The sequence below is a fragment of the Diplotaxodon limnothrissa genome, linkage group LG20 (assembly GCF_057381915.1).
Source record: "Diplotaxodon limnothrissa isolate DT_005_m linkage group LG20, D_limnothrissa_male_GT1.1, whole genome shotgun sequence".
Taxonomy (NCBI): domain Eukaryota; kingdom Metazoa; phylum Chordata; class Actinopteri; order Cichliformes; family Cichlidae; genus Diplotaxodon; species Diplotaxodon limnothrissa.
Window position 1 is genome coordinate 18,594,691 of NC_140615.1, and position 60,948 is coordinate 18,655,638.

General features: G+C 39.7%; 2 protein-coding genes across 2 annotated transcripts; both read left to right on the forward strand.

The window, feature by feature from the left end:
* The first annotated feature begins 9,346 nt into the window (after nucleotides 1-9,346).
* hck (HCK proto-oncogene, Src family tyrosine kinase) lies at nucleotides 9,347-28,526 on the forward strand. The gene is made up of 13 exons (XM_085344705.1): nucleotides 9,347-9,487; nucleotides 19,471-19,610; nucleotides 21,678-21,711; nucleotides 22,240-22,333; nucleotides 22,492-22,587; nucleotides 22,859-22,962; nucleotides 23,448-23,597; nucleotides 23,972-24,124; nucleotides 24,239-24,421; nucleotides 24,727-24,803; nucleotides 26,660-26,813; nucleotides 27,107-27,238; nucleotides 28,112-28,526. The coding sequence occupies exons 2-13, from the start codon at nucleotides 19,479-19,481 to the stop codon at nucleotides 28,312-28,314; spliced, it is 1,512 nt and encodes a 503-aa protein (XP_085200831.1). The 5' UTR covers nucleotides 9,347-9,487; nucleotides 19,471-19,478; the 3' UTR covers nucleotides 28,315-28,526.
* Nucleotides 28,527-40,105: 11,579 nt separating this feature from the next.
* Nucleotides 40,106-60,420, forward strand: tm9sf4 (transmembrane 9 superfamily protein member 4). Its single transcript, XM_085344489.1, has 18 exons — nucleotides 40,106-40,127; nucleotides 45,443-45,553; nucleotides 46,828-46,927; nucleotides 47,071-47,227; nucleotides 47,371-47,512; nucleotides 48,498-48,621; nucleotides 48,781-48,902; nucleotides 49,383-49,494; nucleotides 50,125-50,195; nucleotides 50,273-50,405; nucleotides 51,658-51,739; nucleotides 51,839-51,914; nucleotides 52,084-52,167; nucleotides 53,868-54,043; nucleotides 54,142-54,205; nucleotides 55,167-55,286; nucleotides 55,451-55,540; nucleotides 56,655-60,420. The coding sequence occupies exons 1-18, from the start codon at nucleotides 40,110-40,112 to the stop codon at nucleotides 56,802-56,804; spliced, it is 1,932 nt and encodes a 643-aa protein (XP_085200615.1). The 5' UTR covers nucleotides 40,106-40,109; the 3' UTR covers nucleotides 56,805-60,420.
* Nucleotides 60,421-60,948: the final 528 nt, after the last annotated feature.

A 60,948-nucleotide genomic window follows, 5' to 3' on the forward strand; every position in this document is an offset into this window, starting at 1 on the left:
AAAAGATTTGTGCACAAAGAATAAATACAAATAGTACAAACATGTGACATTCTTTATCAGAATAAGTCTTTTCCACATGTCACCATGGAGCTAAAATCTTCATATTTGCTGTGGTCTGAGTGGAAATTTTAATGTAAGCACAGGGTATATCGCAGCTATTAGCAACTGGGTGGAAAACTGTCCAGCCTGACAGTCAGGCTTAGAAAGTCAACCATTTTCTAACATTTTCTAACACCTACCAACCCATTTTCACAGTGCCAAACACCCTCGTGTATGACCAGCTGAAGAGACTAAAATCTGCAGAATTCTCTTTTGTTCCTCATCTTCGAGCAAAACAAAACACGGTCTGCGCTGCTAATGCTTAAAGAACTTCAGTCTAAATGTCCTGGCATGCCCGTCACTGCTTGGCTAAAAAAACAAAAAAAAACACGTAAATCCTCTTATGTGGCTAACTTAGAAGAATATAAGAAAGAAAGTCCGAAGAGTAAAAGAAGTTCCTCTTCCTCTTTTCTCATTTTCAGACAGCACATATTTTGCAAGTATGAACTTTCCACTAACAGCTGTGACAACAACCTTTGCTTAGCTGGGTGATAGATGGGAAGTGTTAAAAGCAGAGAGACAGCTAAAAAAACTCTTGTGATAAAGCACTGTGAAGCTACTGAGTCCATTTTGTATTGATATAAAAATGGATGGACTGGCAGAGTCAACTAATCTCAAATCTACTTATTTTTCCTTCATTTCATTTTTTAGATGTCCCTGTGTATGAACCCAGATTTGCAGTCCTAATGCTGTCATATTGATTTCTCCTGTTTCTGTTATGTGTGTCTGATGCCATTATAGTCCATTAAGTATGGTATTTTATCAATGGTCAGTGGTCTTTCCCTGCCATTTGCATCTCTTGGTTAAAAAAAATGTGATTGACTATCCTACTGTAAGTGTACTGCTATGTTCTGACTTTTAAACTGTCAAGCTAGACGATGTGCTGTTGAGAGTATTTTTTTTACAATACTACACTGTTAGAAACCTTTTAATGAATGTACTGTTACTGATGTTGAAATAAATTTCCATTCTTAAATGTTGGTCCGGTTTGATTAATTATATTTTAGCACCATAATAAATTTAGTAATCACCTGCCACACACACAGGACAAATAACAGGAAATAGAATATGTAATAGAAGTCAAATAGAGCATTACATCTAATGTTTGGTTTTCTTAGGGACGTTATGCAAAAGGGCTGTGCTCCATTGATCGACCTCATTGATGAACCTTAACTTACTGTCAGATAGTAGTTATGGTATCATGTAAACCCATCTAAACAAGAAAGAAGTGCAATACAGCTGATCATTTCAAGACTGCTCAAGAAATTTTAGATTTGTTCTAGCTGCTCAGGCGAAACTGGTTTAATGGTCACATTTCCCCAACAGGAAGTGATGGATGGAAATTTACACTATTTCAGTGTGAGATTATGCTTCCCTTTTCTTTTTGGCAGTAACCCTCATTTTAATGTGAACTGAGACGTTGTATTTTAAGACCAGAAACAAACATTAAATGCTGAAGTTTTAGTTTCGCTGCTCAGGCTAATTCTGGTTTCAACACAGAGACATCATTTGGACAAGAGAGCCCAGGAGCTAACTACTAATTTAAAAAAAACAAGTTCCAAATAAAAATAAAGCTCCAATTAAAGAATAACTATTTAGCATAGGAAAGTCCTACATTAAAAATAGATACTTAGTGTAAAGAACCTGAGACCCACATCAAGGGGCTGTACTCCCGATTAAACGAATTCAAGATGCCCAGAATATGTTTTGATTTTCTGGCTTCACTAATCTTAACCTTGACTAATGAATAATGTATAACACATTACACATTAACACACACTTTTGGAAGCACAACCCCAACACTATCTGACAGAGTCACAACAGATTAGTCGTTCCTTAGCCTGTGAGCTTCCTAGTTCAGAGCCCTGACTGCACTCCGTGAGCTGAGCTTGGGTCCTCTACCAGAGGCCTGGGAGCTTGAGGGTCCTGCGCAGCATCTTTGCTGTTCCTAGGACTGCGCTCTTCTGGACAGAGATCTCCAATGTTGTTCCTGAGATCTGCTGGAGCCACTCGCCTAGCTTGGGAGTCACTGCACCATTATCACTGGGGCCACTGTTACCTTCACCCTCGACATCTTCTCTTCTCTGAGCCCTTGGAACTTCTGCAGCTTCTTCTGTTTCTTCTTCCTGATGTTGCTGTCATTCTGCAACACTACATCTATCACAACGGCTGTCTTCTTCTGCTTGCCTACAACTACCATGTCCGTTTGGTTAGCCACCACTATTCTGTATTTCTATATCTCTAAGTCCCACAGAATTTTAGCTCGGTCATTCTCAACCTCCCATTGTCTCCCATTTTGACTTCAGGACTTCCAGGCCATATTCAGGACAGATGTTCCTGTTCCTACTATGCCGGCCACTTGGTTATGGCGTTCCATGTATGCCCTGCCCGCCAGCATCTTGCGCCCTGCTGTTATGTGCTAGAATGTCTCAGGGGCATCTTTATGCAGCCCGCACCTGGGGTCTTGTCTGGTGTGATAGAGCTCAACCTCTATGGATCTTGTGCTCAAAGCTTGTTCTTGTGCTGCCATGATTAGTGCCTCTGAGCTGTCTTTCAGTCCAGCTTTGTCCAGCCACTGGTAGGATTTCTGGATGTCAGCCACTTCCATCTGCTGGTGGTGCATACTGTCCAGGGGGGCCTCTTTCTTGGGTTTCTGCTGCCTGAGGTATTCACTGAGCATGCGGTCGCCCATGTCCAACACCCTGAGGGGGTACGCTAAGCAGAAAGAAGGAGGCCGGGGACTAGTGAGTGTCAGTACCATGGTCCAGGATGAGACAACGAACATCCACAAGTACATCAAGAAGATGGCCACAACCGATGGCATGCCCAGGAACTTCCTGGTCTTGATGTCTGTGGCTTCTATCTCCTCCTTTGGCCAGCTTATTATCCCAGCAGAGTACCTGATCACGGGCTGGGCGTAGGTGTTGATAGCCAAAATGTTGTTCTTACCATTCAGCTGACTCCTCGGGACTTGCCTGACCCTTTGCAGGTACTTGGTGGTTGCAGCTTTCCTAGCGGCCTCTTCATGGTTCCCATTTGCCTGTGGGATCCCCAGGTACTTGTAGCTGTCCTCTGCGTCTGCAATGTTGCCTTCTGGTAGTTCGATCCCCTCAATTCTGACTAACTACCTTCCCTCTCTTTGTTATGATCCGACTACACTTCTCCTGTCAGAATAACAGCCGTTGCTGTATATCCAGGTTGTGTGGATCAGTGAAATGATATGTCATTCACTCATGGCATCTCTCTCTCCATAGATACATAGATACATGCAAACCTGATTCTCCTGAAATTCTTTGTTCACAACCATCAGGTGTCAAGTTATGACATATAAAGCCTGCTTCCAGGTCCAAACTACACTGTGTTAAGGTCATTAAGGTTGTCTTTTTAATGTGTGTTAATGCTTTTCATCTTGTTCTATTTAATCTGAACAAGGTACTAAAATACTCAATGATCACAATTGGCCTGTCTGGGTTTTTGATCTGAATAATTACAATAATTACACCTGTATGTGTCATGAACCGCTGTGTGCCAGGCAGGAGATGTGGACCCAAAATGCAGGCGCTCAGACTCAAGGTGTTAACTCAAAGTCACAGTGTGGCGGGGCGTGGCCTGCGGTGCCGTGCAGAGGAGGCGGACGCACCTGCACGGCATCCGCAATCACGCCCCGCCGAATTAAATATTGTACTGGGTCCTGTGGTTGGGTTGTTGTGATAGTGTTGAGCGGGCAGCGGGAGAGCTGCAGCTCTGTGAGTATTGTGGACAGCAACCGTCAAAGCTTTAATAAAAAGCATCAAAATGCCACTGGGTCTGCCGTGTATGTTTACAGTGGTGCCGAAACCCAGGACGGGAGGCACGGCAGATCCAGGAGTGGGCCAGCAGAGGGAGGAGCTGGCGAGAATGGTGGCCGAGCTGGCGGCCACGCAGCAGGAGCAGGCGGCGGTGTGGCGCCGCAGGCGGGAAGAGCTGCAGGACCAGACTGAACGCCATCTGCAGAGAATGGAGAATCTGGCGGCGCTGATCCGGTCCTGCCCGACACCACCACCACCCCCACCGGCGCTCCCCAATGGCGCTGGAGTGGAGGAGATCCAGTCCGTGCAGGCGCCAGTGCCGGCCCCCAGGTTGCGACCAGCTAGCACGCAGCCTGCCACAGCGCCTGTCCCCACACCTCGCGTAGAAGCCGCTGGGGCTCTGCAGGGCCCGGTGCCCGTTCCTGCGCCCCGGAAGAAGGCGGCGGAGCCGGCAGCGGTGGAGGCGGCGCCCGAGGAGCCGCTCCAGCCGGGAGAGACAGCGGCGATGGCGGCGCCCGAGGAGCCGCTCCAGCCGGGAGAGACAGCGGCGATGGCGGCGCCCGAGGAGCCGCTCCAGCCGGTAGGGGCAGCGGCGATGGCGGCGCCCGAGGAGCCGCTCCAGCCGGTAGGGGCAGCGGCGATGGCGGCGCCCGAGGAGCCGCTCCAGCCGGTAGGGGCAGCGGCGATGGCGGCGCCCGAGGAGCCGCTCCAGCCGGTAGGGGCAGCGGCGGAGGCGCAGCGAGGGGAACGTGAGCTGCTCCCACCGGGAGGGGCGGAGAAGCCGCGGGATAAGTCGGTGGTGCCCGTGCTAAGGGAGTCCGCGCCACCGAAGCCCGAGGTTAGCAGGGTGAGCAGAGCGGCCTCACCTCCACCAGAGGCCGGTGCCTGCCGGACATCTGCCCAGCTGCCTGCGAGCCGGGGCGCACGACCGTACCGACCGCGCCGCGTCCACCTGCCACGCGGCCGACCTCCGGACCAGCTTCGCCGACGCTGCTGGGTTCGCAGGCGGCCACCTGAACTCACAACTCCCCGTCGCTTGGCCAGGGCCCGGGGGCGCCGACGGTCCGGGCTGATCCCCTCTCCCGCTCGCGGTGGGGGGAGTACGTTCGGCCGGATGGTTCCCCGGCCTCAGTCGGGCGATGGGGGTATGTGGCGGGGCGTGGCCTGCGGTGCCGTGCAGAGGAGGCGGACGCACCTGCACGGCATCCGCAATCACGCCCCGCCGAATTAAATATTGTACTGGGTCCTGTGGTTGGGTTGTTGTGATAGTGTTGAGCGGGCAGCGGGAGAGCTGCAGCTCTGTGAGTATTGTGGACAGCAACCGTCAAAGCTTTAATAAAAAGCATCAAAATGCCACTGGGTCTGCCGTGTATGTTTACACACAGCTTTATTGGCTGGCAGGAAAAACATACAAACTAAACTAAACTGGGAAACAACAAACTAAAACTCACAGTGAGACACAGCATGAGGGACAACGCGACACTGACTCAGAGAAACACAGGGTTTAAATACAATGGGAAGTAACAAGGGGAATGAGACACAGAAGGAGAGCACAGCTGGGAGAAATCAGAACTGACGAGGCAAGGGAGTAGTAAACTGAGCACACTCACATAAGACACAGACCATCACAATAAAACAGGAAACTCAGACACAGGGAACCAGACAAGACGCTGAACTGAACAGACAGATTCACAAACAGACGGGGTGACACCATAGACAGACAGAGATACAGACGCAGACTCAGAGGCAGACCGAAGAGAACTGAAACAATAATAATCATCATAATAATAAACTAGAAAATGATAATAATAAACTTAAAGCGCTGGGTCACCGAACCAGGACCATGACAGTATGTAATTATACCTGACGTAATTACATTTGATAGGTCAGAAAAGAATCACTCTGAGGCTAAGAAAGATTTGAATGGGTGAATTAAGCTGAGGATCAGGAATTTTCAACAGCGACTAAACAGCAGAATATCAATAATGACTAACCTCATGCTGGGGATGGATCATCTCAAGTGATCTCTTGACTGAAGTTTGGATGGTTTTCAGATTTTTTTTTCCTGCCATCCAGTTGCATTTGTCTCTGCCCATTGGGAACTCTTATGCTGACTTTTATTGTGGGGATAAAAGTTCAGCTTCACTGTGCTAATGTGTTTATATTATCCTAACCATAGCTCTGTATCTAGCCACCACATAGCACACCATTAAATACCAGCTAGCCCAACTTCAGTTATCATACAAACATCTGCTTTTTAGTTTTCACTTCACTTATGTCCGAAGTGATAGCAGAGTTGTACGTTTTAGTTTTTCAGAATTCCCTCACTCAGACATTGCATATCATCTTTAGATGGAAACTAGCAAGCTAACTCCTTGCTAACTTCTAACTCCATTAAACTTCAGAAATTATGTTTTTCTTGGATGCTTGGAAGTTAAACTTAATTCTTACACCTGGTAGAGCTAGCCCTACTGATCATTTTATTAAAGATGAAAGAATTTAGACAGTTTTGAGAGTTTTTTAACTCTCAATATTGCTGCTGAAACTGCTAACACTGCTAGACTTAAGAGAACTAGGGTTAGTCACTGTGGCATCATTCATTGTTTGTGAAGTCCCTTGCTGAAGCCTTGACCTGAATGTTTTCACCACTTTGCTTTTTTGAAACCAGATGTGACAAGTGAGGGGTGGATCTGACTGTCACACTGCACTCTTAGTAAATAAAGCAGTAAGGACCTATTGGATGACTTTTTATTTATTTTTATTATTTTTTTTATACTTAGAATAAACAAATTTTTCAAATTAATGGCAATTTCTGTTCAGGATTGGTTAAAACATATGTTATCGGTATCATCATTCCCATTCCCCATCTTCGGCATGGTCAGACATGACTAAAATTATATTTTTGTGTTCTATTTAACTGATACAGTATTATTCACAGTAAGTAAATAAGTGTATATTGCAAGAGTATGTTACATCATCAAGTAACCATCGAGTAGCTTCTGTACTCTATTTGCAAGTGGTAGGGGTCTAGTAAGAGCAATATTTTTGCAATATTTCTTCCTCCCCCTACCCCAAACCTCTCATCACCACAGAGTGACAACCTGTAACCTGCAGCCATTCTGAGTGCACATGTGTGGGTACAAGATGGGTTTGAATAAATTGAAACTATTGTTTAATGTTATTTCAAAACACATGTAAAAATAACCAGCATAAGGAGGAAATCTATAAAGATCAAAGAACAGGGAAATTACAATTATGCAAAATGGAATGGGAATGAAGAACTGTGTTATAACAAGAAGAGAACATCTGCAGGGACTCCGAAACTGGTCACAGAAAATATACATAGTTAAAATAAATCGATCCATTCAATTTGTGAAATATACAATGCTGTGCAAAAGACTAGAGGCACACTTTATTTCTTTATGTTTTGCTATGATAGGAGGAAATAGGTGTAGCCATTTATTGAAATATGTGTAAGGACATGTGAAAATACAGTAAATGAGGCAATTTACAATTATAATTATCTTGAAAGTTAACATTTGCTCTGATCACCTCTTTTAGGCAAGCTGTCTTGTAATTTCTTTAAGTAGTCTGCGTGAATAGTTCTCCAATCTTTGTGAAGAACATTTCAAAGCTCTTCAGTGGACACTGTATTTTGTTCTGTTCTCTCTCAAGACGATACCTCACAGTTTCAATAATATTGAAATCGTGCTCTATCGGGAGCCCCATCCATTTCTCATAATGTTCTATTGTGTGTTTTTCTATTATCCCAATGGAGCATTTTTCTCTTAGGGTTCAGGCTTACTTGTGGTTCCCAGTTTCCAACTATAGAATGGGAGACAGAGCCTTCAACTATCAGAAGACTCTCCTGTAGAACCAATTCCCACTTTGGGTTTAGGACTCTACTTTTAATTTTAGGCTTCAAACTTTCCTTTTTGGTAAGCTTTATACTTGGGGCTCAAGTACTGTTGCCCAGCACCTGCATGTAGGGAATCCACTGATTCGTTTTCTTAATTCTTTATCCAACTTAGTGTCCCAAGAGTAGGCAAAGCACAGCCTGGACGGGCCTCAAAATATGTCTTGATATTTATATTTTATAATTACCGGTATATATTTATTTTTTATATTTATTGAGTATTTATATAAAAATATAAAATAATATAATATAATATAATATAATATAATATAATATAATATAAATACTTTGACGTGACTTTTGTTTCAATAAATAAATACACAGAATTGAATGAAATGAATTCATGCTAGGCCATCAAAATTTCGATGCAATCAGAAAAAGGAGCAATGACAAGTAAAAGGTTTCGCAAAGATAAGAAGTTGTCGATTGAAATTTGGTTGTGGTAGTAGTCATTTCTGCCTAAAGGGTTCATTTGGATCTATCAGGGTGTGCAAGCTTGGTGTTATTAGATAAAGCTCACTCTGGCTTATTTTGTTGTTGTTGTTGTTGTTGTTTTTTTTTTCCTTATGGAAAGGCCCAATAAAGATATTAAAACTCCACAACACTTTAACAAATTACCCATCAGTTTACTCTGACTGTGTCTGGGTTAATAATTTAACATTGGCTTTTCACAGGCTAAATGAGGAACTTTTCTCACTGAAGTTAATGAGAGTCACAAAGTGAAGCCTGTACCTTAGAATAGAAAAGGCTCACTACATCTGCAGTCACAAAGTCAGGTCATCCGCAGCTGCCTCTTTAATCCTTCATCCCTGTTTTTATCTAGGATCATCTTCATTCGATCCTAAGCCCCGATTGTACCTTTCTCTGTTTATTTTACTAATGTTATCCCTTTTATTCTTATCCTGATTCCCCTCCTCCACCTCCCGTCTCTGCTCGGGAGGTGGAGAGACAGAGGGAACTTCGTTTCTAATCTAATCCTGACTCTTGATTAAGGATTATAGCTGGGAGCGTTCTCTCATGTGTTAATGCTGAGCCGCTGCTGTTACCCCGGGGCTGAACCGCCTACCCCTCCTCTCTCTGCTGCCTGGCCTGCCTCCAGCCCCAGAACGACCTGCTGAGCACGATAGCTGTCAAACTACTATTTGAATACCTGTTCGAGCCATCCCGCACATCATGCAAATGTTCCTCTCGCATCTGTGAACCAATCCATCCACTCTTCCCTGTGCACAGCCACCCTTTTCCATCTGACCTGGATTAGGTTTTTAATCCAAATATGGCAAAAATGCAGGAGATGTTATCAAGTATGTAAACTGAACTGGAAATACAAACTCTCAGTAGTTAAGAAACTTGATGCAACTTCCTGCGTTTGGTAGCTCTCTGCTCTGGAGTCCATCAAAGTATCAAAGGCACCAGCGGCTGTTTCAGCCAGTGAAACCAAGAGCACGATTGGTGTGCGCTTGTTCCTCTTTCCCCCACCTCAGATGCGTACAGCTTAAACTTCCTCCTGCAAGTCCAGTGCGCTGCGCTCCGCCGCCCTGTCAACGTGTCCGGAATGACCCACACGAGTTAGGAAGGGATGGAACTCACTTAAAAGAAATGAGGAATATTCGACACCCGCTCATCCAAATTTAGAAGATCATTTATAACCAAAGAGATACTAGTCGAAGCGACTGACTAAAGCGCGGTAAGTGTCCTGTTATGTGTTCGCTTGTGTTGTGAGTGAGAGGGTATAATGTACAAATTTTAACAAAAACACACAAAAAAGATAACGGTAGGAAGTAAAAAGGTTACAATAAAATATTTTTTAAGACTTGGAAAGTGGGTGTTTGATCATCGACAAGTTTTTAGTTTTATAAAGGCGATGCTCACTTCCAAAAAGAGGAAGTTCACGGTGCTTGACAGCCACCGCCTGCAGAAGTCACGGTGCATAAACTGCGATGATGAGCCGGTGGGCCGTGTTACCGGGATGTACAGCAGTAAAGCACCTTTATCAGAGTGTCCCGCGTCACTTTCTAAATGTGAAAATCTTTTAAAACGAGGGTCTGAAGTCCTTTACCGTGTTTGTGACAGTGCGTGTGAGTGGGTGCATGGGAGTTATTTTTAGAATGTCCATCTAGACTAAACCAGAAACAAGACTAGTTTCACTTCTGTTCTCTATTTATACACCAGCTTTCAATTTAAACGTTGAATGGGTTTAGAATCAAAGCCCCTAAAGGAAGACGACGGATATGATTGCAGTGTGGGGAAGACAATTGTTTGTATTTTCCTGCTCTTACCCCACAGACTTGCACTAAAAGAAAGTCCGGAGGTGTTAGACACACCGCAGAAATGCCGATATTACATCACAGTACTTAGTAGAGCTGAATACCTCGTCTTGTCTTGCATTAATAGGCCTGAAGTCACTTCAGCGTCATTTTTCGAAAATGTCCTAAACGGAAAATTAAAGGGTTATTGCAACCCAGTTGTTTTAATTACATTACAAAACATGAAACAATAATTTTGTAGTTAATTTGTATTCAAATTTATGTATTACACAGTCGAAGTGGAATCGATCTGTTACGTATGTTATGTATATAGCATACTGAGTTTTACATCTTTTCCAAACACGTCATTTCACATAATCACGATTTATCCTGACATGACATTTATATGAGTTAGTTTGTTAGTTTAGTTTGGAAGGAAACACAATTCTGAGACTGACTAATGACTAAACCCTCATGATGGAAAGCTGGTGTATATGCTTTAAATGTGTTAACATTAATGTATGTTAAGTCTTCGTTGTTTGTTGTTTGATAAAGATGAAAACTGAGAATCAGTCAGTACCCTATAAAGTCGCTGGGTGCAGAATTATCGGGTACAAAATGTCCCCAGAAGCCACTGCTGTAAATGAAGAAGTGACTCCGTGAAGTGGAAAAAAATGCAAATTTTTTATTGTTTTTTTCAACTGAACTTAATGTGTAACATTTATTGAATATGGTTTACAATATTCTGCTAACTGATTTTAGTTTCTCAAATAAGATGACTAACCGGTTTATATAATTATCATCATTTAAGTGAGAGTACCTCCCCTTGCTCATCTTTGTGATTCACGGTTCAGCTTTTTTAAGTATTTGAAGCAGTCTGAAGCCTGAGCGGTGGGGTCTTTTTATGAAACTTTGGACTTCTGTAAAATAAACATCGACCAGTAGAATTGTACAGCATGACAGTCAATAAGAAAAGGTCCTCTTAAAATGCTGTACACTTGACTACAGTCATTTGATCTATGAAAGATCAGTTATTAGAAGACAATCCTCTCTTACTTCAAGATTTACTGGACGACAGGTCATAAAAGCAATAAAACACAAATATTTTAGAAATCTGTTGAACTTGTTTAATACTGTACAAACAAACAGAAAACATCTCACTAGTTATCTATTTGGCAAATGAAAAATTAATTTTTTTTTAATGTTCAAATTTGAGCAGACACATTGGACTTCTCTGAGAACTCAGAAATTAATGACAGATAACATTAAACCACCTAAACTAGATATTATTTTCAAGCGTGCAAGTTAATAAGTGCAACCTTACACTGATTATAACTTTGTTACCCAAACCTGTCATACTTGTGTGACATAATAATAAAATAAGAATCAAACCATAAATAAAATTGTTTGTTCATATAGAAAGTATATGTTTTTATTTTGTTTTATCACATTTCGATTGCCATGTGTCTATCAGCCAAATTTATTAGGTGTTATTGAGTGCCAGCAGTATACACAGATGCACAGGAGTAACCCACCAGGCTGACACGATGTCAACTTTCTTTCTTTCTTTCTTTCTTTCTTTCTTTCTTTCTTTCTTTCTTTCTGTTGGTCCCTTGCCAGGCTGGCAGGTGATGTTGTTATGGCCTGAGGCAGTCCTAAACAGCTACAAACACAGCTTGGCAGCTTTTTCATAAAAAAGAAAGGCCGCCCAACAAGGCACACATGAATAATTCCACTCCTCTGTCCCTTGAGAGAGTTTTTGCTCATGTTTGTTGCTGTAGCAGACTAGTTTAAATGTAGGATAATAAATGAGATACTTCCTTAAAGCCATGAGCATTAAAGCAGCCTGATACCTGCTCACCTGTTTACCTGTCACCTCTCAGACAGGTAAAGGAAGCAGATAGCCTCCAAATACAAGTCTGCAATAGGGTCTATAAAATGGATACATATATTTATGAATACACAGCCTAGTGTTAGGAGTGGTACTCATTTGCATAGTATATCAGTTGCTAATTCTGAGCTGGGCCTTTACACTGCCAGCCATAGAGATTGAGTCGGTTAGAAGACACAGTGGTGTTATACTGTCAACATCCATATATGATATTACTGAATAAGTATCTTAGTTTAATTGTTCATTACAAATTCTTTAAAGTTGCAATCAGAGCTCGTAATCATAAGGTTAACCCTCACTTATATGCTTTCAGAAGTTGGTATTATCAAAGTAAATCACTTGCTAGGGAGCCTATATGTTTTCTTATCTCAGATCAAAAATGCATAATTTGAAAGGCAGCATTTCTCTTCTGAAAGACACGGTGCATGTTTTCCAAAAGTGATGTCATATTATAGACGTTGCTATTGAAAAACAAAGTGCTTATTATAGAGTTTTACCGCATCATTTATGAAAGAAGAAATTATAAGTTCCTCCTTCTAATAAAAAAAGTGAATTCATAAGCAAAAAGACAAAAAGAAATCCTACCACTGGTTAAGTCAGTACAGGGTTTTTGCCATGGCAGCCTTACTTGGTCTGGTCAAAAATGCTGACAGTCAGTGGTGTCTTTAAAGTAGATGAGCCAAGCTGATCTCAGATGATAAAGTCAGATTCATCATGCTATCATGCGTCGTCTTCAAGTCTCCTTTAGCACATGTGCAGTCTGCCTTTAAAGTTTTTTAATGACTGTTTATTAGGGCCGCCGTGGTGTTTAAATTAAATACATGATGAAGAAAAGTCTCTTCTGTCAAACCATCAGTGCCCATATAATTTTTTTTATGCAGCAAAAAACAAACAGAAAGAACATTTTTTAAAAATACAGTTAATTTATTTAAAAGAAAAGATAATGAAAAAAATACTGGCTGTGATTACAGTGGGGCATTTACATGAGTTCATAAAGTCACGATAGTTTTACCACAGCGCACCAATTTGTGATGTTTTGAACTGAAATGTAACGTACAACATACGGTGATTCAGTCATCACTGGCTGTTTATCTTTATCTTAATGTAACCTATATTTATGTATATTTATGTATATATACATGACGACTCAGAGTTATGCTATTTGTTTAAGCCAATTTCCAGTCGTGATGCTAAGGTTACAGGTTCCTCGCCATAGCCTCTTTTTAACTTGAGCACATAGGAGTGGTAAAACTCCCTGCTAACTCTTTACAAGAAAGTAAGTTTACTTCCCAAAAAGTATTTTGGGACATAACCTTGTGTCAAACTCCACACTTTATCTTTTGTTGCTGTGATTAAAATCATGTTTTTCATGGGTGGAGATTGATAACTAGATATAGATTTGGGATTTCTATCATTAGACGCCATGTGTTTTTTAAGATTTTACTGTTAAAGAAACAAGGTGACTTTACAGGTTTAACAAAGCCATTGTTCCAGATAGTGCTTTTTTGAAGGTTGATGTGGTCTCGGCCACAAGCTGAGGAGAAAAAACAATAAGAGAACAGCATAGGTACAGAACTGAAACTGATGGCGTAGTCAAAGCATAAGAATTTTCCCATGAATTTGTCTTTTGTATCCCCAATAAAAGGTGAAAACAAAATTGCCATAAAAGCATTTTTTTAACCAAGTTTTTTTATTTTTTACACAACAGAAACTGATACACGTTCACATTTACACAGGATCCATGTTCATTTACCACTTATTTTTGTATACTTTGATGAGATGAATCACTAATTAGGGGCTTCATTCCTTGTCTGCTGCAGAAGTAGATGAATTATAGGTGGTGACTGGTGAGCCATTCACAACTACTACAGATGTAGTTATGTTTCCATTCTGGTCTGTGCTTCACATTTAGTGTAAACATTTGTAGGTGTGAGAATCATAACAGACGAGACGGTTGTGGTTTTGTTTTGCTAGCCTACTTTATATACACAATTTTTTATTTATTTTCTGTTTTACTTAGACTGTATTGCTACCTTGTTGTTATGAAGACCATTCTTAGAATCTAAAATCAATAGTTTAACATTTAGTGGATTAATAGCGCAATATTGATTAAAGACTTATGCAGACATGACTTGTGTAATGACTATCAGTTGCCTCAGCATGAAGTGTTAAATCTGGGGAAGCCCATAAATATATAAATATATATATATATATATATATATATATATATATATATATATATATATATATATATATATTGTTGTTATGAAGACCATTCTTAGAATCTAAAATCAATAGTTTAACATTTAGTGGATTAATAGCGCAATATTGATTAAAGACTTATGCAGACATGACTTGTGTAATGACTATCAGTTGCCTCAGCATGAAGTGTTAAATCTGGGGAAGCCCATAAATATATATATATATATATATATATATACATATATATATATATATATATAGAGAGAGAGAGAGAGAGAGAGAGAGAGAGAGAGAGATATCTTTGGCCTCTACTATTTATAAGAACAGTATCTCAGTATACTTGCCATATTGTTTAGGGGAGTGGCACCACGTGTCTGTGGTTAGAGGTCTTTCAAGATTGTCAGGACACAATGAAATTACATTGTTGTAAAGTGGTTTGATCATTTCTTTATGTATAGTTTATTTTGGACTAGTCAACATCTTTCTCTTAATTTAGTTAGAAAATATATTATTATTTCACTTAGCATAGCACTAAAGATGGTAACATAACATTAAGTTTTTATTAGGTAGAGATGGGTTAGCAGCCCAAGTCAACAGCCCCTTAGCAAAATGGATCCAGATCCAGAAATGGCAACTATTTATAAATGTATGTGGGAGGCCTAACAGCATATCTGAAGTTCATCAGTTCAGACTTTTGTGTTTTGTTTTTTTCAATGACTTCACGCACTTTGGTTGTGCTATCATTTACCGTTATATTTGTATTTCCTAAGTACTGTCAAAGCAATATATGTTAATTAGTAGTCTTTAGAAATACTTTCTTTTTGCTGGTTAAACTCAGTTGGCTTCATGTTAAGAAAAAATGACAATGACTGCATTGTCATTTTTTCTCTTATACTCTTCAAAGAAACAAGTGTAATTTTCAGAATTCTCAGAAAACACATGAAAAAAGGAGAAATTCTCTGATGTGAGGAGTCGTCATCCCCTCTAATCCATAATGATGGAGTGGATGAGCACGCAATTTTTACCGCAGTTACATTCAACAACCTCGTTATTTGAGAAGGGTTAGCTTTTTTGGGAAATTTATTTTTCTTTCTAACAAAATACAACATCCAGGCCCTTAAGAATCCAAGGTCTTTCTATTGCAGAACTGATAATCCTCACACTCCCAGCTTTCATAACCTGGAGGCACAGTCCATTAGGATTAACACAGTTTTGCTGTTGTTCATTGACAGAAAGCTCCAAATAGAAGCTACAGTAAAGTCATTAGTGGATTTGTTTTCCAAGGTGTTCCAGTGAAGAGTAGCATCCATGTATCTGTAATGTACGGGCAGAATATAAGCACTGGGATTAACAGCAAGTTGAATCATCTGCTACCACAAAGAGTATTTATGAGATAAATCGGGTTTATAAAGCTGCCTTTAAGTTTGTTTAGATCTAAAAATGTTGCGCACAGCTGTAAAGTGGCCCCATTGTGAGGCCCTAGCAGGGCATTTTAACTGTCACCATCTTGCCGTTTTGAAACCAGACATGACAAGCGAAGGGCTAGATCTGAATGAGAAACCCTGGAACACTGCGGTAGCTACGTGTCACAAAATAAGGCCCGCTCTAAACAATGCACAGCTTTATCTGTCTTTCTGACTCTAATGGGACCTTACTTCATGAAAAAAAAATTAAAAGCATCAAAGGTTTGTTTTTTTAGGCAGACTTTAAATTATCCAAATGAGTCACCCCTCGTGAAAGTGTTTACAGAGATCTGCTTTCCCATACATTTCTGCACAATCTGACTTTTTGTATTCTAAAGGCCATTAGACCAAATTCATGCATTTATGCTTCACATTTAATCTTTTATTTTTTTTAGTGAAAAAAAATCCTGTAAACCATTCACTATATCTGCAATAAGCTACTCTTAGCAAATTGATCAGTTTGAATTATCTGCAAAACAGATCTTGTCTTTAACTTTAGAGCTTAATTGCAGTAGATAACTCTTGGAGAAAAATGTTTTGCTGTTCTTTTTATTGCATATTGAGTGTTACAGAGATGTAATTGAAAAAGTCGTTTCTGTGTTCATAATACTTTGAATAGGATAAGCAGCTTTTAAAGTTAAAGTCACTGTGATGCTTGTCAGCTCTCACCTACTGGTAGCAAGGGCACAGCAACAACTGGGCACCCACACAATCAGACTGATATTATACTCTTGTAAAGATTCTGCACGTACTGGCGATGAGACATATTTAGGATATTATCACTGGATACAGTGATATTAAAATTATGCTGCAATGTGAAGCGCTGTCAGGACTTCATGCACCAACATCCCAGCCTGAGAACTGAGGTTTTTTTCCACTTTTGCTGGCACTTTTGATTCAGGCTGTGTGGACGAGTTGGTTTGTCTTTGAAGTGTCTTGTAGGTGCGTCACATGTGGGCAAGACACTGACAGTTGCATTTTCACAGAGTAAAAAGCTCTCTTTTACTGTTTCGCTAATTTTAATTTTGCATTAGTAAAACTGCGGCACCATGACTGTTCATTATCTAGAGGTATTGTACTGAGAGTTTTATTAAAGAAGTCAAAGAGGCCTCAAGTAGACATCTGAAGAGGAACAAGGTTTGGAGCAGAGAAAAGGGGAAGTAAATATGTTAACGCCACCAATTTTGACCTCAGTAACACCACTTCCTGTGTCTAAACATTTTCCATTGCTCGCCACTGTGCATAATTGACAGTATGGTAATTATTGCTGGCCATAATAATCTGCAGCTTCCAGAACAGATCAACAGCCAGTTGGAGAAAACATGAAAAATTCTGTAACCGCTGATGTTTTTTGCTGCTTTGTGGCTTTTCTGTTTAGGCTTCCTTTGCTCAGGGCGATAATCTGCCTCTCTGAGGTGGCGGGAGATCAGACATGAACAGCTGTCTCTCTTGTGTCCTCTCTATCTGTGCATGTGCTATCAAACACAGTGTCCATCTCCTATCACAGACTCTCTCTTTGTTCTTGTTCCTGTAAAACTTTGTTCCATTTATCTGCATGCACATTTACATATACAGACATAAATGCGCTGAAACAGTGTGATACAAGGATGCATTCCCTAGATGTTACAGATGAATAACAGAGACTTGTGTGGAAATTATTTTGTTGGCACATGACACAGAAAGACTTACTTGCCAAAACTGCAAACATCATCAAGTGAGTCACGAACATGTGTGAGAACATATGAATTATTCAGAATAAACAGCAGTAGTGTGGAGTTCGCAGAAGCCTGCAGTGTGTCAAAAACATTTACTCATGGTCATCTGAGTTTTAAGGCATCTTTCTCTTCTCAGTCTACCGTCTGTGGCGACACATATATCTTCACATGCTGTTTTCCCACGTTACACACCCAAAATGAGAGAATTTTCTCAGTACATTTACAGTAAGAGCAGTTGGGTTGAGATAATGTCTAATGCTGAGTTTTGGTTTGGAGTCCAGCCTCCCGTGTTCAAAGTAACATTGGCCCATCCATTCACCTCAGCCACCCCCCTGAGTTACTTCTCTTTTCTTTTATCCACATAGCAAAAACATGATACATGAAGTTTAATTGTGAGCTGTGATGAGGTATTGGTTGATTTTAGTTGTTTCCTGTGTGGACAACCCTATTCGGCAGTAAAAACCAAAAATTAACGATTGTAATCAAATTAATATTCGGCTTATATTTACAAGGAAGGATCTGGATTTACTTTAACTAAGCGAAGAATCCTCTGCAGTTCTTTCAAAGGTCATTTGAGAAATAATTTATTAAGCTTATATGTGTAAGAGAAGCTAGCTAACTCTTTACACCAGACCTTCCCAAAGTGTGGGGCCCGCCCCCTAGGGGGGGCGCAGAGCCATTGCAGGGGGGGCGCTGCATGAAAAGGGAATTTTTTTTTTTTTAAAAAACAATGCTTGGACACTGCTAGCACGGGGAGCCAACACAAACGCAAAGCAGGAGATGAAGCATAGCTGAATATGTTTCCAAACCAACTTTATTTTAAGCCAAAGACTAGAAAATATGGAGAAGCATATCTTCCCTTTGGTCTCCCCTGCAGAATTGGTCTTTCCTTCGTCGGGAGCACACCTGGGCTCTTCAAATCATGGACAAACAGTATTCCACATTCTTGATTTTTAGTTCACAAACACTTGTTGTAATGACTAACTACTCCTGACATTTTGGAGATGTTTGCTCTTTATACAGTAAAGTTACAGTGGGATATAAATAACATCAGGCTGATCCTGCCAGTTTGTTCCCCCTGTCTAAATCAGGACAAACAGTATCCCACAGCTGTTTATGTTTTTAAACTCATTTTGCACAGAGAGGCATTTTTTTGAAAAATTTATTGATAGCAATGTTGAACATTATTACACAGGAAAAAAACAACTACATGTAAAATAATCAAACCGTGACGCCTCTGCCTTTCTAAATAGAGGGACAGAAACTGTGTGTTTATATGTAAGCGTGTAAAACCTGAAGATAGAGACAAAATACTGTTAATCTGACTATCTGCCATTCTGCAATTCCTCTCATGTAAACAATAACGTGGCGCACAGCGTGAGGTGAAAAAAGGCACATACCTTTAACGTTGCATGACGAACTCTGTATTCCTCGTCCACACGTAAACGCAAAAAATGAGTTTTCATTTTTCAGTGATTCGAAACGCCGTTTACGTGTGGACGAAACAGCTGCGTTTTCAAAAATACCCGTGTAGGTGTGGACGTAGCGTAAAAGAGTTAGTAGTTTATTTTATTACTACCTGCAGTTTACTTGTATTTGCTTAATTGTTTACTAAATGTTTGAGGTGTGTAATTAACCTCAATTGAGCAAAATATGGATGTGTGTGTGGGGCGAACATTTTTCTGTAAAACAAAGGGGGGGCCAGCGAAAAAAGTTTGGGAACCACTGCTTTACACATTTATTATGAATCTTGTGCTTTTTAAACATCCTAACTCCTTCTGTGTACGAAAAGCTAGAATCATATTGTTTGTTGCCGTTTTTGATACTAAAATTCCACAATTCTTAAACTATATTAATTTATTTTGCACACTCCACTCTCCTCTGAATAAAACCAATACAATGCTGTGTAAAAGTAACTGTCCCTAAACTGGCCATTCATGCTCAAAAACCCTCCAGTGTGGTTAAATTAAAACAATTCTGCAAAGAAGAACTGGCCAAAAGTCCTCCACAGTTATCACAAATGCTTGATTGCTGTTTTTCTGCCAAAGGTTGCACAACTAGTTATTAAGTTTAGGGGGCAAATACCCTGAAAAATGCTGCTGATGTCCACACTTTCACATCTTGCTGTTTCTCCTCTTGTTGTTATCTTGCAGAAGGCACCATGGGTTGTGTGGGCTCAAAAAAGGAGCAGGAGCCTCACAGCAAAGGAACGGGTAATGATGATCTGCAGAACCGAGCACAGACTGCCCACTATGTCAAAGACCCAACCACAGGAAACTCTGGGAATAAAGCTGTAAGTAGTCAATTTATGTCACAGCATAAAGTGTTTCATATTGTTAGCCTGCAATTAGCCTCTATTGCCTCCACTGGCTATATGTTAGGTTCTACTAGATGACACACTTAAATAATGTTAAATGTACTGTAAAAGTATTTACTGGTCTAACTCGCAACAGTATTAGCAATATAATTTTACCATAATTGTTGACTGAACTTGGGCTGGAGTCTATCCCAGCTCTCATAGGACAAGGTACAGGGTACACCTCTGACAGGTGGCCAGTCCATCACAGAGACAGAGACAGACAGCCATTTATGTTCACATTCACTCATACCACCAATTTTTGATCATTATTTACCTTAGTCTTAGGTTAGACCCCAGTCACACAGGCCTTTTTCAAAGGGCCTTTTCCAACCAATATGCAAGTGGTTGAAGGCAGTCATTATGAAAGCATCAATACAGCTCAGTAACCCTATTGTAACCACCATAAAAAAAAGCTGACAAGTGATTGATTGGTGTGCTGCACCAAAAAAAAATCCTGCTTTGGTCACCAGGCGATCGCCTTAGTCACCCAAAGGTAACAATAGCAGGTTGTCTGCATGCACGCTGTAGCACCCTCTTTGTGACCAGTGAGAGGCAGCAGCCACTCACCAACCAGTCAAGGAATACGCAACTTCCCCTAGCGAGTGACTGTTGTAGCTACTTAATGCTACTGGACACTTTAACCCAGTGGCTTTTAACTTAATGGTTGGCCACAAATGGAAAATGATAACATACCATTATTTTTCATATGTACATTCCGTTTTCCACGTAATGTAATTTTTTTTAGAGAAGCGCTTGATAAATGTACCTCTTTTTCTTTAATGTTTGACGTCTTAAAATAAACAACAGCTGGCAAATAAGTGCAGTAGCTCGGAAGTAGAATCAAACTGAAATATATTTGTAGTAAATAAACAGAAAGTACTTTCCATTTTTTGTTTTGGTCCAAATAAAAGGGGCAGACAGATTTTTGGCTTTAAAAGACAAATAATTATTATTCATAACATATTACAAGTACTACTTTACTTTAATGATACAGAAGAGTAAGAACACATTTCACTGATTCAGAAGTGATAGGAGTCACTTCTCTTGTGCTACTCAAAAAGGATATATGCGTGACAACACACACTCTTAACTAGCCTGTGACTTGTTGTGAGTTTGCATACCGGCCAGACTTTGATCTGTGGCACGGGTAAGCAGCAGTGCTGCGGTCGGTAAGTGCGGTTCTTCCGGCTACTGTTTCCTGTGTACTGACTATAACATCTCTTTCACCCTTAGTCAAGAAAGAGGAAGTAACAGAAGAAGAAGCAGAGCACAGCAGTCAGCTAGGAGATGTAGAATGAAAAGGGATAAGACAGCTCTCGACTTGCACATAGTATTCTTTTACAGATGTCTAAATATACAGATGTTACATCTACACGCCTGGTTTCTACATAACTCTGTTTATTTTTATCATTGTAAAAAAAATAAACACTTTGTGTCAAAAACTGTGTGACACGAAGAGCCGACTTACATGTCAGAAACCTCAAACAAAATTTACTCTGTACCACATTTAGATTTCTAGATTTGATATGATAAAGTCCTTCCTTCCTTCGAAATGTGTGTTTTCAGTAACATGCCTCCAGCATGGAGTTTAAAAAAACCCATGTAGAATAAGAACCAGTTATTTTATTGAAGCACATTAATGTGCTCGAACCTAATGGCCATGAGGCATGTGACAGCACTTAAGCTATGTCATCACACACATTCAATTCATAACCCAATTTTATGGATTTCAGATAACTTTGATTTCATTCAAATTGTACAGTAGTTTATTATTATTGAATTTGAAGAGAATAACTACCATGATGTGACATCATAATACCACCAGGAAGTGGGTGGACAACAAGTCCAATTTTTAACTAAAAATTGGACTTGTTGTCCAATCCTGCACTAGTGTTTTGTGCAGGATTTGTAATAATTACTACAGCTTTAAACAATTTTCTTGTAGATTTTGAAATGATTATTTGAAAGAACTTACTTTTTTTTCTATCTGTCTTTCCACAGGCCAAAATGCCTTCCAATGCAAACATTGCAGATGGTGAGTCTCACTCTATACGTACAGCAACACTAACATGTCGGGACTTCATTCCACATCTTTTATTACAGTAGCACGTTTAGCCAGTTACAGGTGTTTTCCTTGCCATCACAAATACATGTCACAGATATATGAGAATAGATATGTCACATTTAAAAAACCAAGATGTAGGTCAGTGTTGGTTAGATGCAGAAAGCTATGTCTTTTATGCCAGAAAGAGGAAGAAGACTCAGCGTGTGTGTGCAGAGCGATAACCCCTCACACTGCCTCACCACGCAGGCCTTCAAAACTAACCCTATTGCTATTATTATCAAGCATACAAAGAAGTCAGTCTTGTAGCCAGAAAACGGTGAACCTAGTGCTGAAACAAACAGAACAATCAGTCGCTCTCACATATTAGGAGTACTGGCCAAAAACCTCATGCACATAATTTAAGGTGACAATGAAAAAATGAAATGAAAAAAAGTTTTAGTCTGCACATGACAGCAACAGTGCATGAGGCCTTCCTCTGCTTTCTTTTTTCTGCTTTAGGGGAGAGTATTGCCATGGCACTGTACGACTATGAGGCCATTCATGAGGGAGACCTTGGCTTCAAGAAGGGAGATAAGCTGAAAATCTTAGAGGAGTAAGTTCAACCACAAAAAAGATGGTTTATATTATTTGCGGTTTGAAGAGTTATCAGGTTGTTCCGTGTTCCAAATTTAGTTTGGGGACTTGTGACACTTCTGACTTGCCATGTTTCTGTTAAGTCTTCACAGATGCTGTCTTTTACTCTCTCTGCAGATCAGGCGAGTGGTGGAGAGCTATGTTAATCAGTACAAGTCAGGAAGGCTACATCCCCAGTAACTATGTAGCCAAAGATACTCTGGAGGCAGAGGAGTAAGCAGACTCACTCTGAACACAAAAACACACATGCACACACACTTGTGTACCATACTAGTAAAACGAATAACATGACATAGTGTTATTACTGATAATAGGGAAATGAGCATTATGTAAGCTAAACATATTTAAACATATTTAGATGTCACGTTTTTAAACTGAAAATGAACTTGGTAACACAGAAAACAATATGAAGGTAAAATGAGGGCATATACAAAATAGCCGCTACAAGGTTTCAGTACTGACTTATCTGTTTCCTACTGTTAAGGTGGTTCTTTAAGGGCGTAAGCAGGAAAGATGCTGAGAGGCAGTTGCTGGCCCCTGGGAACAAAATTGGATCCTTCATGATCCGAGACAGTGAGACTACCAAAGGTAAGTGATGTATATTTGAGAAAGACACTCTTTGTTCTTTTGTTGGCTAAGAGAAGAAAGTTGAAGCATGGACCAAATCGTACATTAAAATAATAATATTAATATTTCTTTGTAACAAAGGACACATGGGCTAATTACTTGTTAATGTTAATAGTTAGTTTTAGTTAGTTTTAATATTAGCATTTAGAGTCATAACTATAGAAGTGATAAAAGGATACTTTAGCAGACTTATATTTCATTTGAAAATGAATGCTATGTTTCCAAAGTGTCTGAAAACTAGACATATGACTTCCTGTTAACACTAGCGTGAATGAAATTAAAATTGTGATGGAATGTCCATGTGATGCTCACAGCTTTTTCTGTTTCCCTAAATGAAGCAAAAACAAGAGAAAAGACACTCCAGTTCAAGCTAGACCTCTTGTGTGTTGCTTTAATTTGCTTTGAACAGTCCCTGTGGATAAGATGCTGTTTCTCCTTTTCCACAGGCAGCTACTCTCTGTCTGTCAGGGACAGTGATCCTCAGTCCGGTGACACAGTGAAGCATTATAAGATTCGTACACTGGATAATGGAGGATTTTATATCTCTCCCCGCATCACTTTCAGCACCCTGCAGGAACTGGTCAGCCATTACAAGAGTGAGTTCTAGCTATCAACCAATCTCACGCTCTAGTCCAGTGCTGACTCATTCAAACTTTTCACAGCTGTGCTCACAGTGTTTTAATAGCACAGTTAGGTTATCTTCTGTTTGCATTGAATTGCTGACGTTGGGACTTCTTGGGGGCGGCCAAGCAGCTCCAGCTTAGTTTGCATTCCACTGAACATTATTCTTATAGTAGTGCAGAGCACACTCTGCTGGCCAACTTTAATATGGCAGCCTTTGTGGAACATTGCATTGCTCTGTGACGAGTACTACTATCATGATTTCTCAATAGCATTATTTCTTATTTTATACTTTTCTACCACAGAGGTACAAAATCAAATTGCTAAATATTCATTCTGCTACATACAGAGCAAGGAGATGGTCTCTGCCAGTCCCTGACTAACCCATGCCTGAGTCCAAAACCTGAAAAGCCGTGGGAGAAGGATGCATGGGAAATCCCAAGATCTTCACTCAAACTGGATAAGAGGCTCGGTGCTGGCCAGTTTGGAGAAGTGTGGATGGGTGAGATAGATCTTCATCATTGTAGAATCCATTTGTTTATTGTGATGTTAGGTAGAAATCCATTTCCTAAACGTAATTTTTTGTTTGTTTGTTTGTTTGTTTGTTTGTTTTAAGCCACATACAACAAACACACAAAGGTAGCAGTGAAGACCATGAAGCCTGGCAGCATGTCAGTGGAAGCATTCATGATGGAGGCCAACCTCATGAAGACTCTACAACATGACAAACTGGTTCGACTTCATGCTGTCGTCAGCAAAGAGGAGCCAATCTATATTATCACTGAGTTCATGGAGAAAGGTGTGTGTGTGTGTGCCTGAGTGTGTATTTGTACATGTCCACATGGGCTATTGATGTCAGCGATTGCTGCAACATCTTTGAAAAGTGTTTTCCCATGACATTTACGTTCAAAATGTTTACACTATGTTACACTAAAAATGAAGGGAGATGCTCTTTGCTGTGAGGTAAAAGAACATTTGAAAAAGATGAACTGATCATAGCTAATACAAGCAGTGGCTATAGTTAAAATGGGTGATAATAATAATTATCAGTTTAATAACTAATGCCATCTGTTTGTTAATACTTTTGCATTTGTGTGCCTACAGGTAGTTTATTGGACTTCTTAAAGAGTGATGAGGGCAACCGAGTCCAGCTTCCAAAGCTCATTGACTTCTCTGCTCAGGTGAGAATATATTGGTCACATTCAGTACTGGTGCTTTTGCAAGCTTGTCCCACCTGTTTCCCTGGTTTTCTGGCTGTAAATGAAACTTGTGTTTGTATGCAGTGCAAAGCACACGTCCCAATATTAAAATCATTTTCAAAGTTCAGCTCTTGTGTTGATGTTCTCTGTGAGAAATTCTAACTGTAAAACTGAGCAAAGTAAAATGATTAAAACTCCCTGAAGGATAATGTAATGGTGCTGGCCTATCAGTAACACCGAACAAAATGTTCCAACCATGTTTAGTCAATGAAAAAAAGGAAATATTAACTACAAAGAGGAACAATGAAAGAAGAACTACAGGTTACATTGTGCTATTGTGCTGAATATTTTAAGAATGAATGTAAATCTTCAAAAACAGACATTTTCTGTTACACATCAACAGGCTAAATTCAAATTTTCAAGCAGCTACCATTTCTTTGAAGCTAGTGTGCCTTGAGAATATGTGCTTATTTTACCCTAACTGGCTAGTTTACTGTAATTACCATTCCACTTAAATCCTATTTAGTTTTACCTACATATCACCAGTTTGTGCTAACAGTCTTTCGCAGTAAACACAAAACAAACACACTCACCAGCAGCTTCTTTAGTTACGCCTTGCTAGTACTTGATTGAGTAATTAAGGCACCTCCGAATGCTGCCTTAATTATTTGTGGCATAGATTCAACAAGGTACTGGACACATTCCTCACAGATTTAGATCTATATTGACATGACAGCTTCATGCAGTTAAGCAGTGGATCTATGATCAAAATCTCCAGTTTCACCACATGCCAGAAGTGCTCTATTTGATTAAGTTCTGATCACTTTGAGGCCTTTTGAGTAGCCCAGAGTGAACTGATATTGTAAAAAGCAGTTTGAGATTATCTGCAAGCAGATATGAGAAGATACACACACTATAGTCATAAAGGCATGGTCATGAGTGTATGAATGTGTGTGTGAATGGGTGGATGACTGGATGTGTAAAGCGCTTTGGGGTCCTTAGGGACTAGTAAAGCGTTATACAAATACAGGCCATTTACCATGCTTAGCAACAACATTTTAATTAGATAAGCAGTGGTGGTTAAACAGTGCTTAGTTAGTACTAAAAGACTCCTGCATGACCTGCAGCCTGTTTCCTGTTTTTAGCTGACAGCTGTGGCATATAGTATGAAGTGGTTTTTGCTACAGTAGCCCATCTGGTTCAATATCTGTGTGTTCAGAGATGTTCTTCTGCTTACCATTTTGTAAACAGTGGTTAAAGTTGTTAAACTTCATATCAGTTCAGAGCAGTCTGGCCATCCTTCTCTGACTTCTAACTTGACATAGGCAAGCCATTTTTGCTCAGGGAACTGATATTTTCTCTTCTGCACTAGAGAGGGTAACGTGGGAAACCCCCAGGAGATCAGCAGTTTCTGAAATAGCCCATCTAACAACTATACCACCTTCAAAGAGAGTGAGACATCCAGGTTTTTGCAGTTAATCCGTGGGGGTGCATGCATATTTGTTGCTGTTGCTGTTGAGGTGGTTCCTATTAAATACAAAGAACAGAGAGAGAAGGGGAAGGGAAAAAGGTCACCTACTTTGATTAAATCATACCATGACTGATTTTTTCAAGTTTATTGATCAGATAGCAAGAGAGGCTGATCTTATCAAGCAGTAACACAAAGGTGCTAAAGGGAAAGAGTACCCATGTGAATCCTCATGCATATTATAGCAAAATATCTGTTGCTATTATTACCAGCAGTAAAATGAACTGAAAGAAAAAGGGAACAGTGTTTCCTTGCCAGTGATATTAATTTTTGGCAACAACTTTTTGTCCTCTGTCATTTTTGTTTCTAGATTGCCGAGGGGATGGCCTACATTGAGCAGAGGAACTACATCCACAGAGACTTGAGAGCTGCCAACATCCTGGTCAATAAGGCTTTGGTGTGCAAGATTGCCGACTTTGGCCTGGCTCGTATCATTGAAGACAACGAGTACACAGCCAGGGAAGGTACAGCGCAATGTTTCCTATTACAAAAGATCCGGGCAAGTATCGTCCCAGAACAGATGGAATAGCAGCAGTCACAGTTTCATCAATCAAAGGGAAATGACTTTGTGTCAGTGAAATATCAGATTACGACCCAAATGACAAAACAAGCAGAGAATGACGATAAGAGCGACTTACCTCATGGTTTACACATTGTAAACATGTCACCAGGAGATCCGTATCATTAGGTGACAAGTGATGTCTCACTGTCAACATTAGTTCCTATTCTAACTGGGTTTTCAATTATTTCCAACCAGGTGCTAAGTTCCCCATTAAATGGACAGCCCCTGAGGCCATAAACTACGGTTCTTTCACAATCAAATCTGATGTCTGGTCCTTTGGCATCTTGCTGACTGAAATTATCAGCTATGGGCGTACACCATACCCTGGTAAGTGGAAAACGCAAGAGTTTGACACAAATCCCATGAAAAGCAGGACATTTGCACAAATAGTTGGTAAACAGGAGAAGCTTACTTGGTTAAAAGTGACCTACTAAGACAATAAATCTAACAAGCTAGCATGGGATTTTTTGAATATATAAACATGGCTGTATAAAAAGTTAGAATGTTACTAGAGATATTCAACACATGACTTTATACTTAAGGAGGACACTAAAGAATCTAAAGAATGTTAAAAAAAAAAAACCCAGACACATTGTATTAAAGAAGATGAACAATAGTAGTGTTCTTGCTCTGATAAACACAAAGTTGAGGTAGACAACAGTCAGGTGGAGCAGCAATTTCAGAGGCATGCTTTGAATAACAAATCCTGTCTTACTGTATGTACAGTCTGTGAACGAGGAAGTGCTCTAATGGTATCTATCAGATATTGCTAGCACTTGCTTGGTAGCTTCACTGGCAGATTGCATTCTTACTATACTGTAATAACAAGTAGGATGCTAGTTTAGGTTAGCAAGTGACTTCTTTAAGTTCCTCTTAGTACAACTAAGATTAAATAACAGTTCATTCGCTGCAGCCACGTCACCTTGAGTGGAAAATTATAACATAGCTGCCTTAGTTTGGAATGTTATTATCATGAAGGGAGAAGCTATCCATAGGCGATAGATAAACCTATCCATTAACAAAGACAGAGATTTTCCATAAGTATTTTTCTTGAGTCCATCCTGTAGTTTTTAGTCTGAATCAAAGTTGTTCATCGACCAACTAATCAAATGAACTATCACCTTCACCAAAGCACTCTAGATTGTCTTACTCCTACATTAGTCCTCTTCTTTTTACTTTTATTTGTTCCATTATTTTCAGGTATGACCAATCCAGAAGTGATCCGCCACTTGGAGAAGGGCTATCGAATGCAACGTATGGATAGCTGTCCCAAGGAACTATATGACATCATGATGGAGTGCTGGAAGAACAAGCCTGAGGACCGCCCCACCTTTGATTACCTGCAGAGCGTCCTGGAGGATTTCTACACAGCCACAGAGAGCCAGTATCAGCAGCAGCCATGAGGCTAATGTTTCAGAGCACATCCATTCACACCTACTGTAACTTCTACAGGAAGCAATGCAGCTCAGGTCACACACACATATATACAATCTCTACAGTTCTGTCTATCTGCGTCTCAATCTTTTTCTAATTTATAAACATATAATTCTTAGTAATAAGGGACTGTACAGCAATTATAGATGCATGAAAGTTTTCTTTAAGGAAGCAGTCACAATGTAAGATTCTTAATTTTGTTAATAGTCCCACAGGTTTGTTATATCTGCAGCCCCCGATATAATAAGTGATGCACAAACACATCCATCATTTGTACCTGTAATCATTTTTTTGTAGTCATTTTATTACAGACTGGACGTATCATGGATTACTGTAAGGAAGTTGAATGTTACGCACAGGACACATTGTCTGACATTTTGGGAGGGGTGAGTTGTATTACTTCACTTTGCAGGCGAGGCATGGGTTAGAAGGACCAGAAAGAGTCTCCTGAAAAGCGTATTTCCAGAAACTCTGGAGGAATTGCACAAACCAGACAAACCTCCCCCCTCAAAGTCCAGGAACTCTAGATTCCAGGAACTTTAGAGGTGGAGCTTTCTGTTTTTCAACCTTTCTGTTTTCTAAAATAACACCAACTTGTCAGGACTGGAGAAGTTTGTGGCATAGCTCTTCAAAATGTTTCCATGTGCAAGCAGACTAGTTTGCCTAACCAAAAGGAGATCTAGAGTGCACCAATGCATGACGTAACCTTTTAGTTCCTTGAAAAAAAGATTCCTGGGTAATATGTATATGCACTGCACGTGAAGAGCGCCTGCAGAGTTCAGAAGAGCAAGGACAAAAGAGTGAATTTGCAAGAGGCAGAAAACTATTTTATTAAACAAAAACAAACTATAAATAGCCCTGCGTGTTTTTGTTCTTATCAGCACTGTAATTTGTGTACAGTCCCTAACATCGAATGCCTTTGAAGGGTTTTTTTAAGCTCACATTAAACCAGACTCTCTCACTCACAAAATATTATGGTAGCACAAACATGGCCCCATTCACAAACACCTGGAGATTGCTGTTATGCTCTAGCGCACATTGTCCAGCCATCAACCACAACACAGATGTTCACAGGAAAATGTGTTCAGCTCTAATAAAACTATAATAAAACAAGCAATCCCACCACTGCCCCCCTCCTCCCATAAAACTGTGGTGTTTCACAGGAAAGCGGGTATTGTCTTGCTGATTCTGCTTAAAAGCACTATTTATACTTTTCATTATGCTGTGGATTTAGCATTACTTCTTTATAGTGCCTTTTGCAGTGGATCTTTCTTGCAGACTTAATGTGTACGATATATTCTGTATAGACATTGATATATATGAAGAGATGCAAACATTCAGGCTCTTTAGCTAATGATGCTTGTTGATTCCTGCATGTTTCTCTTTTATTACTTAAATTATTGAGAAAGCAGTGCATAGGTACATTTCACATTGGACTTTTTTGCTAATTTTATGATCTGAACGCCATTGTATCTTCAATGGAAGTGTCTTCCTAACAGCAAATGCCTTTTATTTTCGTTTTTGTGAAGGAACGATGACTGCTCTATTTTATTTACATTATGTGTCTCATCTTGAAAATAGTAGATTTCTTGCACAATACAACAAGCATTTCTTTTGTAGTTGATCAGCAATAGTAAATCATATACTAAAAGCAATGCTAAGTTTACTACTTGAGTGGTTCTAATGCATTTCAGGGGCCCCAGATGTCAGAAGAGCTTTTTTGGGGGGGGAGTAAGATTTAACGATTTCATGCTGTGACAAATTTAATGCCATTCATAGAGTGGGGACTGTGAGCAAAACATATGAGAGCTTTTTTTTCTTATATAAACAGGTATGATTCATTTACAATGATGACTAAATCATTGCTAGCACTGTATATAGTTATATTCACAAAGTTGAGTATACTTTAGTGTTTTTCTTAATTCTTCAATATAAAGCCCTTGTGATATTTGTGAGATGCTTGATTCTGTCAATGCAACTGTCATGAAATGGAATAAACTACTTTAAAAACTATAAGTGTGTATTGGTGTAACAGCAAGCAACATATTTTAAATGTGACTCTAGCAATGATTCCACTACCTGTAAGATACCTCACCATAAACCCAGACATATGCCTAATTAAATGTGTCTAGAGAGAGTCTGCTGGGGCCTAAGACAAAAGTTCATAGAAGGGTCTCCAACCAGATTTCATCATCATTGTGTTATAAATAATAAATTAAATAATTGTTTATTTAAGTGAATTTTTCGTTGACTGGACAGAGATGGTAACAAAATGATATATTGTTTAACAAGGAATTTAGAATGAGCTACACATGCAATATAATTAGCATTATCAGCATTTTGATTGTTGTTCTCTTTTGCTGCTTGTCCCAAAAACTGAAAGGTACAGTGTGTAAAATCTCATCGTTAGATATCAGTCAACTGCAATCAACTGAATTATGTTTTATACCCCTCCTAATTCAATTGCATAATCCTAGTTACTTGGCCACTGTAGGACAACCAACTTTGGCTGTAATTTATGGCAGTAAGTTTAGGCTATCAGTTCGCAGCTTACCTCAGCTGTCAATATGTTTTCACATCTACTACTATGAAGGAGGCTGCAAAACTTTGTGAAAGGAGTCCAATACAAGGAGTCAGTGAAGCTCACTTCTGTCTGATCACATTGATAATGAGATGAGTTGTTGAGGATACCCTGAACTTTTCACTTGGTAAGTGTTGCTGTTTTTGATGCTGTTAGCTGCTCTTAGCTGGCATTAGTTAAACTTTCCTTGAAGTGGATCTAACATTGTTTGGCTCTTAGAAAATAAACTCTTAAAAAATGTGAAAATGTAACCAGCCTTTAATCAGAGGAAAACATTAGCTGGTATAATGTTAGCTTTTAACAGAGGCAATTCTAGGATCAGAGCTTTGGGGGTGCTGAGCACCCAGAGAGCTGCCCAGCCAGGCAACATAAACTACTTGTCACAATGAGACTTCTTCCCTGTCTCTGTCAGTCCCTGCATCCTTAATTGTCTCCAGTTGTCCCGAGTTCTCTCTGACTGTCTCCTTGGTGCATTTAAACCCCTGTTCCTCCCCGTCCTCGTCATCTGTTGTCTTCATCTCCGAATCAGTCATCATAATTTTACCATCTCTGTGCAAGTCTGCAAATTTCTTTATTAAATCATAAGATTTTGACGGTCTAAAAGTTGGCCTATCTATTATTGGCTGAGGTTTTAGTAGAGTTGTGGCTGAACCACATAAAAATATATCATTAATTTTAATCTCCCCAATCAATGATAATGTTATGTTGGAATGTTGTTAAAGAGGGTCAAAAAAAAAATTCAACCCAGTTTATTTTGCAGATTCTGTATAGCAGCTTTAATATAGGGAGAACACAACTTCCAGATTGTGAGAGTAAAATTTGTGTTTTTTTCTTTGTCAGCTTAACAGTTTCTGTTGTGCCTGTCACTGTTCCCTGTCTGTTTTCTTACCTGGTTCTTCCTGACCTTGTACTTTCTCCTCACGTTCCCCTCTTTCCTCTCTCCCTCTTTGGACTGACAATCATACACAAATAGATTGTATTCAATTAGACGCAAAAATTACATTAATATGAAAAAACCTACTATTAAGATCACTAATAAAAAAAGTCCTCTCTCAGTGTACTTTCAACCAAAAGGCAAATAACCAAACCACATGTACATCTAATAAAAGATAGAAATACAGGGAGTGCAGAATTATTAGGCAAATGAGTATTTTGTCCACATCATCCTCTTCATGCATGTTGTCTTACTCCAAGCTGTATAGGCTCGAAAGCCTACTACCAATTAAGCATATTAGGTGATGTGCATCCCTGTAATGAGAAGGGGTGTGGTCTAATGACATCAACACCCTATATCAGGTGTGCAGAATTATTAGGCAACGTCCTTTCCTTTGGCAAAATGGGTCAAAAGAAGGACTTGACAGGCTCAGAAAAGTCAAAAATAGTGAGATATCTTGCAGAGGGATGCAGCAGTCTCAAAATTGCAAAGCTTCTGAAGCGTGATCATCGAACAATCAAGCGTTTCATTCAAAATAGTCAACAGGGTCGCAAGAAGCGTGTGGAAAAACCAAGGCGCAAAATAACTGCCCATGAACTGAGAAAAGTCAAGCGTGCAGCTGCCAAGATGCCACTTGCCACCAGTTTGGCCATATTTCAGAGCTGCAACATCACTGGAGTGCCCAAAAGCACAAGGTGTGCAATACTCAGAGACATGGCCAAGGTAAGAAAGGCTGAAAGACGACCACCACTGAACAAGACACACAAACTGAAACGTCAAGACTGGGCCAAGAAATATCTCAAGACTGATTTTTCTAAGGTTTTATGGACTGATGAAATGAGAGTGAGTCTTGATGGGCCAGATGGATGGGCCCATGGCTGGACTGGTAAAGGGCAGAGAGCTCCAGTCCGACTCAGACGCCAGCAAGGTGGAGGTGGAGTACTGGTTTGGGCTGGTATCATCAAAGATGAGCTTGTGGGGCCTTTTTGGGTTGAGGATGGAGTTAAGCTCAACTCCCAGTCCTACTGCCAGTTTCTGGAAGACACCTTCTTCAAGCAGTGGTACAGGAAGAAGTCTGCATCCTTCAAGAAAACCATGATTTTCATGCAGGACAATGCTCCATCACACGCGTCCAAGTACTCCACAGCGTGGCTGGCAAGAAAGGGTATAAAAGAAGAAAAACTAATGACATGGCCTCCTTGTTCACCTGATCTGAACCCCATTGAGAACCTGTGGTCCATCATCAAATGTGAGATTTACAAGGAGGGAAAACAGTACACCTCTCTGAGCAGTGTCTGGGAGGCTGTGGTTGCTGCTGCACTGCTGTTAAGTTGCCTAATAATTATGCACAGTAATAGTCACCTGCACACACAGATATCCCCCTAAAATAGCTAAAACTAAAAACAAACTGAAAACTACTTCCAAAAACATTCAGCTTTGATATTAATGAGTTTTTTGGGTTCATTGAGAACATGGTTGTTGTTCAATAATAAAATTATTCCTCAGAAATACAACTTGCCTAATAATTCTGCACTCCCTGTAATATATATACACTCAACAAAAATATAAACGCAACACCTTTGTTACTGCTCCCATTCCCCATGGGATGGACGTAGAGACCTAAAATTCATTCCAGATACACAATATAACCATCCCTCCCAAACAGTGGTCACAAATCAGTCCAAATGTGTGGTAGTGGGCACATCTGCTATATTGAGATAATCCATCCCACCTTACAGGTGTGCCACATCAGGATGCTGATCTGACATCATGAGTAGTGCACAGGTGTACCTCAGACTGCCCACAACAAAAGGCCACCCTGGAATGTGCAGTTTTCTGCGCTATTGGGGGTCTGGGGACCCAGAACCGGTCAGTATCTGGTGTGACCACCATTTGCCTCATGCAGTGCAACACATCGTCGCATGGAGTCTATCAAATTGTCAATTGTGGCCTTTGGAATGTTGGTCCACTCCACTTCAATGGCTGTGCGAGGTTGTTGGATATTCGTGGGAACTGGTGCACGCTGTCGTATACGCCGGTCAAGCACATCCCGAACATGCTCAATGGGTGACATGTCCGGTGAGTATGCTGGCCATGCAAGAACTGGGACATTCTCAGCTGCCATCTGCTCTGAACAATGTGAACCATGATTCATCCGTGAAGTGCACACCTCTCCAACGTGCCAGATGCCATCGAATGTGAGCATTTGCCCACACAAGTCTGTTACAGCGACGAGCTGGAGTCAGGTCAAGACCCCGATGAGGACGACGGGCATGCAGTTGAGCGTCCCTGAGACGGTTTCTGACAGTTTGTGCAGAAATTGTTTGGTTGTGCAAACCAATTGTTCCAGCAGCTGTCTGGGTGGCTGGTCTCAGACGATCTTAGAGGTGAACCTGCTGGATGTGGAGGTCCTGGGCTGGTGTGGTTACACGAGGTCTGCGGTTGTGAGGCCGGTTGGATGTGCTGCCATATTCTCTGAAACGCCTGTGGAGACGGCTTATGGTTGAGAAATGAACATTCAATGCATGGGCGACAGATCTGGTTGACATTCCTGCTGTCAGCATGCCAATTGCACGCTCCCTCATTGCTTGTGGCATCTGTGGCATTTTGCTGTGAGACAAAACTGCACATTCCAGGGTGGCCTTTTGTTGTGGGCAGTCTGAGGTACACCTGTGCACTACTCATGATGTCAGATCAGCATCCTGATGTGGCACACCTGTGAGGTGGGATGGATTATCTCAATATAGCAGATGTGCCCACTACCACACATTTGGACTGATTTGTGACCACTGTTTGGGAGGGATGGTTATATTGTGTATCTGGAATGAATTTTAGGTCTCTACGTCCATCCCATGGGGAATGGGAGCAGTAACAAAGGTGTTGCGTTTATATTTTTGTTGAGTGTATATGCCACAGCCTAAAGGCAGCAGAGTTGCAGAGGCTGGAGTGACCACTGGCTATGTGCTTGCTGGGTGGTGGGTCTCAGAGGACAACTTCTAACCCTGTTAAAGGCAACACGTGGAGTGCAACTGGCAGTGTGGCATAGGCCTTGGGACTGTGTGTTTTTATTTGATTCATAAATGGGACACTGGACTGTTTTATCTTTTATCTCTTGATTTTTTTTCAATAAATTATCTTTTAGAATTTTATTGACTGTCATCTTTTTGCCCACGACTGAGACAGTTGGTCAGACCTAGAATCTTTCTTTGGGTGTGTTACACTTTGTCTCTAGGGGCCACCGTAAATATACTTTTATTTATTCACTCCACATAAAATGTAATAAATAAATCATATAATACAAAAACCAACTATTCACATTTCAACTTTTAACTATTTACATTTTCAGCTTTTTCCTTTTAAACAAATTTAAAGTGGAACAACACAAAACACTGCAAACCACAACACAATTAAATATAAATATGAAAAAATATGAAAACAAAAAGAAGATGCACATTCTCTGTCATATGGGCCTGCATGAATAAACTTTCTGAATCCTTTATCATCTGCAACTGAAAATAGTTGTGGATGATTACTATACCTTTCTAATGTGACGTTGTTGTCCCTGGCTTTCTTTCTCCCTCTTTCCCTCCGTCTCTGTTCCTGTGCTACTGCTAGTGTAACTACCGCCCCTCCCCCCCTCTTCTCAGTACAAAGCACAAGGCTTGCGTGCGGAATGAAGCGGAAAAAGAGTGCGAGAGAGAGGGTGAGAGAAAGAAAAAAAAAAACCACGGCTCCCAACAAGGAGCCAGCTCGCGTCGTTCACTTCAAAGATCCGGCACTAAGAGCCGTTTCGTTCGCGACCGACACATCACTATTATCTAGCTTGTTGTCAGCTGCCCAGAGAGGAAAGGGTGTCATGTCTAATCTGATGACAATGAGTATGAAAGTATTGTGAATAAATAAGCATATATGTCCATGTTTTTGTGTGTTAGAGCCCTGAATTGAGTTCATAATATGAGCCTTGAGGTGAGGAGCTAGAAGATGAGATGAGAATGAGGAAAGAGAGAGCAGTGGTGGTGGAGGAGGCAAAAGCTATAATGAGAAAGAAATGCTGAAAATACAAATATTCAAATTTTGAATGGTCATAAATAGGTAACTTCAGTCTATTAGAATATCTAAATACATAATAATGAGTGTATAGTTATGAGAAGAACATGTTTATTTATATCAAAAACCTCAAGGTGACCATACAATATTAGAAAGAAACCCCAACAATCAGACGACCCTCTAAGAGCAAGCACTTGACGATGGGAGGAAAATCTCCCTTTTAACAGGAAGAAACCTTCAGCAGAACCAGGCTCAAGGGAGACGCAGCCATCCACTGTGACTGGTTGGGGGTGAGGAGATAGAAAGGGAGCAAGAAGAGAAAGGAAAATAAACACACGGTATAAAAGGAATCCCAACTGGTGGCTGGTTCCATAATATAGGACCTGATAGCTGAAAGGTCAAACTACAGGCTCTGTTAGAATAATAAGGTATCAGAAGAAGTGATCAGAATACTTGTCTGAGAGAGTTCAAGCTGTGTTACTGCGTCACTAAACCATGATTTTGTTTGTGACAGTGTCTCATGACAATAATGTATGAGCATGCAACATGCGTTGTAGCAACAGACGTGTGCACATCAACAATGGATAATATGGAGTGCGGGAGAGAGTACGACCATGTAGTGTTTAAAGTTTAGAAGTAGTGACATTACTTTGAGTTTGATTTTGTAAAAAGTGACAAAAACATTTGGGTCCGTTGTATACTTTGCATGGGAAGAAAACTTCTTTCTACAGAGAAAAATTAAACTTTAAATCTGAGCAAGCACCGAGCACGCTGCCATGGGAATGTGAAATTCACAGAAACCCCCGGATCCCCCCACTGACATAAGGGCTGCGGCACCGGACAAACCTCCACCTGCCCCACTCCTGCTAAACAGGTGAAAATAGATTAAAGAGCAACAGGACTTAGTGCTGCTGAATCTTTGATTTTATTTATTTATTGCTGTGTTTTACTTGCATCTATTTGAAAGAGTGCGTGTAAACAGAAAAAAATAATTTTATTTTATATTCTGGAATATGCAGAAAATAGGTTTAAATATAAAATAATTTCTTCAATCAAAGACAGTTGCATATGATTTCATTTTTGCTTGACACAATGTGCATTAAGTTAAAAGATTAAAGCTCATAAAACAATTTTAAAAAAAGACTTTTTCATTTGATTCAATTTTATATGATGGATTGTGCAGAAAAAGTAGAAATGGACTGAAAGGTCTATTTCTTTATAACGTAATCAGGTTGTATATTGTATATTGTTTTTTAAAGTAACTAAGTAATAAAGTAACTAATTACTTTTAAAAAAAATAAGTAGTCAGTAAAGTAACAGGATTACTTTCTTGAAGAAGTAATCAGTAATTAGTAACTACTATTTTCAAGTAACTTGACCAACACTGCTTATAACAGTAACATATTAACAACAATTTCACATTACAGATTTACAATTCTTCAAATTCAACTTCTGAATGTTCTTCTCGGGCACAGCGTTCACTATGCAGCGTTTACACTTTAGTTTTTGTTTTATTGAAGCAATGTAACAGCTTCCATAAACTGTCCTAACTCTGATTCCAAGCCCCATCACTCAATTTCATCACATCACAGCCAGAAGACATGAATGTACGAGGCAGCTCTGCTAACTAATGGTAAATGTCAAAGTAAACAAAAAATAATGTGATGCTTGTTGGAGTCAAATTGTTAAATGTAGTGTTGTGTTTTATTATCCGGTTGTTCAGTGATGACACGACGAATCCTACTTCCTGGCCTAAAGTAGTCTGCGTTTAATATGGCTTTTGTGTTGTTAACATGTTTAATGTTATGTATTTTCTTCTATTTAATCTCAAAAAGCTCCTAAAACAGTCAGTGATCACTGTTGACCTCCCTCGGCTTTTATTACCGCTAATCATTTATTTAAGCTCAGTTTTTAAAACCTTAGGATGTAACTACAGCCCAGCCCATGCAGCAGTATATGAATGACTAACCTCGTATTGTGGCTGGATTATCTCAGTTGTTCTCCCGGCTGAAGTTTGGTCCTTTTACAGCATCCTGCCATGCGATTACATTTGTTCCTGACCACCGAGAACACTCACGTTAACTTTTATCGAGTGGAAAAAAAGTTAGCTTGTTTATATTATGAACAAGCTAACTTGTTCATAATAGCGCATAGCTGTGTCGCTAGCGGTCACGTAGCACATCATTATATACCAGCTAGCCCAACTTCAGTAACCCTACAAACGTCACTGCTTTTTAGTTTTCTGTCTTCATTTATGCTGGAAGTGATAACAGAGCTGTACGTTTTAATTTGTTTCCAAAACCCCGCAGTCAGGACATGCTATATTGTATTTAGATAGAAGCTAGCAAGCTAACTCCCTGCTAACTTCTAACGCCGTTAAATGTCATAAATTCCGTTTTCATGGATGCCTGGATGTTAAACTTAATTGTTACACCTGGTAGAGCAGAACGCTGATCATTTTATTAAAGATGAAAGACTTTAGACAGTTTTTCAACTCTCAGTAATGCCATAGTGATCGTTTGATATATGGACCTGCAGTGGAGTTTAGACCCAGACACGGCTAGTGACGTCAGACTGAACAACCGGATAGGCACATCCTATGTGAGGGTTCTGTTTTCTTGTTTAGTAAACTTCCTGCCTTTATGACCATTTTGGTGAGCAGGAGGTCACACAAACGCACCCCCAAACACAAACACACACACACTCACGTGCACATGAATACACATACACACACACACACACTTACAAACACATACACACTCAGTGCCTTAGGGTTTATGATACACCATAGGGGGGGTTACAATGGGTGTTTGTGTAAACTGTGTGTCACAAAATAAAAGGCTGCAGGGGAAGGTGGTTCTTCGAAGAGGTCTGAGACCGAGGACAGAAGGGCTGCTCTGAGATCCTTCCCATGCTAGCATGTAAAAAACCGGTTGAGCTGTTCGTCTTGCTTCGTTAACGGGAATAAGTCTCTAAACCAGCGGGACCTGTGAAGCGCAGACCCAACAATTCTGGTGAAAGTTATGTTATGGCAGCATTTAGTTATACTTTAGTTATACTTTTATCATTACTGTCTACTCCACTCACCACCGTCTTGCTTTTTTTTCTCATCTTCCAATTTTTTCCTCTTTTTTTCACTTGCAGACGGATAAGTCCTCTTTATTTTCAATGACTGGCATCAGTCGTTAAATTTGTTTAAACATAATGATAAACACTATTTACCAATGGAGTTTGTAAGGTAGGTAGGAGAATTAACAGGGACTTATGAATGACTTATGAATGAATGGGCTCATTGTGGTTTCTGTTCTCTTTATGGTTGCTCTTGCCATGGCATTGCTACAGCAATGCCTTACAGTATTATATAATGTTTAATTAGGTTGCATGTCCATCTCTATATGATAGTGTCACAATCAGAGAGCAGCAATATGACAGCAATAGAGCACAATGGATGTGTTGTTTGATTTGAAGGTGTTGATAGAGAAGTACCTACTCATTCTGACTCATGTCAGAATGAATTGTACTGTGTCTTTGTGAATCTAGATAAAGAATATGATAGTGTGGTAAGAGGGGAACTGTGGTAGTGCATGGGGAAGTCAGGAGCAGCAGAGAAATATGTAAGGGGGTGCAGGACATATATGTGGACAGAGAGACAGTGGTGAGGTGCTGGATAGGAGTGACTGATGGTTCCAAGGTGGGGGTGGGACTGATTAACTGATGAGGTCAGGCAGAAGCTCTGTGGACCATGATGTTTGCAACAGACAATATGATCCGTAGAAAGGAAGGGATGAGATCAAAGCAGCTGTTTTGCTGTTTTGTCCTAGGAACAGCTAAGATACTGCGCAGGACCCTCAAGCTCCCAGGCCTCTGGTAGAGGACCCAAGCTTGAAGGATAGACTGCCTGCAGGGGCGATACATATATATATCTCAAGTTGAACTTAACCTAAAATAAATAAAAAGTAAAATGTTATTATAGTTAATAGCTAATAGCTATACAGTTTTCTGTAGTCTGGTGAGGACTATTTAAAATAATATTTTCCTAATTATGTTTACCTAATTATAGCTAAATATTATTTTTAAAGGGGGGATTTTAACTTGTAATGGAGCATTTTTCACTGCACCTCTCATTAAACACAACAGGAAACATGCCAGAGAAAAACCACTTTAGTCTACTTCCGCAACGTCAGTAATGACACGTATTCAAAATGGCGGCCGCGGCTATGGTAAGTGGAAATAAAGCGAACTCTTTTTGCTTTAAACAGTACATTGCTCTTTCTTTCATTCCAAATTATGTCGGACATCGCACTGAAGTCGTGGGAAAGTGTAGGTCTTAAGTAGACCGATCAAGTGCTATTTAATGTTAACTAGACTAAACTTCATTGGAATTCGCTGCTATTTGAATGTTCACGATCCTGCTAAACGAGTTAGCTAGCTACCTAGCCTGGTTGTCAGTAAGCGGTGACTCTTTAAAACAGATTCGTGTCATTTGTGTGGAATATATAAAATTGCCCTGACAGAGTATGAACTGTGAAACGCTGGGCTTTCAGACTGTCATGTGATGCACTGTCAAAATAAACAGGTTTTGCAATCTTTAGGGAAATGTTAGCTGTTAGCGCTGTGTCGGCGTGTGTTACAGTCCTAAAAGAGATGGTAAAATGACCGCTCAGGAACAGCTACAAAGTATAAACTTAACGTAAATCGGGTTGGTAGCGCATGATAACATAAATGCAGTCTTGTTTCAGGATTCGTGGTTGGTAACTTCGATCACTTCTTTATGCTTAATGCTAATACAAATGTTTTTTCAGTGTTGAATCATTTCAGTTCATTTTTTAACATGTAGTAATAAAACGGGACGTTTTGCCTATCAGAATTAGCGCGTGTCCGCAAAATGTCTTCTTAACTACAGTAAGTAAAGGCACTCTTGTCAGCTCAGGCTTCTCTGTTAAAACGTAAAGATCGTATCGAATTTACACATAGTGACAATCTTAAATCTCTGTACAAATTTCAAAACAACTGTTAGAGAACATTGATTTCAGTTGTCCTGCAAACTGGATGGAGGCAAGAAGATTTAAAAGAGTTGATGTCTGCCTTGAGAATATACCTTGAATTAAGTAGTAAGCCGTGTTCCTCACTACTGGGAAGAGAAGTGGAGTCATTTTTGATGTCTGAGACAACACAAGCCTCAGCTTACACTTTCTTAACTTTGTAAAAAAAAACAACCCAGCGAGTATTAGTATTACTGAATGAGTATTTAATGATGAAATATTACTAATGATGGGGTGGGGGGGGGGGGATCTATTCATAGAACTCCTATTTTATTTTGGGTAGTCTCATTTCAGCTCAGTGTTTGAGTTTTTACTGCATTACTGCTAGTTTTGCCTTTGGGCGCTCTCAGTGAGCGCACCTTCTCATGCAAGCACACACACACGCTGCATATAACGTGGAGCAGACAAGTCAGTAAAAATGATCAATTGTGACTGCCACCTAACAAACGAGATGAAGAGGAAGTTGAGAATATGCACGAATAACTTTTGTGCTGTGGCATAATTAATATGCAGCTCAACTGACTGCATTTCTGAAAAAGCTGATTTAATCAAAAAATCTGAACATGTCCCCTCCTGGAGCAGCTTACATGTGAGGAACATGTGGTGGTATAGTCAGGTTAACACTTAGAGTCATGTCATGTGGTCATGTGAGAGAGTTCTCCACTGTAAAGATGCCAGTGCTTGGATCAGCTATGCAACAGTCAGACTGTGTCCCTGCTGAGGAGCACTGAAGTTCCTTTCACAGTTCAGACTGTGATGAATATTCCAGAGGATCTTTGTTGCATAGCTTTGCCAATTTATTCAAACATGCAAGGTAATCGATTATTTTTAAAATATGTAAATGATATTTACTGCTCTGATGGGACCCCCTTCTATTTCTTAATGACGATTAAGATGATGAGATGAAAAAATAAAAGCACTGAGAGGACTTTTGTTTGGTTCACTTACACATGCGCACAGTTGAAGTTGATGAATGATTAAACTGTTGGCAGACCTTTCTCATTATTGTAGTAAAGGTGTATGGAAGGTGTTCTTTGAAATGGAGAAACTCAAATAACTAGAAGCTTTTTTTTTTTTTTTGCCTCGATACGATTCTGTAGCGCTTAGTTGTCACTGTGTAAAAGTGAGCATGTCACCCACATTTGCAACCAAAAATAGAGTTGCAGCGGCTATAGAGATTGAAAATGTGACGTCACTTAGGGGTAAAACCGCAAATAATTCTGGGAACTCGTGGCAAGAGATACTAGCGCACGTAGGCTTTCAATTGAAATCAGTTATACAGCGATAAAAAGAAACCCAAAAAATGGCAAGAAGCTGTTGTATTATTAACTGCAGTAGCCGGTCGCATGACAGTTTATTGTGCATAAATAGTGAATTGTCCTGACACAATATTGCGTTTCGCTTCTGTTATTATGGTACACTGACAAAAACATTTACTTTTATTCACAGGATAAAACAGTTGTTTTGTATCACTAATTGCCCAGTACGATTACAGCATACAATATTATTGTCACTGCTACATTTCTGTTACACTACCAGAAATTATTTCCACTACTAATTAATTACCGTTGAGCTCAAAGGTTATATTAATAAACGGTTAACGAATGTGTATTTATGAAGATGATTTGTGAGACTGGTAAACTTATATGTACGATGGTCTTTACTTTCTACACGGTGCATTTCAAGGTCCTGTACCCATCCGTCGGTAAACTGTACCTGGGCTTGTTGCAGTGACCTGAAGTTACTAAACTTCACGAGTGTATGCACTCACTCCAAGAAGCGTATAATTATAAATCTGAGCGTGGTGAAAGTTGGGCAGCACGCTAACGTATTTTGTCCCTCTGTGTGCTCGTAAGGGTCTGACCCTTTCACTGGTTTGATTTTTTTCCTCGTATCTTTTCTTTGACTTTTCATCAAGTCTGTCTTTGTACGGACCGGCATTGTTCTCCTTCGTTTTGTACATACCTTTTTGGGGGGCAAAGAAAAAGCAAGAATTTATTGGAACCGAAGAATGAACGTTTGCATTTGATGCAGGTACTTGGATTGTTTTGCCACGAGTTCCCGGCATGCAATGCGCGAAAGTCACGTGATCTGTCAATCTCTATTGCTCAGGAGGTAGAGAAGGTTATCTTTTAATTGGAAGGTTTGGCATTTCGATCCCTGGTTGCTCCAATTGCTCTGGCATTCTTGGAACCCCAAGTTGTCCTCAGATGCATCCATCAGAAATAATTTGGGAATGTGTGTAAATGGGTGAATGAGTCATGTTATATAAAGCCCTTTGCTTTAGTAGGGAGTAGAAAAGTGCTGCATAAGAACCACTCTACCTGCTCAGCAAGCTCCACCGCAAACTTGCTGCTCTCAACTACTGCTGTTTGTAAAATATGCAGATGTACTGTTAACTAAGTAGTAGGGCTGCACGATTAATCGTTAGAAAATCGCGATCTCGATTCATACTTATGTGCGATCTCATTTCCAAATAACAACGATTTAAAAAAAAAAAAAAAAAAAAGACGACGACAATGATTGTACCGCATTTTGATCCGGGACGTAATCTGCATGGAAACAAGCGCTCACTCTTCCTGCTCAACAAATGACAAGGGCGGAGCCTTATACCACGTGATACAGAAGCTGTGCCGTGTGATGCTAAAATTAGCAGGGGAAAAACAACGGAGAGCACGTCAGGGATGAGGAGAAAGTGACGGGAGAAAATCCGTCCCGGTCAACCACGCAAACATCAATAACGGGAACCTTATACAGCGCTTCCCTATACCCGTCGAACTCCTGCAGGCACAAAGAAATTACGGAGGCTATCACTTATCACCTGACCAAAGATATGGCTCCCATCAACACTGTGCAAAACGAGGGATTTAGGAAAACGATCAACACCCTAGACAAACGCTACACAGTGCCGTCCTGCAACTATTTTTCTATTGTTGCACTACCTGCTCTATACACGCAGTGTCGAGCAACGGTGGAGACGGAATTTCAAGCAGTACAACATTTTGCTGCAACAACAAAATGTGAGACATTTGTTGTTTTTATGTTTATTTATTGTTTTTATGTTCAATCTCAACTGTTACGAAGTTGATGTGCAGTTAATAAGTGCAATAAATATTTATACTGGAAAAGAAAATCGTGAGAGAATCGTGATCTCAATTCTAAGCCAAAAAATCGTTATTCTCATTTTATGCAAAATCGTGCAACCCTACAAAGTAGGCATAAAATCTATGTAAAATATTATATTAAATTAAATTAATATTTAAAATATAATTGTCTGCTTTTTGCAGTAGGATACATATCAATGCACAGGCCAAGCCTCAGTTCTGAGAATGTTGATATACTGGCTTTTCTTTATTGTGGATACACATTTACAAAAACTCATGCACCTTATCTACCTCATCCAGGAGATGCAATACTGTCAGAAATTTAAGACAGGCTTCCTAGAAGATAAACTAAACAGTATTTTTAATAATGCCTTAGTTTAGGTGTCATATTGATCAAGAGCTATAAGTAAGAAATAACCAAAGTGATCTGCCATAAAGCCATTTTTTAATCACAACTGAACATAAAAAATAAGTCAGATCTGTGTGTTGAAGAGCAATATTAGCTCATTTTGAATTTGATGACAGCAGCACATCAAAGAAAAGTTGGAACGGGGCCATGTTTACTCCTGTGTAACAGTCTGTAAATGTCTGGAGTTTGAATGTAGGAATTTTGTCCCGTTTTGTCAAATTGTAGCTGCCCAGCAGTCTTGGACTTTTTTGTCATATTGTTTTTGTTTTATAAACAGTTTGTACTGCAGGCAGGCCAGTTCAGCAACTGGAATTTTACTGCAAAGCCGTGCTGTTGTCACTGATACAGCATGATGTGGAATTCAGTTTTAATTTTCAGCCTTGACTCTTGTTCACAGCAATTTCTCCAGATTCGTGGAATCTTTTCATATCATGTAGTGTAGACTATGAGACATTCAAAGTCTTTGTAATTTTACATTGAGCAGCCTTATTATGATATTTGTAGATGTAGATTTTTTGCAGGTTGGTGAACCTCTGCACACCTTCTAAGGGACTATGCCTTACTGAGATGCTCTTTTTATATCCAGTCATCTTTCTGGTTTGTTGCCAGTTAACCTAATACATTCTAAATGTTTCTCCTGCTGTTTGTTTTTAGTAACACTTACTTTTCCAGTCTTTCCCAAGTTTGTGACGTGTTGCTCCAGTCAAATTCAAAGAGTTTATATTTTTCTTTAACAGATACGTTTTTTAGAACATTTTATGCATATTCTACTGTTTAAAAAAAATAGTTCACGTATTTTTTTTAAGCAGTGTCTTTTTTTTGGTCACAATTGGGTTTGTAGAAGGTTTCCAAAATCGTGCCCAGAGGCATTATCAAGCTGCCGGAACTTGCTTCTCAACTTTCATTCCACTGTCAGCACACAGTACAACAGAGACACGCATGGAATTCATTGTCAAATCTAACGTGTGTCCGCTCTGCAGGTGAGGTGGTGGGCCTTTTTGCTGTTGTCCCTGCTGCCTGTGAGCCGGTCCTTCTATGTTCCTGGAGTAGCTCCACGGAATTTCCATGATGGCGACGTTGTAGATATCAAGGTAAGATGAAAATTCACTGCTAAACATATCGGCTGTACTATGAGCACTCAGGGGGGAAAGCTACATTCAACTCATCACAGAGGGAGTTGTCACTCATTTATCACTAGCTGCTTACAAGGGTTTGAAAAGTCCCTAGTTTTAGGCGATAAAGGCGATAATTAGCAATGATGAGGTGAAATGACACAAAATGATCACTGCAGTGAGTGAGCGGAGGGTCAGGTGGACAAGATGACAGGGTGAACTCTTTCGTTTTAAAAATAATTGCATCATCTGGCAACATCACCAGACAGTGTTTTTTGTTTTTTGTTTTTTTTTGTTTGGTTGGTTGTTTTTTCTTTATCTAAAGAGTAGAAAGTTTGAAGCAACAGAAAGTTAAATATCTTTTGAACTACACAACCTCTGTGTGGGTGCAGTAACTGCACACAGAGAGTGAGCAGTGGGAGAGCAACTGCCACAGGTCTGCTGCAGAACAGTACTGTCTGTAAATTTGTTTTCATTCATTTAAAGGGGTAGACGTGATACTTCTAGATGGCAGAGTTGCTAATAAGTATCTACGACAAGAACTGAAAAAAATATTTTGACTCTATTAAATTAGTGAAAATGGCTACACACCATGGCTTCTAAACATGGCTTTGATTACAGACCCCTTGAAATATTTCACTCTAAAATCTTGTGTTTATTAGATTTTGGGTTCTGTAGCAGGAAATGGGAGGCAGAATATTTGATGTTTGGGAATAATTGTAAGCTTCAGCAAAGTCTGGCTGGTGCGTTTAGCATACTTTGATCAACTGAAGAGTCTTTACTTTGCACAGCTTGCTATCTGAGTGATGTTAAAAATGTGTCTTTTCACTCAAAAATTCACACCATGTGCTTTTCTCCAAGTGAGCACTTTAATCCAGCAAACCTTGCCCTCACAGTTTGAAGATGTGAGATAGTCTGACCATAAGCCATTACTTCTGAGCCAGAGCACCCAGGATGGTTATTAGAGCACTGGTTCTCAAACTCAGTCCCCAGTCTGTGGCTCACTGTTGCTTGTGCGGTCATTGGTCTGCCACCAAGCCACAGAGAAGGGTGAAGTTCTAACATACAAAAAGATGAAACTGAGTGTTAAAATCTTTGACATACAGTTCTCCCAGGAATGGGAGAACGGGAGCCAGTTTGGGGTGTTCTCACCCTATTGTACTCTGACAAATTTGCTGATGCTTGTCTCTCTCATCGTCAAAGATAAAACAATGATGGTGCAAACACTGGAAAGAGATCCTTTTGTTTTTCAGGCGGTAAAGCTGACCAGCTCCCGTACCCAGCTTCCTTATGAATACTATTCCCTGCCATTCTGTAAACCAAAAAAGGTCTTCTACAAGGGAGAGAACCTGGGTGAGTGCACTGCTGCTTATGTGATAAGTTTAAAATTGTTTAAATTTTTATCATATATATCTATAAATATATTTGTGATTTTTTTGTTTTGTTTTTTTGGGTTTTTTTTGCGTGTGTGTGTGTGGTTTCCTTGTTGTTTATAGGTGAGGTCTTACGTGGAGACCGTATTGTAAACACCCTTTATAACGTGGAGATGAGTAAAGACAAGAAATGTGAGCTGGTGTGTGAAAAGAGAAAGCTCAACATAGACGAGAGTAAGCTGATGGCTGAGCGAATCCAGGAGGAGTATTATGTTCACCTGTGAGCGTCCCTTCTTACTGCTTTCAGCAGGCTGAATTCATTTAAATGCTTGTCCGGTTTGATAGGCTTTATATCTCTGGGCTGACTTGCTTCTAAAGCATCTATTTTGTTGTTTTTAAATTCCTTCTTTTGTGTGATTGCAGTATTGCAGATAACCTTCCAGTTGCCACCAGGTTAGAGTATCCAAGCAGAGAGGGAGGAGAAGAGGAGGATCAAAAGAAGGACACGATAAAAGATGTCCAGTTTGAACACGGCTACAGATTGGGCTTCTTTGACAAAAACAAGGTACGTACATTACACAGACTCTTCCATTTCTGCTTAAAGGAGAAGAGTGCACGTAACTTAAATTGCTGCTGATCAGTACCAAAGTATTTACAGAATATTTACCATGTTTCCCCACAAATTCATTGGATAGTCTGCCAACAAAAAAGCTGCCAAAATACACTGGAGGACAAACATCAACAGGACAACACAGTGTAAAAATCAAAGAATTCTGAAACTTACTGAAACTTTATCTGTCCTTAACTGGCTTTAGACAGATAAATGTGGCTCCTCCCCCATAAACATGAAGAGGAAGCAGGCAGTGGTCATCAAGGCTCCTCAATTCATTTTTATTTATATAGCGCCAAATCACAGCAACAGTCTCCTCAAAGCTCTTTATATTGTAAGGCATATGGCTTACATACCTTACAATACACTGAACAATAACAGAGAGAACCCCAACAATCAGGCTCAAGGAGGAACGGTCAACTACGTGACTATTTAGGGGTGAAGGGTGGAAGATGGGACAAAAGATGCACTGTGAAAGAGCAAGAGCTTAATAATAACTAATGATTACATTCAGTAGTAGTAGTTTAATGTTTTTACTGGCTCCTGAAATTGCCCTTCAGGTTGGAATTTTAAAGAATGATTCAAAATAAAGGGTGATAAAGAATGATTTACTGATCGTCTGTGGCAGCACAAAGCCTTTGCTTTAGAGACATAGTGTCAGTTCTATGACTGAAACCTTTGCACGGGTATTTTTGCAGCTGGCCTTATGGTGTATGTAATTCCAGGAGTTTCCCTTTCAGGAGAAGAATATTTAAATGAATCCCAAAAACATGATTTAAAAACTTTGCAGCATATAATTTTCTGCAAGTTGCACTCAATTTAAGGTTGGATATATACACGAGAGGTCAGCTTTAGTTGGTGATGTAGTCCATATGCAGAGAGTAAAGACATGAATATATGAAGAGTGTTAAATTATTCTCTTTTTTTTTCTCCCTCCCAGTTTTATCTGCACAACCACTTGTCCTTCATCTTGTACTTCCACAAGGAGAAACTGGTGGAGGGGGACCTTCATGACTACAGGGTGGTGCGATTTGAGGTTATACCCCGGAGTGTCAAAGTAGAAGGTTAGTGTCAGCATACTCTTTTTGAATCGCCTGATGTTGCTTTAGGCCTGTAGTGAGTTAAAGGAAAGAGGAAGTAGATTTGTTGACTAAAAAGTTAAGTAAAGATTACCGCTTATACTTAGTATACTCCATCCTGTGTCCTATTATTTTTCTCCTCAGATCTGAAGCCTGCAGAGGCGCTGAAGACCTGCACCCTACCTGAACCCAGTGGCTCTGCCGCTCAAGACATCGACCCTACCAAGGAGAATGAAGTCCTGTTCACCTACTCTGTACACTGGGAGGTCAGTTAAGGCTGAATGTGTTTTCAAGTCTTGCAACCCAGTAGTCATAAAAATCTGTAGCCCTGAATAATCTGTTCAAATGACTTTGTTTACATAACTGCTTTAACTTGATTACAATCCTCATTAATAAAAGCCTGTTTAAATGTTGCTGAAATGTATACTTTGTTTAATGTTTAGTGTTGCGCACACATATAATGTCAGAGTAGACTGCAGAGTTTACAAACCTTACCAATGTTAGGAGCAGTAGCCTTGGTTCCTTCGTTGCAGGGTTCCTGGTAAAGAACGTGGTTATAGCTGTGTACCTTTGTTATACTCAAGTTTATTATTCTGACATATTCAATCTAATTAAATAATTTATTAATAATAGTCATAAAAATAATGTGCAACAAACTAATATTTTGGGCACCTACTAGCAAATTTTAAATGTGTAGTGTGTGTGTGTGTGTGTGTGTGTGTGTGTGTGTGTGTGTGTGTGTGTAGGAGAGTGAAGTGAAGTGGGCGTCTCGCTGGGACACATACCTGACCATGAGTGATGTCCAGATCCACTGGTTCTCCATTGTTAACTCTGTGGTGGTCGTCTTTTTCCTCTCAGGTATGTCCAATTCATGTTAGAATTTACCTGTGGCTCATGGCATCTTACTCTTACTATTTCAGTCATTTCTATTTATTTTTTATGATTTATTTTCACCACCAGTTTGCTGTCGGTGCAGTAAAGGCATGAACTAATATAATATTTTTTATATAATATGTACAAAAATGTATAGAAATTTGTAAAATATGTATCAATCTAGTGGATACAATTTGGCAGATTTACAACTGAACTTTAGATTTGAATTTAAGAAGTTTTTGTTTTGTTTTTCTGTGTGACACCCAGGTCCTTTTTCCTGTCCTGTTGTCACTGCATTTGATTTGATTGTTTTGGATAGTCTTTTTAAACACTGTCACTTGTTTATTCAACATGTCATCGTTGATGCAAGTTTGAGCAGCTTTTAAAATGGACGTCAAGAGAACTTGCCTTTGTCAGCATAATACTGTGTATAAAATACTAAAACACCATCATACTATCCATCCTTCATAACAACTCCATAAAATAAGACTACATTCTTTGGCTAACTGAAACATATAAATGAAACTTTATTATATATCGAAGAGATCATTGATGGGTTTATGACAACGTATTAAATATTGCAATTGTATTTTATTCTCTGCCTTTCTCTCTCAGGTATTCTGAGTATGATCATTATCAGGACCTTGAGGAAAGACATTGCTAACTACAACAGAGAGGATGACATAGTAAGAAAATACACAGCATCCAGCCTCTGGATTCTTAATGATCACTACCTGACCACATTTTTCTCCTCTCTAACCAGGAGGACACCATGGAGGAGTCGGGCTGGAAGAATGTCCACGGTGATGTGTTCAGACCACCACAGTATCCCATGATCCTCAGCTCTCTGCTGGGCTCAGGGATCCAGCTGTTTTGCATGATCCTCATTGTAATCTGTGAGTTTCTTATTTCTCTCAACAGTTTTCTGCACATCCTGACATTATTTACATTTGTGCTTAGGCCATGTTGTCCTAGTCCTGTCATTTCTTCACAAAGACAAAACACGAGGAATGCTCTCAAGGTGACAGGGCTCACCTTACATATATGAATCAGCAAAGACAAGAGTGTGAAAATATGAAACTGCTCAGTGTTGCACATTTCTACAAAACAAATGCACGTTCTGTAGCAAATTGTTAATGTTCTGTGTTTCACACTAGGAGTGTGAACAAATACTCAAAGCTGAATTTCTGTCAGTAAAGTAGTTAGACCCTGTGCTGCTGGGGGGTTAATGGTGCAGTATCCACCTGTTATACTGCATACTATGTGGCAAAGGTGCAGCTCTTAATGACCTGAGTTGTGAGTGGTGGATGATTCACATACCATAAACTTCAACTTCATCTTTTAAAGAGGTGCAAGTTTGTTAAATGTAAATGTTGTTAGTCATGACATTTATCCTGTTCTTTTGCCGTATGACTGTTTTTATATCTGTTTAGAACAGTTAACAGTAACATCAGGCTTATTATATTCTTTATCTGCTTTAATAGTTGTAGCTTGTATCTTCAAAAAATATCCAGCAGGGATTATTTCAGGCTTGAAATATTTCAACAGGAACTTTTTTCAGTGATTGTGACAGTGTTTACAGCCTAGCTTTGCAACAAAGACAGTGATTTATACTCAGTCCACTTTGGAAAAACCTTGGATGACAGAATCTGTGGAATCTTAACTATGCTCACTGAATAATGAGTATGGTAGTCATGAAAGCTTCATGCGTTGCGGCTCCCTCGTGGTGTAATCATTTCCCATTTCCTGTTGAGAAAAAGATGGTTGTTCCATGTTTTTCGTTGCGGAGCTGCTCGGGGATTCAGGGGTAGCCTAGCCTATTTGTGAGATGTAGGTATTTACATTTTTTTTTTTTTTACTTGTTTATGTTTAAATAATTTTACTTGTTGTTTGAATCAAAGAGTTAAGCTAAAATCCATAAAATGTGATGTTTTACAAAATGATCTGTTGGTGTTTATTGTAACTGTCACAAATTTTGCCAAATGCCATATTAGTCCAGGGCATAATTGTCTTGTATTCTGATTAACATATGGAAGCTTATTTTATTTAATTGCAGTTTAGAAGAGCTCCTGCTAGCTGAAGCTCTGTGTTTAGCATAGGAGCCCAGGAGTCCTGCAGTCTTCTAATCCAGCTCTCATTTGTGTTTAGTTGTTGCCATGTTGGGCATGCTGTCTCCATCAAGTCGAGGAGCCTTGATGACCACTGCCTGCTTCCTCTTCATGTTTATGGGGTAGGAGCCGCATTCATCTGTCTAAAGCTCATTAAGGAATTGAGAGGCGCCGAGTTTCAGAATTCTTTGATTTTTACACTGTCGATGTTTGTCCTGCAGTGTATTTGGTGGCTACTTTGCTGGCAGACTGTATCGCACACTGAAGGGTCATCGATGGAGGAAAGGAGCATTCTGTGTGAGTTCAGGTTCTTACAGCAGTGTGAAGAAGCGGGGGAGGTGGGGGGTTGTGTGTGTGTGCGTGTGCGTGTATATATATATATATGTTTGTATATGTGTAATGCGTGTATGCGTAAAATGATGTGAGCAGTGAGGCTTAGACTGTTGTTGTTGTATTTGCCATGCAGACAGCAACTTTGTATCCTGCTGTGGTTTTTGGGATCTGCTTCATCCTCAACTGTTTTATCTGGGGAGAACACTCGTCTGGAGCGGTGAGTGCCATGACTTGAAAGTCACACATTCAAAAATGTGTGTGTCAGCTATGCTTTCACATACTTCACATTCTGTTTAAAAGAAGAATCGTTTATCCTTAATTAACTTTTTAACACATTTTACTGGATATGCTATGCTTTTATACTGTTCCAGTTCTAGATGCTCAAAATAACATGGCCAGAGTTTCAGATAATTAAATCAGTGTATGTACAAGTAATCCATGTGAGCCAAAAGATTTAAATCCTCTGTGTCAGGCAGTTTTTTCCTTGCTCTTGGATATTCCTGCTGATCCAAACTTTACTTTTATCGATTATGAGGTGCAGCCAGTTAACAGAAAGCTGTTTTGAGATGAAGAGGATGAACTGAGAGGCTGCACCAAGACCCAGGGTACGGCAGAATAGTCGAAAAAACCTCCTGCCTCCTTTGCCAAATTAAGGCTTGGTGGAAAATGTCATAAGATAAAGGAAAGATGCAACGGCATTTCAACAGAATAGTATCAGCATGCACATTAACAGTGATGGCAGACGTCTTCCAGTACAGTGTTCAGCAGATTGCACATCCTACTTTACCCCATGTGTTGTTACAATGTTATTTCACAGAGGTCATATAAACGAGAACCACCAAGGGGGATTTCTAAAGACAGGAACATATTGCTAAATATGCTTTCCTCCTTCTTTGTTCAGGCCTGTTATGACCCAATCTATCTGAGCTAACCTGAAATAAAAATTATTTTGTGACAATCATCAAGCTGGTAATATGATAGTCATTATTAATACAAACTGGGCTATGGAAAACCTCAGATGACCTTTGGGGGGGGGGGGAGCTAAATGAGGGTCATGAAGAGAGATTTAGAATGAAATCACCTTATTACACAAAAAAGTTACATGTTTAAAGTGAGTGTGTTTGTTTTATATCTCAAACAGTCACTTTACTCACTTTTATATTCTTTATCTTCCTGCCACTAACACAGAAAAGTCTAACTTGGGGATGATAGGTGACACCAACATCATTGATTTTCCATCTTTTTTTTTTATTGTAAAATTTGATACTGTGTGTTTATGCCCTTCTGAGATTAACTAAAGCTTTAATTGGAACAACAACTTTTTGTTGAAAGCATCTTTGTGTTGTGTTGGTTATTGTGTTTTGAAGCCATACCACCTCGAGTAAAAATGGAATTGGACCATATTTGCCTGTAATACCAATTTGTACCACCAGATGGTGTAGCAAGTCAATGTAGTGTACAGTCTGGGTCTAATAAGGCACTAATCTGGAAGGACAGGTATTTGAGTGGATGAGACACCAAAGAATGGTTTAATGTGACTCACATCAACTGGAAACCATGATTGGATGCAATGGAAACTAAAGTTGGGTAGAAAAACAATTGCAGGGAATTTTGGCTGGTAAAACTGTTAAAGGAAGCATCCACGGGAGAAGTATACTATCCTATGAAGTGTCTTCTTATTTGTCACAGAATAAAGCATCTGTGCTGTAGGTGTGGTTTAACTTTAAAGATTAACTGAACTCTCACATGGATTCTTAAACATCTTGACATCATCTCTGTATGGTCTGTAGGTCTTTTCCTTACCATATATAAAGCACCTTCAGGCGACCTTTGTTGTGATTTGGCGCTATGTAAATAAAATCGAATTGAATTTCTGAATAATTCTTCTTGTGTTCCTTATGTCTTCTCTCACTTCAGGTCCCATTCACTACAATGTTGGCCCTACTGTGCATGTGGTTTGGCATTTCCATGCCCTTGGTCTATCTTGGCTACTACTTTGGCTTCCGCAAACAGCCGTATGATAACCCTGTACGCACCAACCAGATCCCTCGGCAGGTCCCAGAGCAGCGCTGGTACATGAACAAGTTTGTCGGGTAAGAGTTTAGTCTATCTCGCATTCTTAGGTGCCCCAATGGCTAATGGTTTGCTTAAACGCAAATTATGATTTAATCTTTCCTCTTCTTTCCGTTAGCATCCTGATGGCTGGGATCCTGCCGTTTGGTGCCATGTTCATTGAGCTCTTCTTCATCTTCAGTGTAAGTACATGTGCACCGTTGCATGTCCGAGCTCCTCATCTTTCAATGCTATTACCGTATTTTTCGGCCCATAAGGCGCACCGGATTATAAATTGCACTGTCGACAAAGGGGTCTGTTTTCATACATAAGGCGCACCGGATTATAAGGCGTATTAAACGAAACAAAACAGTCAGATAAGTCAAACTTTACTCAACTCATTCCTCTTGCTTCCTCCACTTCCGTACCATTGATTGATTAATGTTGAATTCTCTGGTAGCTGCTCTATAAACACTGGAACAACAGTATATGTTGTTCCAGTGTTTTTCTAATTTTTGCTATGTAACTTTACACTGTCCACTTTCTGCTGTAACAAAACAAATTTCCCACGTGTGGAACTAATAAAGGTTATTTTATCTTACATTAATGACTAACCTCATATTGTGGCTGGATTATCTCAGTTGTTCTCCCCTACTGATGTTGGTCTGTTTACAGCAATTTTCCATGCGATTGCATTTGTCAAAAAAACATCGGGAACTTTTATCAAGTGGAAAAAAGTTGACGCGGACGGAGTTTTGGACCCAGATTACTATGAGTCGCGAGGCTCCTGACTACGGTAGCCATAACGCACAGACAATCCATCAAGCAGTGCGGCTTTGTAGCTTAGCAAAGTCCTACTAAAACATTTTTTGACAGATTTTTGAGCGCCGTGTACCACATAAAATCTGTTTGAAGTCAGTAAACACAGCCAGAATTCATAGATAAGGCGCACCAGATTATAAAGCGCGCCAGATTATAAGGCGCACTGCCGATTTTTGAGAAGATTTAATGATTTTAAGTGTGCCTTATAGTGCGGAAAATACGGTACACAGTTTTCAGAAATAATACAGTATCTATTTTCTATTTAGAGGATATGTAACTGATGTGTAATCCTCCTCAATAATGCTAGAATCAATGTGTGTATGTGTGTCCATCCACCTCCAGGCCATCTGGGAGAACCAGTTTTATTACCTCTTTGGCTTCCTTTTTCTGGTCTTCATCATTTTGGTGGTGTCCTGCTCTCAGATCAGCATTGTGATGGTTTATTTCCAGCTCTGTGCAGAGGTAAGCTCATTAATTGCATACTATTGTCTCTGGCTGCCAGGCTTTTACTTGACATACACACATCTCACATATTGTTGGTTATGTTTTTCACCTGTGTGGCACATATCTGTATTATATGAGCAAGAACTTATGCACAGCCTTGTCTCTCTCTTCTTCACTGTCAGGATTACCGGTGGTGGTGGAGAACTTTCCTGGTTTCAGGAGGCTCGGCTTTCTATGTCCTTGTTTACGCCGTTTTCTACTTTGTCAACAAGGTAAAAAGCACAGGGTTGTTTGAGACACTCCCACAATAAACTCTAAAGAAAGCACTGTTCTTAGCCATGCTGTTGTCAATGCCTGAAGAGTCATCAGTGTTGACAAAGCCTGCCTAATACCTGAATTGAAAGATGGCAGAATTAAATTTAATTTTGAAGATTTCCACCATCGACTCACTCATATGTAAAAATGTTATTTTGTTGGACCTAGTTTTTTGTTTTCTTTTAACGTACAGACATGGACTGTATAAACAAACATAAGATTTAGTCTCTGATTGGTTTGTGGATTTCTGTTCTGTAACTTCAAAGATTGATATTTTGGACACTTGAGTTTTGAAAGATAGAAGAACATTTTTGGTTGAGAGGGTTGAGCTGGATCTCACTGAGAACCAGTCACAGTTTATGGTTAAGAGTTTACCAGCTCAGTGGAGCCAGCTGCCCTTATCATAGGAAATGGCAGGTAATCAGCTAGTGCTGGCTAATACTAGCACAAGTCTAACTTCCAGTTAGACTTCTACCACCATCTTTGTTGTTGCAGGTTCTGTGTTTCCTCTATAATACTTCCAACAATGCTGGAAAACAAGATCATGGCCAACAAAATGAACTCTGGAAATGGCAACCTACCATGGGGAGTTCAGAGCATGTTATGGGGTGCTGGAAGGCATATTCAAAAGGGAGCATTGAAGAGGGTTTGGGGAAGGTTCACACAATTTCAACTAAAATCTACAACTACTGCAAAAACAACCTTTCATATGACCTTTCATATCCCAAATCACAACAGCAGTCACCTGTAGGTGCATTATATTGGAATGAGCAAGCACTTGGTGTCAGTGGTAAAGAAAACCTCCCTTTTATCAGGAAGAGACCTCCAGCAGAACCAGGCTCAGGGAGGGGCAGCCATCTGTTACAACCAGTTAGGGGTGAGGGGAGGGAGACAGTCAAACGACACACCTTCATGAAACGATGTCAAATGATAGATGTTTTCTATTTTCTAGGCAAGAATATCTTGTTCCCTGCACTGTAGATACAAGTGATAAATTGCAAGAATATCTCTTTAATAGAAATGGAAATGTGCAGCATGCTTAAACTGCTTCCTTTTGTCTTTCTTCCCTAGCTGGACATTGTGGAGTTCATCCCCTCCCTTCTGTACTTTGGCTACACCGCCCTCATGGTCTTGTCTTTCTGGCTGTTAACGGGCACAATTGGCTTCTATGCCGCCTACATGTTCATCAGGAAAATCTACGCTGCGGTGAAAATCGACTAGTTATTGCTGGTGCTGCTGTTTTTTGTTTATTTTTTTCTTTTCTTTTTTTTTTTTGTAACATTCTAAATATATATAAAAATGTTCTTCATGTCCAACAAGCACTGACTTGAGTGCAGAAGGAATGAGAGGGTTGCTTTCTACAGTGCATCAGTCGCAACTGCTGGCCTCACAATAAAGAAAAGCAAGGTGGCAGATCTAAAACGGCTGTCACCTTGCTTCTGCCTCCCTCCTCCTCCTTTCCAGGACATCTAGAGGATCTCTGTTCTGCCGGGACTATTAATGTCCTCTGCTGTTTCACCTTTTTCCACAAAGACAGGGGGCCAAAGCTTGTCAAACAAGGGTTTCTGCACATTTTATCTTTTTTTTGTGTGTGTTTGTGTGTGTTTTTTGATTGTAACTTATCCAGGTTTTTATTTTGTCTTCATGGGATTTATCTGTGTCTTGATTTCTATTGGGCGCCTCTCAGGAGGCTACTTCCTTCTGGTTTCCCCACGTAAATTCTGTTTCTACACTTTCTGTCGTCTCCATTTTCAGACGTGACCTTCTTTTCAGAGACTTTACAGATCAGGAAAGGATTGAGGATCGTTTCTGTGGTTCTGTTTGTTGTGTTGAACTCATGGATGGAAACCACCCTGGGAAGTTCTACATTGTAACACAAATATGGATAAATTAAATCTATTGGGGTTTTTTTTACTTCAGTTTCCATGTCCTGGTGTGACCATGTTAACCACAACTGTAATCCAAATATTAGCTTCTCCCTCCCAAACACTGGGTTTCTTATTCATGTCAAAATATTGCTCCATTTGCGCTAAATGAAGCAGAACTGCTCAGAATGGGACTGAACTTGAATATTTGAACCCAACTACCCATTTTATATTCAAAAGCCTACAACACAAATATGTTTTTCCGCTCGTTAACCATGCCATCAGTGTAGCCTTAGCAGCGCCTGAGCCTGCTGAACTATGCAGTAATGGGGGGGAAAAGGTGCAAATTGCAAAGGTTGTTTCAGAGGACCATTTTTAGTACGAAATGCCTATTTTCTTTCCTTTTTGAGCCTAATGTACCATACGTTTGTTTGTATAACCTGATGTGTTTGGAAAGCCCAGCAAGATCACCTGGCCGGTATCGGAGCTTAGAGGTCCTGGGATGTTTTGAATGTAATTGACAGGGTTCTTATTAGATGTGTACAGTCTGTGTTTTGTGCGCTGCAGATCATGTGTTTACCTTTATTTTCAAATTATATGTATTTTTCAGCTTAAAAAACATGCAGTTTTGGGTGGAACCTGATTTTAAAAAAATGCTTTACCTTCAACTCAAGGGCTTCATCTAGGTAACTATTTTATTTTACAGTAGCAAAATTGCAATATGTAATAATCCAGTTGAGCAAATAGAAATAAACTTATTCGCTTCCGTTAAAAGCTAGGTAAGAAGACTGATACCACTCGCATGACTGTTTGTTAAATATGAGCTAGTGACAGGTTATTTTCAGTAGGCATAAAGAGGAAAGATGACATTCTTGCTATGTCTTAAGGCATATAACCCTGCATCCATGTGTTCCCATTAGTTGGGAAGTAATTTGTCTGACTTTTCATGTTATTTAGTCAAAATATCAACAACGCCATGGACAATACGCGTATGCTGGGGGTTTTATTGACTGCCTTTCTGACAGTTTGAGTCGCCCAATTTTTACTGAATACAAAACCTGAAACAAGTGATGCAGATCTACAGAGTTCTGTAGGACCAAAAGTCTCTTTGCAACAACCGGTGCCTTCAGGTGGTAAATTAGAAAGAATGCAGGTCTAAGATTCTAAAGCACTAGCTTCACTTTTCAGCCTATGGACTAATCTAGGTTACTTTATGCAGAGCAGCTCTAACCAGATACCGTATTTCAGTTGAATGCTAGCCAAATTAAAGGTAAAAGATATGAATTTGCCCCATGAAATTTCTTAAATCTGAATGTTTGTTAAAAGCCATTTTATATTATAAATGGTGTAAAAGGTGGAAGTGGCTACTCTGACATCATCTGTTGGTTTCTAAAGTTGTGTTTTGAAGCCTCGAGTTTGGCGTTTTCATCATTGCCATCTTGGTTTCAAATAACTAGATGTGACAAGGGGGGTATGGCTGACCATGAAACCCCTTGCTCATTGGCTGACAATCCTGTGAGTCTCGAGATTTACAAAATAACTTCATTTTTTAGTCAATATGACTTGAAATGAGCAACTAAGCTACACAGAAACTATGTCCATGTTTTATATCATCTGTGGTTTTTATGTATAACTTCAACAACGTATTCCAGCACCTGTACACAATAAATCAGCCTTTTGCTGGCGAGGAGTAATGACCATCTGTACAGCCAGATTACCTGTTCATCCTTTTTTGCTAAGCTAAGCTACCTGGTCACAAGGGTTAGTTTAATTTAGAGAAAACTAACTGGCTGCTAGCAGTAGATTGCGACAGAAACATTAGTTTTTGGTCTAAGGTAAGCTATCTGGTACCTAGCATAAGCTTTTCTGTTTAATATGGGTATTAATATATGGGTCTTAATGCTAGGCTAAGTTAACCTGCTGCTAGCAGGAACTTTGCTCAGATTGTGATGTCAACAATCCAATGCATTATGGGACTATATAATGATAGGTGTTGCTTTTGAGTTTGAAAGTAAAACTGGGGACATTAGAACACAGATATTAGTGTTTATGGTGTGCTAAGCTAGCCAGCAGATAGCAATACTTTCTTAACTACATAGAGACATAAGTTTTTGTGCTAAATGTCAGTAGATGTGTGGTATCACTCTTCTTAGGAAGACAGCAACAAAAGTGCAGATCAGTATCACTAATACAGTATATCTGAAGCAGTATCCATATCTCAAGTAGAAAACAATGGATGGTGTCTGCAGAATGCCAGGTTATCAGACTGTATGTGGTGTGGTTTTAAAGGAAAATATATTTGCAGTAAATTTCAATTAGGACTGGATGTCTCAGGCCAAGGCCTTTTTTTAATCAAGCAAAACAAAAAGAAGTACCTCGCAGATTTATGAGAAACTCAAACCATAAACTACACAGCATGTAAGGTAATATTTAGTACACACTTGTATTTGTTACACCCTTGACAGATTTAGTAGGGTTATTGAAATGCTTCACTTTTGCACAAAAGTACAGATGAGATATTTGCCTAGATATACCCTGATTCTTCAGGGCAAGAGGAAAGAATGGCTAACTCATCCTCATGGTCTCTCCTTCATTATCATCAGCACTCAAGCTACAGACAAGCTGCTTAAAGAGATCGAGAAGGCAAAATCATTTGAAGTTTCCCCCTGCCACTTGCTATGTGAAACAACTAATCAAAGCCCCAAGGATCCCTCAGTTGAAATGACAGGATCATTACTTTTTATTTTCATCCTTTACTTGCTGAACCACCCTGTGTTGTGTCAGAGTTTCAGAGCTCTGATACCTGACTGCTGTCTAATATAAGGACAGACACTCCTCTCCTGCAAGTGCACACACCAGGGGAGATTTTTTACAGACTTACTTTTAAGAGGCCGAGTCATGCATGTATGATTGAAGGTTTTACAATGTAAATAAAAGAAAACAGCTTTGTATTTGTTGCATTTTTCTGTTTGTGGCGCTCTCTGTAATGATTCCTGTCATCGTTTTAGCCAAAAAGCATGATGCTCTTGATGACTTTTAAAGAAACTTGTTTGTTATTTTTCTCTTTGTTTCTTTTACAGAATGTCCAATTACAAAATGTACCACGACAAAACAATAAAGTGATGGCAAGTTGAATATGAAAGTTAGCTTCCTGTGTTTTTGGAACATGCTTAATGGTGCATTACAATGATTTTACAATGACACATCCTGTCCACAAAGGCAGCACAACTTTATTTCAGGTTGTTCCCTGTCACAAAATATAATTATTATATCTGTTGATAGTTTCTTCCTTTATAACAACTGTGATTATTATAAAACGCTAATATCTTGATACTACAGATAGGTCCTAACACAGGAGGCTTTAGCTAATAAGTGTCTGCTAGTTCTCATTTTCACAAGACAAGGCTTGCTGAACTGAACATTGCTAACTAAGTTAGCTTGCATTACCTATTGTTCACTTAGCACTCTGGTAAACGGTAGCAATGAAAATGCAGTGTCCA

Excerpts from the sequence above, each read along its gene's own strand:
- hck (XM_085344705.1), top strand. The coding sequence starts at position 19,479 with ATGGGTTGTGTGGGCTCAAAAAAGGAGCAGGAGCCTCACAGCAAAGGA. Across the intron at positions 19,611-21,677 it reads GAAACTCTGGGAATAAAGCT|GCCAAAATGCCTTCCAATGC; the intron begins GTAAGTAGTCAA and ends GTCTTTCCACAG. Across the intron at positions 23,598-23,971 it reads ACTGGTCAGCCATTACAAGA|AGCAAGGAGATGGTCTCTGC; the intron begins GTGAGTTCTAGC and ends TGCTACATACAG.
- tm9sf4 (XM_085344489.1), top strand. Across the intron at positions 48,903-49,382 it reads CCTACTCTGTACACTGGGAG|GAGAGTGAAGTGAAGTGGGC; the intron begins GTCAGTTAAGGC and ends GTGTGTGTGTAG. Across the intron at positions 52,168-53,867 it reads GAGAACACTCGTCTGGAGCG|GTCCCATTCACTACAATGTT; the intron begins GTGAGTGCCATG and ends CTCTCACTTCAG.